Below are 72,089 nucleotides of genomic sequence, written 5' to 3'. Positions count from 1 at the left end.
GTCCATAGGAAGAGCGACACTCCAAATTGCATTAATGGAGTGCAGCACTACCATCCAATATCGGACCAACTTTGGACATTTCCACAACATATGTAGGAGCGTTCCTGTGTGTATCTTACACCCTAGACACAAAGGAGAATCCCTCCTGTGCCAGTTATGTAACTTTTGTGGGGTACAGTAAGTACGATGTATAATAAACAGTTGTGTAAGTTTTTGGGAAGAGGAAAGAGATACCTTAAAGACATTATCAAGTATACCAGCCCATTCTTCCTCGGAAATATGGTCCAAATCCTCCGACCATCCATCCCTGCATTTGAACAACATAGCTTTGGAGATCTGAGTCATAAAATAATTGTATAAGGAGGAGATTTGTCCCTTTTTAATTACCGATGCTCCCAGTCGGGTAAGGAGGATGGGATCATTCTGCTCCCATGTTGGGTCCCTAGCCTGAGCCGTGAGGGCATGTTGTAGTTGTAAATATTGGAAGAAAAGGGTATTTGGGAGGCCAAACTCCTCCCTAAGTGTTTGAAAGTCTTTGAGGAGACGTTTCTGGTATAACTGCGATATATAGTGCACTCCAAATTTATCCCAGACCACTAAATCCTCCAATTTAGCCAATTCAGGACAAATTAACAATGCATGAGTATCTAGAGTACCCCCCATAGTGGAAATGCTGTTTGGATCTGCACCAAATTTTATCTAGTAGCACCAAAGTAGGACATTGAGGGATGTTTCTCAATTCGCCTGCTTCCATACACTCTATGAGATTATCATTGGATAGTACTGTAGCAATACACATTCCTAATGGGGTCAGAAGAATCCTGAGTGAGCTAACCCGTAATATTTTGTAAGTATGCCGCCAAATAATAATAAAATGGATTTGCCAACCCCCCAGAATCCTTCGCCTCCTGTAGTGTCTCTAATCTGATACGGGGAGTTTGTTTTTGACCACAAGGTGCTTGAAGATCTAGCAGTGCGAGCCTCTCCCTCCGATCTCCCCTCCTTGTGACAACAGGCGGGGGAACCTCTCCCCGCACCTGCTGTCCCAATTTAAAAAGAGTGTGGTCATGCAGGGCTCCACTCACACGACTATATCTGTAAAAGAATGCCACCAAGTACCATCAGTCATTGCTGCTGATGGCTTATAGTTCTCAATGAACTACGGGCGTGCTGGTGAGCGCTCTTTTAGTTCATTGATCCTCCTACTCTCGGGTAACTGCCTGCCCATATGAGGTACCAGCAAACAGCTTTGCTGAGAGTTTGCTGGAACCTGAGATTGCACCCGTGATCTGCTGATCGCAGGTGCAATGCTCTGCAGGCTCCTTAGAAAAAATTATAAATGCACATTGTTTTACTGGCAAAAAAAGTGCATTTATTTATTTGAAAAAAGGTGAGCTTTTTTTTTCATACTTTTAACAGAAAAGGTGGAACCCAATCCACGAGACCATAACCCTGAATGATGGTCTGTCTGAGCCACCTAGAAATAGAAGGAATCAGTCTTTCTGAAAGAAGCTGTGGCAGATAGACCTTCACAGCTACATCCAGACAACAGAGGGAAATTTCCTTTAGGTGAAACAAGCCTAACAAAGGGACAGAGGAACAATAATCTTGAGGATGAAGTGAAAAGCAGAAACTACTTCCAGCAGGAAGGAAGTGCTGGGCCTCAACATAACCCTATCTCTTTGCAAGACGAAATACGTTCTTTGCAAGATAAGGCCACCAGTTCAGATACTAACGTCCAGAAGAGACGACTACAAGGAAAATCTTCTAGTGGGTGAGAGTAAAAAGAGAATCTCTAATGGGTTTCGCAGTTTCTGAAGCAAATTGAGAGCTAGATTTAAAACCCACAGAGTCACTGGGGACCAGATAGGAGGAGCCACAGTGGTATTATTTGAGAAGTGATTATCCAACGCTATTGATAACCAAATGGAAAGGGCAGCAACCTAGGCCCTTGATAGTGTGGGAATGGAATGCTGATGGAAACATTTTTTTTTTTAACATTTATTTATTTATTTACAATTTTTTGTACATCTTGTCATAAGAGTAGTTCAGTGTCACCATAGTGACACTGTATTACTCTGAGGGGGTGATCAGGGATTTTCTTTTTTTTTACACTGTTATTGCCTTCACAGTGATGATCACTGTATAAGCAACAGTTTTAGCTGTCATGAATGAGTTAACATTCATGAACAGCTTGCCTATGGTTGTGATCTCTGATTGGTCAAATCTAATCACATGGTACAGGTAGCCAGATACCATGTGATTGCTTTGGGTCAATTACAGATCACAACCAACTGTCACATACCTTGTAGCAGAGCCTGATGTGTAGAGCGAGGCCTCTCGTACTACCTCGCTTGTGGGACCGCTGATGTTGTGACAGTGGCCTCAGGAGCGCGGCGAGGTAAGAGTGCAATAAATTAAGATGTCCCATCAGCCTCGGTTGTAGGCAGCAGATGGGTAAGATCGCTGGAACAGCAGATGGCAGAAGAGACAGCAGACCCAGGACTGGGCAAACAGTAGGTGGCAGGTGCTTGACAGGCAGCTGGCAGGTGCAGAAGGACTGGCAACACTTAGCAGGTGAAGGACCAGGGTCAGATGAGCCAGGTCAGCAACAGATGGTCAGAGCAAATCCAGAGACAGGCCAAGGTCAGGGCAGGTAGCATTCAAGCACGGTCAGAGCAAGCTGGGTCAAACACAGGAACAGATGCAGGGTCATGGGTAATAGCTGTAGGTCAAACAGTAATTCACCAATGCAGCTGAAACACTTATATAGGCAATTTGGCACCAGAAATTAGCCAATGTGCACACGTCCCCGCATTGGCATATGCGTGCACCTGTGCACTGCAAGATGGGCACCCACAGAGCTGCGCCTGCGCATTTGTGTGCACCTTGGAGCATCACTTGCACTATAGCTGGTAGTTTACTGACCGTAAGCAAGCTGTTCATGAATGGAAATCCTGTCCTGACTGTAATGATATTCTCCGCTGGGACACCATTTTGTCCTACACATCTGCTATTTTAGTTTCCCAGCTCTGCAGTTTGAAAAGACACTCATTCACCAGCCCTTCCCCCCAGCCCCCTTTTTCAGTGTTAATTAACTCCTAGAATGCAGGAAGTTTGGGCTCAGAGCTTCAAAGAAAACCTTATCAGCACGCCTGGCAGATGGCAGGCTAGGTTGTGAAGCCATAAACGAACAAGCCATAAAGACTGACCAGGCTGGGTCGTAAATAAAACACAGCCCAGATGGCCATTAGAACTGTAATACATTCACACCCATTTCATAAATGCAGATAGGAACATGACACATTAACCAAAAGTATATATTTGAATGCCAGATAAAATACCGATCGAATTAAGATCAAACATGATCACGGTCGCTCCTATGGAAGACAAGCTAGCTGTCAGATGCCTTACGGGTCAGAGGTTATTAAGAGATAACCTGTGTTTGGTGTCTATGAAAATAGAATTCAATACTGCACAAGAATATATCAGTTTCAAGAAGGCAACTGGTAGACATTGGAAGATATGAATTATGTTATAAATCTGTCTTTACGGGAGGTTCCTTGATATTGTCTAAACTGTAGGGCCACCCATGGCCACTGTGTTTATTGGTCAAGGACCTCTGGTGACGAGAAGCTGAGGGAGTTCTCAGTTCTCATTTTACCATCAAGGCAGAAACATCAAGCTGGAGGACCGATCACACATGTTCAGCTTCTGAAACTAAGATAATACCAGGACTTTTGAATGCAAGTATGTCCATTTCTAATTCTTTATCTATTCTTCTAAATTGCTGAATTTTTCTTTGTAACCTTTTTCTGTAAATATTTTTATTTGCACCAATTTTAACCTTTTTTATAATTAAACCTTATTTTGAAAAGTGTTAATTTTGTCTCTAAGCTCTTAACACAAGCTAACCAAAGAACCTGCCCCTTGAAAGAGCGCTACTGTATAGAATAAACCCGCTTAACATTCCTGTCTGAGGTGACAGTGTGTGTTACAGATGATTATTCTAAAGTCATAATTGGTATTTCTAAAATTAAGAGCATCCTCTGGGCTCATCCTAACGTAGCGGTGGTGGCAGAGAAAGGGTTAATTGCTTAATTAGCCCGGTGACAATCGCTCTCAGCTGGCATCTAGATTGTGGTCCCGCAAGCTGGACAATTTGTGTGCCGGGTGCAGCTGAGAGTGGCATTGTTACGCAAGTGACGGCAGGGTGTGAGATTGCCTTGTCTTTGGTCACGAGTTGGATGAGAAGGCCAGGGGTCTGATACCCGCCACCGTCACACTGACAGTTTGCTTACATTGTTATCATGTGATTGCTATGACCAATCAAAATGATCACATGGTACCCAGTAAATGTAATCCGCTGTGTCCGGCAGATACCTGGAACAGGCTGGATGATGTACAGGTACATGTTCCTGCCTGCCCGTGTCATCCGTCCACAGTAAATGTACTGCAGGCGGTCGGGAAGCGGATAAAGTGAAATTTCAATGTAAAAATTATTCTACTTGTAATGAATACACCCTTCAGTATGACAGTAACAAAACTAGGAAGCTAAACTTCGGCACTGCAGCTGTAGCAATAAAAACTATTACCATCATGTCTGAAACTGTCCTGCACAGCTTGATGGGACATGTACAGTAGCTCTTCTACAACCTCAGGGATGAACATTGGCTACCCCGAAGCATTATAACAAAGGCCCATCACAACCATTGAATTGTTGGTAAAAATTTTTTTTTTTTTTTTTTTTAATAAAACAAATGATGAATTATAAAGATAAAAGATAAAAAATATTATTGACTATAAAATAAAAGTATTTATGATATAAATAAAAATATTTACAAATACAATAGACTAGTTACAATTAATCAAACTGCAAGCGCTGGTCTGGGACAGGAGCAGCTCACTGAATCCTGCAGGGCCAGCCTTCTGCATTGCATCCAGTACATCAACTCAACTTCAGTGCCTTGCGAAAGTATTCGGCCCCCTTGAACTTTTCAACCTTTTGCCACATTTCAGGCTTCAAACATAAAGATATAAAACTGTATTTTTTTGTGAAGAATCAACAACAAGTGGGACACAGTCATGAAGTGGAACGAAATTTATTGGATATTTCAAACTTTGTTAACAAATAAAAAACTGAAATATTGGGCGTTCAAAATTATTCAGCCCCCTTAAGTTATTACTTTGTAGCGCCACCTTTTGCTGCGATTACAACTGTAAGTCGCTTGGGGTATGTCTCTATCAGTTTTGAACATCCAGAGACTGAAGTTTTTGCCCATTCCTCCTTGCAAAACAGCTCGAGCTCAGTGAGGTTGGATGGAGAGCGTTTGTGAACAGCAGTTTTCAGTTCTTTCCACAGATTCTCGATTGGATTCAGGTCTGGACTTTGACTTGGCCATTATAACACCTGGATATGTTTATTTGTGAACCATTCCATTGTAGATTTTGCTTTATGTTTTGGATCATTGTCTTGTTGGAAGACAAATCTCCGTCCCAGTCTCAGGTCTTTTGCAGACTCCATCAGGTTTTGTTCTAGAATGGTCCTGTATTTGGCTCCATCCATCTTCCCATCAATTTTAACCATCTTCCCTGTCCCTGCTGAAGAAAAGCAGGCCCAAACCATGATGCTGCCACCACCATGTTTGACAGTGGGGATGGTGTGTTCAGGGTGATGAGCTGTGTTGCTTTTACGCCAAATATAACGTTTTGCATTGTTGCCAAAATGTTTGATTTTGGTTTCATCCGACCAGAGCACCTTCTTCCACATGTTTGGTGTGTCTCCCTGGTGGCTTGTGGCAAACTTTAAACGACACTTTTTATGGATATCGTTAAGAAATGGCTTTCTTCTTGCCACTCTTCCATAAAGGCCAGATTTGTGCAGTATACGACTGATTGTTGTCCTATGGACAGAGTCTCCCACCACAGCTGTAGATCTCTGCAGTTCATCCAGAGTGATCATGGGCCTCTTGGCTGCATCTCTGATAAGTTTTCTCCTTGTATGAGCTGAAAGTTTAGAGGGACGGCCAGGTCTTCGTAGATTTGCAGTGGTCTGATACTCCTTCCATTTCAATATTATCGCTTGCACAGTGCTCCTTGGGATGTTTAAAGCTTGGGAAATCTTTTTGTATCCAAATCCGGCTTTAAACTTCTCCACAACAGTATCTCGGACCTGCCTGGTGTGTTCCTCGCTCTTCATGATGCTCTCTGCGCTTTAAACGGACCTCTCAGAGTATCACAGTGCAGGTGCATTTATACGGAGACTTGATTACACACAGGTGGATTCTATTTATCATCATTAGTCATTTAGGTCAACATTGGATCATTCAGAGATCCTCACTGAACTTCTGGAGAGAGTTTGCTGCACTGAAAGTAAAGGGGCTGAATCATTTTGCACGCCCAATATTTCAGTTTTTTATTTGTTAACAAAGTTTGAAATATCCAATAAATTTCGTTCCACTTCATGATTGTGTCCCACTTGTTGTTGATTCTTCACAAAAAATTACAGTTTTATATCTTTATGTTTGAAGCCTGAAATGTGGCAAAAGGTCGAAAAGTTCAAGGGGGCCGAATACTTTCTCAAGGCACTGTATCTCTTGCAAAGTTCTGGTTTCAAACACTGTTTATAAAAAAGAAACAAAACATGAAATTAACAGCAAAACTTGCCTAAAACATACTGTAGGTCAGACTTTATTCAAAAAGAAAGCTAGCAGCAACATACAATAGCTAACAAATGAACTATATTGATCCTGCGTGCTACTATCTATGAAATTAACTGAATATAAGCTGCTAGCATTGTTCACAATCCCACTCATGTTCCAAGTATATCAATACACAATAAATGCTGCACTATTTATTGTGTATTAAAGCGGAGTTCCACCCGAAATTTATACTTACCTCCATCTTCTCGCTCCCGGTCACCTGAAAAACAAATGGATAATCGCAATTTTTTTTTTTTTTCACTTACCTTTTAGAGAAAATATACTCACCTTACTTCCTTCTTCCTCCCCTCGGCGGCCACGGCGATTCGTCACTTCCTGGCTTTTGCAATGATTCCTGGGAGCTGAACGTCATAGCTCCCAGGAATCATTGCGCCTGCACCGGCCCCGACGTCAGTTCCGGGGCGCGCGCGTCATCCCCTTCTAAACAGCTTCTGGGCATGCCCAGAAGCTGTGGAGGGATGACGCGCGCGACCCGGAAGTGACGTCGGGGCCGGTGCAGTGCATCGTGGGACCGAAGAAGGAGGAAGAGGACCGAAGAGGACGCGGAAGAGGATCGTGCTGGCTTCAAGCTGCCCACACCTGAGATGGCAGCGCTGGAGAAGACAATTTCAAGGTAAGTATATCTCCTGAAAGGTAAGTGCAACCCGGGACAGATCAGAGGCTAGCCATTGTGGAATGTGCTAGCCCTGACTGTCCCGGGGGTATTTTTGTAAAAAAATGTATAACCAGGGTGGAACTCCGCTTTAACATACAATAGCTAACTTTGTTTTTTCCTATGTTAAAAAATATCTATGGTAGAAGCATAGCTTAATACTTCACACATGGGGGCGTGGGTACGCACTGGTGGACAGTGTTAATTTTAACGTCAAATTTTTATTTAGTTTTAGTCATGGTCTTTTGACTAAAATGCCATTTTAATGCGGTCATTTTTTAGTCATCTGAATTGTTTTAGTCTTAGTTGTATTTTAGTCAACTAACATCTCCAGTACATTTAAGTCGACTAACCACTCACAGACCACCTAACTGTAAATATATGTCATCATTTTGATGTTAAATACCGGGGTTATGGCTGCAGCTAAATGCTATAACTCCAGTATGTTACTGTATTTTTCTACAGGCGGTGGGCTTTAAAATAAAAGTGATCCCAGCTGCGGATTTGGCGCAAGATCACTTTTAGAAGCGAGGGGAAAGGTGCCCCACCCCCCCCCCCCCCGTTGCTTCCCGGGCTAACGTACCGATCAGTAGCTCCGGGAACCATGTGGCACCAGCAGCGATTTTCCATAGAGATAAACAATGGCTAGATGGCCACCGCTCATCTCTATGCCCTTGGAGGACGACGTTGACATTACTTCCGATTCTCGGCCAATTTCAACATGATATTTTTTTCTTAACCACTTCCCGCCCGCCCTATAGCAGATTGATGGCGGGAATGTGGTTGTATTATCCTGACCGGACGTCATATACAGTCCCTGGGGGCGCGCAGAGCGGCGATCGGTGATGCGAGGTGTCAGCCTGACACCCTGCATCTCCGATTTTGGTAAAGAGCCTAGTGACGTAGCTCTTTACCATGTGACCAGTCGTGTCCAATCACGGCTGGTCACATAGTAAACAGGAAGAGCCGTTGATCGGCTTTCCTTAGTTCGTGCCTGACAGGCACGAGTAAAGGAGCGCCGATCTGTGACTCCCCTGACAGGGGGGGGGTCTGCACTGGTAATCAGATCATTGATTACCATGGCAGACCCTCGGGGGGTGCCACTAGAACCACCAGGGATGCCCACCCATGACCCCAGGGATGCCCACCTATGACCCCAGGGATGCCCACTATGGCCACCAGGGATGGCAATCAGGGCTCCCCCATTGCCCTCCCCATCAGTGCTGCCCGCCAGTGCCCTCCCTATCAGTGCTGCCCACCAGTGCCCATCATTGCCATCTTTCAGTGTCGCCCACCAGTGCCCATTATTGCCCACCAGTGCTGCCTATCAGTGCCCGTCAGTGCCGATCAGTGCCGCCTATCAGTGCCCATCAGTTCCCAACCAGTACCGCCTATCAGTGCCCATTAGTGCCCATCAGTGCCACCTATCAGTGCCCGTCAGTGCCACCTATCAGTGCCTATCAATGCTGCCTATCAGTGCCCAGCAGTGCCGCCTATCAGTGCCCACCAATGCTGCATATCGGTGCTACCTATCAGTGCCGCCTATCAGTGCCGCCCATCAGTGCCACCCATCAGTGCCACCCCATCAGTGCCACCCCATCAGTGCAGTCTCATCAGTGCTCATCAGTGCAGGAAAAAACGTATTTATTTACAAAATTGTATAACATAAACAAAAAAACTTTTTTTTCAAACTTTTCTGTCTTTTTTTATTTGTTTAGCAAAAAGGAAAAAACCCAGAGGTGATCAAATACCACCAAAAGAAAGCTCTATTTGTGGGGGGGGAATGACATAAATTTGGTGTAGGTACAGTGTTGCATGACCGCGCAATTGTCATTCAAAATGCAACAGCGCTAAAAGGGGAAAATTGGCCTGGGCAGGAAGGGGGTGAAAGTGCCCTGTATTGAAGTGGTTAAAGCAAAAGATAAAAACATTTTTTTTTTGGGATCTTTTGCTTTAAAGGGTAGAGGAGAGATTTGGGGTTTTAGACATAATAAATGTTAAAACACATTTTTGAAAGCGCCCCCATCCTCGCGTGCAGTAGTTAATGCATACATAGGTCATGCCCATATTTGTAAACTGTGTCACCACACATGTGAGGTATCGCCGCAAGCGTCTGAGCAAGAGAAATAATTCTAGCACTAAACCTTCTCTGTAATTTTAAACTGGTAACCTGTAGACATTTTAAAAGCGTTGCCTATGGAGATTTATAAGTACCATAGTTTGGCGCCATTCCACAAGCGCGCACAATTTTAAAGCATGACATGTTACTCTATTTACTCGGCATAACATCATCTTTCATATTATACAAAAAAAATGCAGTATATTAGTTTTTTTTTTTAAATCATGAAACTATATTTTTTCCAAAATTGTGTTTGAAAAAACGCTGCGTAAAAAACCGTGACATAAAAGTTTTTAACAAACCCCATTTTATTCTCTAGGGTCTCTGTTAAAAAAAAAACTCTGCGGCTATGTGTCCTGGAAGTTCGGCCCCCTCCTCCTTTCCCCGCCGCCGAGCCAATAGAAATGCGCATCGCGCTTCGCGCATGCGCAGTAGGGACCTGGCCATGAAGCCACAAGGCTTCACTGCCGGGTTCCCTTACCGGCAATGGTGGCGGCAGCACCCAACAGCCAATGGAAACATCAGCTGCGGTGCCGACATCGCTGGACTCCAGGACAGGTAAGTGTCCTAATATTAAAAGTCAGCAGCTACAGTATGTGTAGCTGCTGACTTTTAATTTTTGGAGGGGAAGGCAAAACTCCGCTTTGAATAAAAACATTTCTAAAGTAGATGCTGTTAAATACTAATTCATGTATGTGTATAATAAAATAAAATAAATCTCCTACTAACCGTGAATATAAAGTGAACACAATGTGATAATTCTTAACAACTCCATATAGCCAGCATCAAATGATTTATATCCATGAAAAATGAATGTGGAAAATATTCAGTCGATAAACAATGAAGAAAAAATGGTGCTCTTGAAAAAGGTACCACCAACACCGTACCTTTTATCTTTCATTCATTTAGTGCTCCACCTCGTGAATAAGCACATAAATATGCTCACCAGACTCCCCAGGTCCCAGGGACCAAACAGCCTTCTCACAAATTTGAGCTCTTGGATCAGTCAAGAAATCCTCCTTTAACCACTTGCCGTTCGCCCACCGTCAAATGACGGTGGAGCGGTTCAGCTCTCGTTCTGGGGTGCCGTCATATGACGGCACCCCAGAACGGCTGCTCTTGCGCACCTGATCGTGGTAAAGAGCCAATGACTTGGCTCTTTACCCATGTGATTGGCTGTGTCCAATCACAGACGGTCACATGTAAATGAGGAAGTGCCATTTACCAGCTTTCCTCGGCTCACACTGTCAGAATGTGTGGCGAGGAGAGCCGATCAGCGGCTCCTCCTCAAAGGGGAGTCCAGGACAGGTAATCAGGGCACTGATCATCAGTCCCCTGATTACAGTAAAGTAAAAAAACAGGGCCCATCAGTGCCCACAATCAGTGCCAATTGTGCTGCCAGTCAGTGCCCATCAGTGCCTGCTCATCTGTGCTGCCCATCAGTGCCGCCCACCATAGTGCTGCCAGTCAGTGCCCATCAGTGCCTGCTCATCTGTGATGCCCATCAGTGCCACCCATCAGTGCCACCTCTCAGTGCCCATCAGTGCCGCCTTTCAGTGGCACCTATCAGTGCTCATCAGTGCCACCTATCAGTGACACCTATTAGTGCCCATCAGTGCGACATATTAGTACCTCCTCATCGGTGTCACCTCATCAGTGCCCATAAGTGCCACCTCATCAATGTGCATAAGTGCTACCTCACCAGTGCCCATCAGTGCAGCCCATCAGTGCCGCCTCATCAGCGCACATCAGTGAAGGAGAAAAATTACTTATTTTCAAAATTTACTGACAGAAAATAAGAAAAATTTTTTGTTTTTCTAAATTTTCTGTCTTTTTTTTTTTTTAGTAAGAAATAAAGAAGCCAAATATAAATTAAATAGAAAGAAAAAAAATCAAAAGAAAGCTCTATTTGTGTGAAAGAAATGATAAAAATGTCATATGGGTACAGTGTAGCATGACCGTGAAATTGTCATTCAAAGTGTGACAGCGCTGAAAGCTGAAAATTGGCCTGGGCAGGAAGGGGGTGAAAGGGCCCTGTATTGAAGTGGTTAATCACCCTTTAGATGGCCAATGGCATATGAAGGCAAAACAAAAACACCCAGTAATAGTGCAACACTACTTTATCCACCACACACACATCAATGATTATGCTTATATATAAGGTGCCATGACTGGCACCAGCTCAAAACAGCATATCAGATTGCATTTCCTTGTTGTGACTGAATAAAAGGCTCACCCTTCACCATACGCTCCGAGAAGCCGGTAGGCGTGCGTTTCACGGAGTCACTGGAAGTGACGTCACTGGTTAGCAAGGAAGTGTAGACAATAGACAGACATCCGTCTATGTGTCCATGATGTCTATCACATTGTGTTCACTTTATATTCACAGTTAGTAGGATATTTATTTTATTTGATGGTACACATGAAAGAATTAGTATTTAACAGCGCCTACTTTAGAAATGTTTTTATTTCTCTAGAATTGCCAAACTCATTACATACTCCTGGAGCAACAAATCTAAAAATATGGTATTTTTTAAGGTATTGAGGTTTGAACATGCACTACAGACACAGATTTGGCCATTGTGATATATAAGTTTCATAAACAAACAAAATTATTGCTTTTTGACAAACAGAAGTGCAACTTTAACCTCCTGCCCAGCCTATTGTGAAATGATGGCGGGGAGGGAGCACTGTTGTTCTGGGAGGATGTCATATGACGTTCTCTCAGGATCGTGCCATGGGCATCACCTGCAGAGTGCACCAGACATGGCTGAGCACTGTACCGGCCCGCTGCTTGTACCATGTGATGGTTGTGGCCAATCACAGCCGATCACATGACAGTTGTACACAACGAAAGGCTTTGTTGCATGCCTTTCATTGTACACTATTGTGATAAGTTCTGTAATTGGCCACAGTCATCACATGGTACAGGCAGGGCCAATCACAGCCCATCTCTACCATGTGATTAGCTGTGGCCAATCACAGCTAATCACAATAGTAAACACTGAATGAGTAGTTTTCATTCAGAAAAAAAATGGTTGCTTATAACTGTAAAATGCACATTTATAAGCAATCATAGTGTGTAAAAAATCCTGATCACCTTCCCAGAGTAGTACAGTGCTACTATGGTAACATTGTATTGCTCTGGTCACTGTATTGCTCCGGTCACTGTAAAAATGTAAAAAAAAAAAAAGATGTAATAAAAAACTAATAACAATAAAAAAATTGAAAAAAATTACTATATATATATATATATATATATATATATATATATATATATATTGATATTGATATAATGATTTTTCAATTTTTTTATTGTTATTAGTTTTTTATATATATATATATATATATATATATATATATATATATGTATATGATGATGCTGTACTGCACTGGTGGAAGTATGTAAAAGAAATTGAGAAAAAAAGCCTAATTTTTATTTTCCTAATTTTCCAAACAATTGTGACAAAAAATTACAGTTTCAAAAATCTCGCCACACCTCTTGCTAAATGCCTTGGACTGTCTACTTTTCAAAAAAAGGGTAATTTGTATGATATCTGTACTGTTCTGGAATTTTCAGGCCTCAAGAAATGAGATAGGCTGTCAGTACATCGGGATTGATCAATTTTTTAGATATACTGTATACCATAGTTTGTGGACTTATAACTTTACTACAAACTGATTTGGGTTATTTTCAACAAAGAAATGTAAGCAGTATACATTTTGGCCTAATTGAAGAAAGATTATTTACTTGCAAAATTTTATTTTGCAAAAATAAAAAAAACCAGTGGTGATTACACACCATCTTTTTTCAGTGGCTTAGTAGATGCCCCATACCTTTTCTTATGTGGCAGTGCAGTGTTTATTTTGATGTCAAAGTTTGATTTACTTTTAGTTATAGTCTTTTAGTATTAGTCTCCATTCACACTAGTACGACTTGTCAGGCGACTTGGTCAGCCTGACAAGTCGTGCACCGTCGCGGTCCATAGTGTAGTACAGGAACGGTTCTAATAGGAGTGACACAAGTCGCTCTGACTTAGAAAAAGGGTCCTGTACTACTTCGGGGCGACCTGGAGCAACTTGCATAGACATTCATTTTATGAAGTCCGTGCAAGTTGCGCCGAAGTCGCGGTGCACGCGACTTCACAGGTCGCCCCCTAAGTCGGATCGCCATAGTGTGAACCGACACTTAGTCGTGCTTTAGTCATCTTAATTGTTTTCAAAGTATTTTAGTCCACTAAAATAGTGTTAAGGCAGATAAAAACAAGAATAGTTAAGGTAGATATCCTCCAGTATTAAACTTTGGTCTTAGTCAGTATACAAAGGATATGTAATACAAAGGAAAATCACAATAAGTCAAACAGTAGTAGCCAGTAGGTCCTTAAAGAACTTATGACCCCAGGTATAAAAGGGAAAAGAAAAACCTTTTTCTGTGTAAGCCTAATGATACCAAGGCTCAAGGAAATGGGATATCCTGGAACAGGCTCTTGAAGAAACTACAACCATTGAAAGGTGCCCAGCCGTGCATTACGCGACGCTTTGATTCAGCTGGGTATGTACTGGTGACGGTGAGAGTGACCCCCCGACAGTCACTCGGCCGACAGAGAGCTGGTAATAGTGAATCTGCCTGCAGGTGTAACACTAACTTGCTGGAGTCTCCTCACGCTGTCCAGGCTACGTCACCCGCTCACATTTCCCGAAGCGACCAGGTCCATGCTCTGAGCTGAAGGCTGTGGTCCCAAATGGAAGAGCTCCTCCCCAGACTAGGCTATTTATGTCCTCACCAAGCATCCCTCTCTCTCCCAGCCGGCTGGAACTTGTAGTCTGCAGCAACACTGGCTCCAATACAAATCCTGGCTCTCCAGATCACATATCCCACAATCCCATGCTTCCAGTAGTGTTCTCTCTCTGTATTCAGGAAATGATGACACAATCTCCAGGCTGAACACTAGAGAGAAACAAGCTCACTGCAGCTGTTGTTACAGAATGTCCCACGATGACAAAGGAAAGTTAGCCAGTACCTGGCTATATTAATATAAATATTTAACAAAATATTAATGCTCTTACTCCCGGGTGTCTCTGTAAACGCTTGCCTTAAAATCACGTACCTGTAACGTCCTGTGACTTCAAGTGGTTGTACCGGGGTGATGCCTACAGTGTCATTTTCACAAGGACTATCTAATAAAAACTTGCCATAAAATCGAAGTGTGGATACACCGATACCTGTTTTTTAAGTGCCAGTACAAGTACTGATACTTTTGCTCAAGTACTCACCGATGCCATTTACCGGCTAAAATCACACTGCAGAGAATCGCATGTGATTTGAACAGGAATGCAGTGCCGTTCCTGTCCAAATCACATGCGATTTGTCAGGCAGTGTAAGGCGACTTTAGGGGGGAGCAGTAAAGCTGATAGTGGAGTGTTCAGTGATTGAGGATGGGGGGGGGGGGGGGGGTTAGGTGGTATGAAGTAAGGTGACTGGGGGAAGGGGGTGCAGTGTTTAGGTGACCATATGACCTGATAACCCTCACCACGGACATCACATGATGCCAGGACACCAAGCTGCACCGACCTGAGAGCCGTCACTTTCTTGGACTTCTGTCACTGATGATTGGACGGGTCATACTGTAATGACGTCACTTAAGGAAAACAGCAGGGTGGGGAACTTCTCGGTTTTTCATCCTCTAAAGGAGAATTCTTATCTCCACACAAGCCCCCTCCTCTAGAAAGCAGCTGACATCTTTGAGTAACCTGAATAGCACAGGAGTCTGTGGAAGGTGTGAAGCAGAGAAGTGAGGATAAAGTGCTGACAGGGGACTTCCCCCTTCTCTCCAGACTCAGCCTGGGTTCACACAGGAGCGGTATGTGATTCGGACAGGAATCGCACCACATTCCTGTTCAAATTCAATGCGATTCTTTGCAGTGCGGTTTGAGCCTGTTAATTTTTCATTTTGTATGGGTTCAAATCACACAGCTGGTATCTGTATTAAAGTAAGTGTAAACACAATTACTAAAATCTTATATAGAAAGTGATTTCAAACTTTCATTTTAATATTGTAAATCTTCAACTTTTTTAACTGCTTCCAGCCCAGGCTACATCTGACATTTCTCATCTACATGTAAAAATCCTCATTGTTTTACTATAAAATTACTCAGAGCCCCCAAACAATATATATATTTGCACAACGATTTTTTTTAAATCCAATTTCTTTGGGGGAAAAAAAATTTAATGAATTTTAACCACTTGCCTACTGGGAACTTATACCTCATTCCGGGTTTGAACAGAAATGTGGTGCGATTCCTATCCAAATCACAATTTTCAGCTTTCAGTGCTCTCACACTTTGAATGACAATTACTCAGTCCTGCAACACTGTACCCATATGAATTTTTTTATTTTTCACACAAACAAAGCTTTCTTTTGGTGGTATTTTATCACCGCTGTTTTTTTTTTTTGCGCTATAAATAAAAAGACTGAAAATTTTGTTGGAAAAATTTGTTTGTTTGTTTTTGTTTGAAAACAAAAACACATTTTTTTTTTTAATCGTTTCTATTAGAGCCGGTTCGCCCCGACTTTGAAGCCGCCCATGCAGCACGACTTCATCGCGGCTTGCAAATGACTTCTCTAATAGAAGTCAATGCAAGCCGCTCCGACTTCGCCCCCAAGTAGTGCAGGAACCTTTTTCTAAGTCCGAGCGACTTGAGTCGCTCTGATTAGAACGGTTCCATTGCACAGAATGGAGCGCTACTTGCCAGACGACCAAGTCGCCCGATAAGTCGTGGCAGTGTGAACCGGCTCTTATAAAATTTTGCAATTTAGTAATTTTTCTTCATAAATTTTTGCCAAAAGTTATACTGCTACATATCTTTGGTAAACAAAAAGCCCAAATCAGTATACCGTATATATTTGAGTATAGGCCGACCCGAATATAAGCCGAGGCACCTAATTTTACCACGAAAAACTGGGAAAACATATTGACTCCACTGACTCGAGTATAAGCCTAGGGTGGGAAATGCAGCAGCTACTTGACCCAACTGGACAACCACGAGACCCAAAACAGGGGCTGCGGACATGGTGCAGGGGCTGCCGACATGGTACAGGAGATGCAGGGCTGTGGGAAAGGTACAGGAGATGGTACAGGCATGGCACAGGAGATGGTTCAGGCATGGCACAGGAGATGGTACAGGCATGGCACAGATAATACAGGCATGGTATAGGAGATGCAGTGCTGTGGGCATGGTACAGGAGAATCTCCTGTACCATGCCCGCAGCACTGCATCTCCCTAGGAGATGCAGGGGCTGCGGAGGAGACTCACTTACCTTTCAGCCTTACATTTAAAAATGGCCCCGCCCAGCGCCAACACGTCACCACGCATGTGCCGTCTGCCTGGGAATAGCCGAACATGTACGGGCTTTCCCGAGCGGTGGCGCATGCCCACTGACCGGGGAAAAGGTAAGTGAGACCGTGACTCGAGTATAAGCCGAGGGGGGCTTTTTCAGCATAAAAAAAAATGCTGAAAAAGTTGGCTTATGCTCGAGTATATATACGATATATTATTTGGTCTTTATGAAGGTAGAGTCTAAAAGCTATGGTGCCAATCATTGAAAATTGATCACACCTGATGTACTGCTGGCCTATCTCATTTCTTGAGACACTAACAAGCCAGGACAGTAAAATACCCCCCAAATGGCCCCCTTTTGGAAAGCAGACATTCCAAGATATTTCGTAAGAGGCACGGTGAATATTTTGAAGTTTTGCAAAATGAAGATTTTTATTCTGTTAGGCATAATGAGTTTTTTGAACATATCATTTTTTTCCACAAGTTTTTGGAAAATGTGGAAAGAAAATAAAAACGCAATTTATTTTACACAAAGCTATCCACTTATAAATATTCCTAACACATAGCATGTACATACCAAAAATAACACCCCAAAAACATTCTGCTACTCCTCCTGAATATGGCGATACCACATATGTGAGACTTTTACACAGTCTGGCCACATACAGAGGCCCAATATCCAAGTAGCACCTTTAGGCTCCATGTACATGGGACGTTAGAAAAAACGTGCTGCAAAGCTAGTTCTGACGCCGGGAAAAAGCAGCTGTTAAACGTGCTTTCAGTAGCTTTTTCCATTTGCGTTATTGCACGTTTGGCCACGTTGCTTTTAGCAGCGTTTTTTCTGCCTCCTTTCAAAATCAATGGTTCCCTATGGGAGCCTATTGATTTGAATGGAAGTCGCACCGCAAGTCGGATCAGGATGATCCGACTTGCGGCGCGACTTGCACTGTGAGAATCTTGAGGGGGAACTCCACGCCAAAAATGGGAAAAAAACGCGTGGGGGTCCCCCCCAGGTTCCAAACCAGGCCCTTTGGGTCTGGTATGGAATTTGAGGGTAGCCCCACACCGAAAAAATGGCGTGAGGTCCCCCCCAAAATCCATACCAGACTCTTATCCGAGCATGAAGCCCGGTAGGGCAGGAAGGGGGAGGGGACGAGCGAGAGGCCCCACCTCCCCTGGACCATACCAGGCCACATGCCGTCACCTGTGCCATGAGGGGGCGGGGCATCTCGATGACGTCATCGGGGGCCACGCCCACAATGGCTATATAACAAGCTGCAGAGACCGGAGACCGGCATACTCACCGGAGACATCGTCGGAGGAGGACCGGAGGAAGAAGAAGAAGAGAAGAGCCGAGGGCAAAAGAGCAGAAGAGCGGACAGCAAAAGAGCAGAAGAGCGGACAGCAAAAGAGCAGAAGACCAGGAGAGGGAGAAGACCAGAGCAGAGAAGAACAGATGAAGATTTTTAATAAACTTTCCAAAACGTCTCCTGTCGTTATTTACATACACTTCCTTTTATGGGGTGAATGGGTAGAGGTACAGTTAAAGGGGGCTTCCAGATTCTATTGAGCCCCCTGCCCGCAGACCCCCACAACCACCGGCCAGGGTTGTGGGGATGAGGCCCTTGTCCTCATCAACATGGGGGCAAGGTGCTTTGGGGTGGGGGGTGCAGAGCTCCCCCTGCCCCAAAGCACCAACACCCCCCCATGTTGAGCCTGGTATGGTCCAGGGGGGGTGGGGCCGCTCGCTCGTCCCCTTCCCCTTCCTGCCCTACCGGGCTGCATGCTCGGATAAGGGTCTGGTATGGATTTTGGGGGGGACCCCACGCCGTTTTTTCGGTGTGGGGCTACCCTCAAATTCCATACCAGACCCGAAGGGCCTGGTTTGGAACCTGGGGGGGGACCCCCACGCAGTTTTTTTCCCATTTTTAGCGTGGAGTTCCCCCTCAAGATTCTCGCAGTGCAAGTCGTGCCGCAAGTCGGATCATCCTGATCCGACTTGCGGTGCGACTTCCATTCAAATCAATAGGCTCCCATAGGGAACCATTGATTTTGAATGGAAGAAAAAAAACTTATAACGTGGCTGAACGTACGTTCATCACGTTCAGGTCACGTTCGGCCGCGTTTCTGCGTTTGAAACGCTGGGAAACACACGTTTGAACGCAAATAATTGCGTTCCAAAAAACGTCCCTGAACTCAACTGCCTGCAAATTACTGTAATTGACCCTGTGTACATGGACAGATAAGATAAAATGTAGATGGGTTCAGGGGCTTCTGAAAAAAATGCCCAACTGCTCCTAAACGGCCATTTACAACGTCCCGTGTACATGGAGCCTTAGGTGTTCTAGGAGCATAAATTACACATCTAATTTCCTGACGACCCATCGCACTTTTGAAGGCCCTGGAGCACCAGGACGATGGAATTGCCCACAAAATGACCCCATTTTTGGAAAGAAAACCTCCCAAGGTATATTCTATGAGGCATTATGAGTCTTATGAGCATTTCAATTTTTTCCACAAGTTTTTGGAAAATGTGGGAAAAAAATGAAAACATTTACTTTTACACAAAGTTGTCCATTTATAAGATATTCCTAACACATAGCATATGTACATGCCAAACATTACACCCCAAAATACATTCTGCTATCCCTCCTTAATATGGCGATACCACATGTGTGAGACTTTTACACAGCCTGGCCACATACAGAGGCACAATATGCAAGAAGCACCGTCAGGTGTTCTAGGGACATAAATTACACATCTAATTACCTGACAACCTATTACAATTTTGAAGGCCCTTCATATTTCTAACACATAGTAAGCACATATCGAGAATTACACCCCAAAATACATTCTGCTGAACAAAAGGTAAATAAAACATTACTTGTGGTCTTAGTAGTGCAGTTGTCCACAGAGAAGAGCATTTGTCCAGGCAGCAGGCTGGGACGTGGTCAGCGTTAGCGAACAGAATTGTCCAGGCAGAAATATTGTCCATAGTCAGTACAGGCAGCAGGCAGGGATACTGTCCATATACAGTCCAGGGTCAGTACAGGCAGCAGGCAGAGATATTGTCACAAAGCCAAAATATTGGTCCTGGTAGTAGGCAGGAACATGGTTCATAGTACAGATAGCAGGCAGAGATGTGGTCAGTTCATGCAGCAGGCAGAGGCATAATGGCAGTAAGTTGGCAACAAGCAGACATAACAGGCTTAGGACCCCAGTCAGGTAAGACCTGGCCACGGGGGTAAATCTCTTTGAAGCCTCCAGTCTCCAGACCCTAATCTGGAATAACAAAACTCAGAATAACAAAATCCAAAATAATAGTTTTATCCATCTGGAAAAACTTTTCTAAAGCCCCTTTACATATGTCAGACCCCTGTGTTATCATGAATCCCACTACTAAAGTAGCAGGGTAAAAGATCAGTCCAAGTGGCAGGCAAAAAAACATGGTCAATAAGCAATCCAAGGTCAGTTCCAGAGAAGGCAGAGGTGTGGTCAGTTTAGGTGGCAGGCAGAAGCATGGTTGAATAACAGGCCAAGGTCAGTTCTGGAGCAGGCAGAGGTATGTACAGTTTAGGCGGCAGGCAGAGGCATTGTTGAATAGTAGGCCAGGGTCAGTTCCAGAGCAGGCAGAGGTATGTACAGTTTAGGCGGCAGGCAGAGGCGTTGTCGAATAGTAGGCCAGGGTCAGTTCCAGAGCAGGCAGAGGTATGTACAGTTTAGGTGGTAGGCAGAGGCGTGATCGAATAACAGGCCAAGGTCAGTTCTGGAACAGGCAGAGGTATGTACAGTTTAGGCAGCAGGCAGAGGTGTGGTCAAATGATAGGCCAGGGTCAGTTCCAAAACAGGCAGATGTATAAGGAATGTGGGCATAAGGCATATGGCAGGAACTGAGAATTACGTTTACCATACTTTAATAATAATGTAGAGACTGGTCAATAATAAGTGGTGTCTCTTCTAACTCCTCCTCTGGAGCACACCCTCCTTTCTTTTTTTTATGATTTTGGCTGTTTCTCTGGGAGGGACTTTTCGGGAAAATGTTGTTTGTGGAGTCTGCTTATTACATCTGATAAAATGCTTTCTGGTGGGCCGTTCAAGTATATAATGGCAGTGATTTCCCTATGATAGCCAAGGAAGGATGTGGGTCTCTTGTGGATTTGCGGTATATTATATATACATTGTACATTAGATAAATTGAGACTTTTTTTATACCAATGGGCAGTTCTTCTTGTAGCAAGGAAGGTTGGATTATTTGATCATTGAAGTCGACTCCCCCATGAACAAATTGTAATCATGGACACATGCTAGTTTTTGTATTGGGCCATTCCTTCCAGGGATTTCCAGGCAGGTGTTGTTGTGAATTGAAGACAGCATGTAGATATCTTCTTTGTCCCTCGATTTCAGCCAGAATTTCCTTGTTCCGCAAACTCACCAACTCCTCTCTTCTTAGTTTTGTATTTGAGGGAAGCCCTTCCTATTCGCTCTCACAGTACCACATGCTGGAGTCTTCTTCCGGTGAAGGTTGCAGAAAACGGGCAAACCGGTGTAGAAGTTGTCCACATAGAGGTGATAACCTTTTTCGAGGAGTGGGAATATGAGGTCACAAACAACTTTCCCGCTTGTTCCTATGTAGTCTGGTCATAGGAGGGGGGATGCTACTGTGGGCCCTTTCCTTTGTACAGAAAGCATAGGTGTACCTTGTGTCTTGGTTGCATATTTTGTACAGTTTCACCCTAGAGCTGCACGATTAATCGTAACAGAATCAAGATCGCGATTCACTCCCCCTGACGATCTTAACATGACACTTGCTCGATTCTTTACATAGCTGTGAGGGAGCAGCTTTCAAAAAAAAAAGAAAAAAGAAAAAAAAAGAGCCTCCCGCAAAAGCCTATCAGCATTAGTCTCCCACTGAACTGTAAACACAAATGATTACATTGTATCTTTTCTTTCCCTCTGCCGGAGGAAGGAAGTTTAGCCTCTTAAAGACTAAACCTTTTTCCTACACTTGTTGCTTGCAAGTTAAATCAGTTTATTTTTCCTAGAAAAGTAGTTAGAACCCCCAAACATTTATTTATTTTTTTTTAGCAGAGACCCTGCAGAATAAAATGGTGATTGTTGTAAATTTTTATGTCACACTGTATTTGCGCAGCAGTCTTTCAAACGCAATTAATACACTTTAATGAATAAAAAAATAAAAAAAATAAAACAAAACCGTAAAGTTATCCCAATTTTTTTTTATAATGTAAAAGATGTTACACAGAGAATCGTGATCTTTATTCCAAGCAAAAAAATCGTGATTCTCATTTTGGCCAGAATCGTGCAGCTCTATTTCCCCCCATATTGGGCCCCTTTGCTGGGGATGAATAGCTTGAAGCCCAGCCTGCTGGTAAAGTGGACAAACGACTCATCCTCGCAGATACAGTTGTCCGGGATAAATAAATGGGCAAATTGTTTGTAAAGAAAATGTAAAAATGGCCGAATTTTATACAACTTATGATATGCTGGGTCATTTCGGGGAGGGCACTGGGTATTATCGTTATAATGTAGTAACTGCATAATTATCAAATATATGGGCATTACTCCTAAGTAAATCATCATGTGATGGGGTGGGTGGACCAGTATGAGCGTAAATCATTTTTTTTTGGTGAGTCCCACATTAAATTTGAGGCCGAAAAAAATCTTGTGCTCCTCCACTGTTAGTTCTCTCATAGGGATGGGAATAATATGACATGGATTATTGGCTGTAAATTGTTGTGCATAGAGGTTGCACTGGACAACAATTGAAGATAATAGGTCATCGGTAAAAACTAAATGAAAAAAATATATGGGGGCAATTCTCCGTGCTCAACTTGCTGGGCAGTGAAAGGGGGGATGTTAGCTGCTCCTGAGTTAGGAGGAAGCCAGATAGGGGGGTGACACCATGTTTTAGAGCCCGACAGGGAGGGGTGACACCATGTTTTAGAGGCCGATAGGAGTGTGACACCATGTTTTAGAGCCTGATGGGGGGGGGGGGGTGACACCATGTTTCAAAGCCCCATGGGGGGGGGGGGGGTGACACAGTGTTGTATAACCCAATGAGGGGGGGGCAGACACCATGTTTTAAAGCCTAATAGGGGCATGACACCATGTTTTAGAGCCTGATGGGGGGTGGGTCCATGTTTCAGAGCCCGATGGGGGGGGTGACACCATCTTTTAGAGCCTGATGGAGGGTGACACCATGTTTTGGAGCCCGATAGGGGGGCTGACGTCATGTTTTAGAGCCTGACAAGGAAAGGGGGGGTGACACCATGTTTTAGAGCCGAATAGGGGAGGTGACACCATGTTTTAGAGCCCGATGGAGGGAGGGGGGGGTGACACCATGTTTTAGAGCCTGATGTGGGATGACATCATGTTTTATAGCCGGGGGGGGGTGACACCATCTTTTAGAGCCCGACGGGGGGCGATGCCATGTTTTGGAGGCAGATGGGAGGGTGACACCATGTTGTAGAGCCCAATGACGTGGGGGGGGGGGGCAACACCATGTTTTAAAGCCCGATGGGGGCGTGACACCATGTTTTAGAGCACGATGGATGGGAGTGACACCATGTTTTAGAGGCCGATAGGAGGGTGACACCATGTTTTAGAGCCTGACGGGGGGTGACGTGACACCATGTTTCAAAGCCCCATGGGGGGGTGACACCCTGTTGTATAGCCCAATGAGGGGGGGCAGACACCATGTTTTAAAGCCCGATGGGGGCGTGACACCATGTTTTCGAGCCTGATAGGGGGTGGGTCCATGTTTCAGAGCCCGATGGGGGTGGGGGTGACACCATCTTTTAAGAGCCTGATGGGGGGGGGTGACACCATGTTTTGGAGCCTGATAGGGGGCTGACGTCATGTTTTAGAGCCCAACAAGGAAGGGGGGGGTGACACCATGTTTTAGAGTTGAATAGGGGAGGTGACACCATGTTTTAGAGCCCGATGGGGGGGGGGTGACACCATGTTTTAGAGCCCAATAGGCGGGTGACACCATGTTTTAGAGCTCGATGGGGGGGGGGTTTAACACCATGTTTTAGAGCCTGATGAGGGTGGGTCCATGTTTTAGAGCCGGATGGGGGGGGGGGGTGATACCATGCTCTAGAGCCCGATGGGGTGTTGACACCATGTTTTAGACAAGGAAAGGGGGGGTGACACCATGTTTTAGAGCCGAATAGGGGAGGTGACACCATGTTTTAGAGCCCGATGGAGGGAGGGGGGGGTGACACCATGTTTTAGAGCCTGATGTGGGGTGACATCATGTTTTATAGCCGGGGGGGGTGACACCATCTTTTAGAGCCCGACGGGGGGCGATGCCATGTTTTGGAGCCAGATGGGAGGGTGACACCATGTTGTAGAGCCCAATGACGTGGGGGGGGGGCAACACCATGTTTTAAAGCCCGATGGGGGCGTGACACCATGTTTTAGAGCACGATGGATGGGAGTGACACCATGTTTTAGAGGCCGATAGGAGGGTGACACCATGTTTTAGAGCCTGACGGGGGGTGACGTGACACCATGTTTCAAAGCCCCATGGGGGGGTGACACCCTGTTGTATAGCCCAATGAGGGGGGGCAGACACCATGTTTTAAAGCCCGATGGGGGCGTGACACCATGTTTTCGAGCCTGATAGGGGGTGGGTCCATGTTTCAGAGCCCGATGGGGGTGGGGGTGACACCATCTTTTAAGAGCCTGATGGGGGGGGGTGACACCATGTTTTGGAGCCTGATAGGGGGCTGACGTCATGTTTTAGAGCCCAACAAGGAAGGCGGGGGTGACACCATGTTTTAGAGTTGAATAGGGGAGGTGACACCATGTTTTAGAGCCCGATGGGGGGGGGGGGGTGACACCATGTTTTAGAGCCCAATAGGCGGGTGACACCATGTTTTAGAGCTCGATGGGGGGGGGGGTTTAACACCATGTTTTAGAGCCTGATGAGGGTGGGTCCATGTTTTAGAGCCGGATGGGGGGGGGGTGATACCATGCTCTAGAGCCCGATGGGGTGTTGACACCATGTTTTAGAGCCTATTGGGCGGTGACACCATATTGTAGAGCCCAATGGGGGTGGACACCATGTTTTAGAGCCCAATGGGGGGGGGGTGACACCATGTTTTAGAGCCTGATGGGTGGGGTGGGGGGGTCACCATATTTTAGAGGCCGACTGGGGGGGGGGGGGTTACACCATGTTTTAAAGCCTGATAGGGGCGTGACACCATGTTTGGCAGCCCGATTGGGGGGTGACTCGTTTTAGAGCCCGATGAGGGGGTGACACCATGTTTGGCAGCCCGATTGGGGGGTGACACGTTTTAGAGACTGATGAGGGGGTGACACCATGTTTTAGAGCCCGATGAGGGGGTGACACTATGTTTACCTCACCAGGTAGTAGTACCAACCCTAGTGACACCACTGACCACAGGGAAGCAGCAAATAATGAAATAAAGGTGACACCATGTTTAATAAATGGTAACTGCTCATGATACACAGTACCTTAGCACAGTCCCTGCCATTCAGTCAGGGTTAATAAAACACAGTTACCAGCATCATTCCTCCCTATAGCAGTCGGTGAGGTGGATGTGACAAACTTCTGACACGTTCGGGGAGAAGCAGGAACCATGAAATAGACGTAGTCGGTGATAGGCCACTGCTTTTCGTGGTCCGAAGCTCCGCAATTCCTCTCACGGCATTGTGGGATGAAATAAGATGTAGGCAGAGGAGAGCGAGAGGAAAATGCCTGCAGTGCTGGGGAGGGCGCGGCTTCCACCAATAGCGGCGGCGGTTGGTTGAGCCACTGCAGGGGGAGGAGCTGCTATTTTACAGGGACGCTGAGTATCAGAGCGCTAGCTAGGTCTGGAGAGAGACAGAGCGCACTGAGGGGGTATCGCTACACTGTGATAGGTAAGAGGGCTGCTTGGTCTGAGGGGAGGGGGGGAGTCCGGGCCTCGTGGACGCTGCTCTGCTTTCATTGTATGCTGGAGCTTTCTGGAGGCTGCCTATGTATCAGCTGGGCGCGACTCCTATAGAGTGAGTGAGTGAGGTGGGTGTCCTGGTTGGGGCCGTGTTAGCCTTACGCTGCAGACCTCCTAAGGGGTGAATAGGGGCCTCCTGGTCAGCCTGGACTAGTGTAGTGTTAAAGGGTATGGCTAGCTACTGACCAATGGCCCAGCACTGCTAAAGCCAACCTCCAGCACTCTATACCTGACATTGCCTTTATTCCCTACTACAGCTGACCATAACTTACTGACTAATTGATTGTAATGACCATCTTCTGAGCAGCCATGTTTTGCACATGGGGATCTTCCTAGAATTTGGGGCCTGAATGTACTGTTGCTCATGCATGCCCTCCTGTTATGTAATTTGGATGTGCAGGGGGTGGCCTAAGGAGCACAGCTAGTCTTCATATGGATGATGCGGTTTTGTGGCCCAGCAAACATGTTGTTTGGGTGGGTCATGTTTATCCCATGTCCACATAAAACAGCTGCATCATCTCACGTGTTTCCTAGGTAGCTATACCTTTCTAATCCTATTCACCAGTTCCATTGGAGTGTCACTCCACCTTAACTCCAGTAGTGGGAAGAAGCTGCTGAGACCAATGCCACCGTAGTCCCAATCCACCTTAATGCCAGTAGAGTTCCTGGGACGATAATGCTGAGACCAATGCCACCGTAGTCCCAATCCACCTTAATGCCAGTAGAGTTCCTGGGACGATAATGCTGAGACCAATGCCACCGTAGTCCCAATCCACCTTAATGCCAGTAGAGTTCCTGGGAAGAAGATGCTGAGACCAATGCCACTGTAGTCCCGATCCACCTTAATGCCAGTAGAGTTCCTGGGAAGAAGATGCTGAGACCAATGCCACTGTAGTCCCAATCCACCTTAATGCCAGTAGAGTTCCTGGGAAGATGCTGAGGCCAATGCCACTGTAGTCCCGATCCACCTTAATGCCAGTAGAGTTCCTGGGAAGAAGATGCTGAGGCCAATGCCACTGTAGTCCCGATCAACCTTAATGCCAGTAGAGTTCCTGGGACGATAATGCTGAGACCAATGCCACTGTAGTCCCGATCCACCTTAACACCAGGGTAGAGTTCATGGTAGTGGGTACTGATACCAATGCCACTGCAGTGTATATGATCCCTTTAACACTAGGTAAGGGCTCATGCTAAGAGGTTATGAAGACCAATGCTATAATAGCCTCAATCCATCTTAACCCCAGTAGAGTTCATGGAAAGAGGATGTTGAGCTCAATGCCAGGTAGTCTCAATACACCTTAACACAAGGGAATTGTTTACGGTTAGAAGGTGCTGTGACCAATGCCACTGTGGTGTATCCATCCCCTTAACACCAGTGGAGAGTTCACAGTAAGAAGCTGCTGGGACAAATGCAATAGTAATGTCAGGCTACCTTAACCTCTTCACGCCGACGGAACACAAATATGCGGCCTCCCCTTTAGAGGGTTGTATCGGGGTGATGCCTGCAGCAAGTGGCATCACCCCGGTACTGTTTAGAGTCGAAGGTTGGGTATCTTTTAATGACGACTGATGCCATTACAAGGAGCGGGAGGGCACGTCCTCCCTTCTGTGGCTTACCCAGGTCTCCCATTCCAGAGTCCTGAGCAACCGGCCTGCACATCAGCTGGCTGGCTGAAGACCAAACAAACACAGATTTTGCTTTGCTTGTGTCTCCAATGTAAAAACCCGGAAGTAATGTCATGACATCACTTCCGGGTACTGGAGCCTTAAAGGCACCAGATTAAAAAAAAACAAAAAACAGCCAAACCTGGCATTTTGAATGCTTTAATTGCAGGGGAGGGGTTTGGGGTCTCTTAGACCCAGATTTCTCCATAAAGAGGACCTGTCACTGCCTGTTACTGTCACAAGGGATGTTATTCCTTGTGACAGCAATAAGTAATCAAAACATTTTTTTTTTTTTTTAAATGTGACAGTGAAAAATGTAAAGCGCCCTGTCCTCGTGCGCAGAAGCGAATGCATACGCTAGTAGCGCCTGCATATGTAAATGGTGTTTAAACCAAACGTGATGTATTTCTTTGATCGTCGGAGTGAGAGCAATAACACTAAACAGGTAACCGTTACATTTTTTAACACTTGCATATACCCAATGAGGTGAATGACCTCAGGTGATAGAGGTGAAAAAAATCGACCTACATAAGTTGTATCTGTTTATCTGCAGTCAGCTCTCTTCTGCATCTATTCAAAGTTCAGAATTTTAAAGCTTGTCGGAGTTTAGGAAAAACGGGGCTGAGAGCTGAAGTTACTCTGGAGAGCTGATTTGGAGGAATGGGACGCATTCTATGCGTGAAGGTAAAAATAAATTGTGTAGCAGCCCCCCTAATACTCACCTGAGCCCCATCTCAATTCAGTGATGTTCATGAGAGCAGTGGCTCTCTGGGGTCTCTGCCTCCTTATTGGCTGAGATAGCATTGGCTCCCGCTGCTGTCAATAACAGCTTATGAGGGGGCAGGGCTGAGCTGTGCGCTTTGTCTGAATGGACAGGCAGAGCAGTGGCTCAGGAGGCCCTATTGCAAACTGCTTGCTATTGGGGGCAGGAGGGAGGAGCCAGGAGCACCGGCGCAGGACCCGAGAGGAGGATCGGGGCTTCTCTGTGCAAATCCACTACACAAAGCGGGTAAGTATGTGTTATTTATATATAATCACACATACTTGCGTGTGTGTGTATATGTATAGAAAAACGCATACCTGCTTTGTTATATAATATAATTTTTTCGCCCTTTTAAAATTTGATGTACGATGTAAACACCCGGCCCACAAATAATGGGCTAAAAATTATTCAAGCAGAAAATTACTTCAGCACTGACAATATATCATATCCGTGAAAGTAAAAAAAAATGAAATACCCAAACACCCTGCCATGTATTCAATACTTATTTTTTTTTATACTTTCACTTTTTCACTTTTTTATTTATATTATCACAAATGATTTGACATCTTGTCAGTGCTGAAGTCCATTTCCACTTGAGTATAGTTTAGTCCATATATTGGTGTATGGTGGCTATTGACATTGTATTTACCTTTGCAGATTTTGGTGACAGCATACATAATTTCTTCATGTATATGATGGGCATACTAGCAGCGCAGCACTATACACTTTATTTTGGTGGTGTGGGACCACATTACCCGTGCATGCAGCAGCTTACTGGTAAATTACGTTCTGTGGCACCGCATGCTATTTTTTTTGGCCAACTTAACACCAGCCAAAAGTTCACAGTAGAAGCGTTTCTGCTCTCAGCTGTGATCCTGAGGCTAGGGCTCAGCCCAGAACATCAGAGGTGGCTTTGCTGGACACGTGCTGATCACCAACTAAATTGACACTACTTAGTTCTACGCCCACATTTCAACCTTGGCTGTTCAAGCATTGTTCACATGGAAGCTCAAAGCATTGTTCGTTCTTGGCCACCCGTAGCTGTCAACATGGTTCCCAGGCTAAGGTCTGCTCATCCCCAGCTATGTTTAGCTACAAATGTTGCCAAAGCAAACTACAGTATTGCCTCCAGGATGTATTTTTCAGCAGCTACTTTCCAGCGTTTGTCTGTTGGCTTGGCTGTAGTGTTGTGGGATACAAACCTTGCATGGTAAAGTCTCTTCTACAGGATGCTGTTTTGTTACACTAACTTTGGACTGTTTCTAGATTGGTGGACTTGTGATCTCTTGTGTGATTCTTTGTACTCAAGGTCACATTTAGCTAGTTTGAAATACAATTAATCAGCCAAACTTCCAGTTATAACATGTTACTGACGGTCAATTGGCAAGGTAGCTACAAATATTAGCTGTGTTGTAGCCTAGAAAAGACTTAAGTGACTTTGTACTTTTGACAGGTGTTTGGCTGTGTGGATTTTTTTTTTCCTAGAAAACTGGCAAAATAGTCTAAATTTAATGAGATGTAAAATGCATATTTAGTGGTGTACTGCATACCTCAAGCAGCAAAGGTGGTTCATAAGAATGACTCCGTGTAGGCCACACCACAAATATAGCGGGTCATAATTCTGTATACTCTTGTTGCCACTATCCCAAACTAGGCTTATTACCTACTGAATGCTATATTGTTTGTCAGCCTCTTTCCCATAAAGACACTTGCACTCACACTATTTGTTTAAATGTAGGCTATCGGTTCTCTGCAAGACTTATTACTGTCAAGAACTGAGGGTGTGCCTGAAAGCTAACATGTTTTAATCCTCTGTTCTAGGTACAACATGTCTGACAGAAAGGCTGTGATCAAGAATGCTGACATGTCCGAGGACATGCAGCAAGATGCTGTGGACTGTGCCACACAAGCTATGGAGAAATACAACATCGAGAAAGACATTGCTGCCTATATCAAAAAGGTATCTTACAAATGTGTGCCAAGTTTAACCATGCCAGGTTTAAATGTCGCTTTCTTTTTTTTTTTTTTTTTTTTTTTTTTTTTGTGGCATCACATGATCTGGAGGCTGAGAGAATATAATTAAGTATTGCTTAGTTATATAATTTTTTTTTTTTTTTTGTGTGTGTTCTCAAACTTCCTTTAGGGGGTTACTGCATGGAGCTTTTATGGCAGAAATTGTAGAAAATCTTTAAAAAGATATTGCATATAGCACCAACTTACTTTTTTTTCTGAACTCCAGGCCTTGCGCAGAGTTGTGAACGTTCCTCTATAGTACCACATGCTTACTCTGATTTCACTGCACACCGTGAGCTTCACATTGTGAATTAGAAATTGTAAGTCAGAGCTTGCCTCATTTCCTGGCTGGCGGATGTCCAGATCCTTAAAGTGTTACTAAACCCAGGACCCTGCATTTACTAGATCTGTTCTCCCCCAGTACACAACCTAGAAATGCAATGGTTTTAGTAAATCTAAACTGCTAAATACTTTCATCAGCAGTATATAGCAGTCTTGTGACTTCTTCTACCAGTGTCTGGTTAAAGCTTGTAGGGGGAGTTTTAATTAACTTGGCTGAACTATGAGGCTGCAGGACACCTGTGCCTTATTGCCCTGTGCTGATCACATGAACTCTCCCAAGAAGACACAAAAAAACTCTAGTAACACACCAAGCTGTACATGTGCAGCCTGTCCCCAATGCTCTATTCCCAGGAGATGGATTGGGGAATGTGGGGGAAGACAGGATCAAACAGCCTTTTTACAGTATAAAGGGTTACCGTTTATGTTCCACAGTGAGTATAACAAGCATTCTTTCATGCTCATACAGACTTCTTTCACTCTTGTGGCTTTAGTAACACTTTAAGCTGTTTCCTCCTCTCTCCTGTTCCTTGCATAACTTTCATTCATTGGATTTCAGTTCTTTTGTTTAACCACTTGCCGACCGCTGCACGACTATATACAGTACAGCGGAGGTCAGCCCCTCCTGGGCAAAGTGACGTATGGGTACGTCACTAGCCCATGAGCCCTTTAGGGGGCGAGTGCGTGTCACTGGCTCCTTCACTAACATTCCCCGGGCGTGTGACTGGCGGCTCCGATGTCTGCCGGTCACTCGCAATCTCGCTCAGGAGAGGGAGAAAAGCAGACGGCTTATGTAAACACAGCCTTCTGTCATTCTCCCTTAGATCATGACATATATATTAGTTTAAGTGCCAGTTACACAAGACCATTACTTTTAAGAATTGTATGACTTTGTTGCATCTTGTGCCCCTCAGTTCTTGGCATATATTGGTTGCTCTAGTAATGTGACTTTTCCCTTTGCATTTATGTTGATTTTTCTTTCTTTTGTAGGAATTTGACAAGAAATACAACCCAACTTGGCACTGCATTGTTGGCAGAAACTTTGGCAGCTATGTAACACATGAGACAAAACACTTCATCTATTTCTACTTGGGCCAGGTTGCAATTCTCCTCTTCAAGTCTGGCTAGAAAAAGGCACAATGAAAATTATGGACTGTAATGCACTGATGGCTGGAGCCAGGATCCCCTCTAACATGGCTGTGCAGCTGCATGGACTGTATACTATATTTAATGTGTATATGTTGCAGTAAAATGACTTTTGTTTAGTTGCCTGGAGACAAGGCGGCTTTATTTTGTTACTGCTTTTTTTCTTTTCCTTTCCCCTTCTTGTTGTAATGCACTTGGGGAAACTGTAAATGCTTTTCAATGGCCTTTAAATGGGAAGAAAATAAACTATAATACATCAAACATGCCAGTGATACTTCAACTTTTTTTTTTTTTTTTCTTTTTTTGAAAAAAGAAACCTTTTTGTTAAGCTAATAAAGTGTATTTAAGATCCCAGGATAGCCTGTGCTGATGTGAGTTGTGATTGGTGTACATGGCTCTCCACCAAAACTACAAATATTGTTTCCCTACAGGATTTGAAGGAGGGATAAGTATTGAAACATTTTTTCCAGTTTCCCCTAAAGGTCATAATGCTCTTACTGAACTGGTGCATATTTCAGTCTAAGAGTATTGTGCCCTGTTTACTTGATATCTGCAGCATGGGAAAGGATTTATTTTTGGAACAGAAGGTACAGAGGAATCAAATGAGTCTGTCATGAAATTATATTCCATAGTAGTCTGGCGTTTGTAAGGTCAGATTTGGCTTCATGGTGACTGCCTGGGGAATTGGTGTGTGCTGCAGGTGGGGTTGCCAACTCTAATAGGTTCCTGCTTTGTACAGAGATTTTGGAGTTGCTGCTGTAAGATGTATGTGGAAACAGATTAATAAAACCTTACTCTTTGGTACTGGGGAGCCCCACAAAACTTATTATTCAACAGAAGTGGAGTTGAAAACCTTGATCAAAAGCCAGTACAGCAGCTCCCCTCAGAACTTATTCTTCCAACAATTTCTCATAAGCATTGTGGCTTTTGCTTAATTGAGAAGACACAAATGAGTTTGGTGATAGTGGATGGAAGAGTAGAATTGTCAGCCGATAACCCTTTTGCTGGCCACTGAGCTCAATAAGTTATCTGATGACAATACTTGTATTCTTCGGAGTGGACTTAAGAGGAAGTTGCTACATTAAATTATTTCGGCAAACTGCGTCTTGCTCTTAAAAGCCTTGCATTTTGAATCTTTAACTTGCTATGTATTGTAGATGCATGGCAATAACCAATCTCTAATAACATGGTTGCACGTGGGTTTTTTTTCCTCTTCAGCTCTAGTTTGGGGATATGCAAGTGCTGCCTGTCGCTATATAAACGGCTGTAAGCTGGATTTTGGAAAGCTTTATCATTTTTAAAACTTGATCAAAAATCCTGGCAACGGCTTTCCAAAGTGACTGCCAGAACTACAACTCCTTTTTTTTTTTTTCATTATGGTTACTTCCCCAAAATGATTAGATGTTTGTGGGATAACTGGAGCTGAAGGGAAATGCTAGTTGCATGGCTCTGACTTCGAATGAGTTGCTAGAGCAAGTAATTCTGCCACAAATATTGGAAATTCTCATCTGCATAAATGTTCACTGGGTAAACATAAATGTCAGGCAACTAGTAAAACAATGGCTACTTGTATATTTCTTGGCAAGACAGGCAGTGCTTGTATATGAATTGTATAGTTGCAGTTAAAAATGTGAAATGGAGTCTTGTAAATTTTGAAGATGTTAACACTTTGTTTTGTGGGGTGTTTTTTTTTTTTTTTTTTTTTTTTTTTTTTGACCAGTGATCAGAATGTATGTGAAAGTGAGGATTTTGTGAGTTTGGTCACATGACACTAATTGGCAAATACTGTGGCTGGAATCCCATAGAACAGGGGTGTCAAACTGGTGGTCCTCCAGCTGTTGCAAAACTACAAGTCCCATCATGCCTATGCCTGTGGTCATGTTTGTAACTGTCAGCCTTGCAATGCCTCATGGGACTGACTTGTAGTTCCACTACAGCTGGCGGGCCGCCAGTTTGACACCTGTGCCTTAGAACTTTCAAGTAGATTACTTGGGCTCCATTCACTTGTGCGCCTTGTCATGCAGCTTTGGACTTCAAAGTCACGTGACAAGTCGCAGCCCATTTATTTTCAATGGCACCTGTTCAAATCAGTGCAGCTTAGTCACAGCGACTTTGAAAAGGTGCATGCTCTACTTCAGTGTGATGTTGGTCCTGAGAATGTAAAGTCACACTGAAAATCATGCGACTTTGAAGATAATGTGATAATGTGAATGGAGCCTTAATGTGAACCGCACAAATGAATTGCTGAACTGTATATTAATAAAGCTCGACGGATGTGGGTTTTCTTATATTTACTTTGAATATTCTTGTGGCACAAAGGGGGTTTGAATAAATGGGGGACATGCTGGATGTTTGTTTCTTATTCTTTACTTCCCATGGAGGAAGTTTCTATTACTTGGAGAGCCATAAGATTTTCCCTAGTCAAAACAGATCTGACTGGAGCTATACTTTAAAGGTGCAACAGCTGTCTAGGTGGCTTATTAAAATAGTGATGGTAAGTGCTGTAATTGGTTTGTAATTCAATATACATAGCTTAATCTGTCAAAAAAAAAGCAAGTTCACATGGTATGGCTTTCACACACCTGAAGTGGGACATCAACCATTTTCTTAAGTTTGTGTGGGGGGGGGAGTTTATGGAAAATGTCAGGGTGGTGGGTTTTTCCCCCCTCAATAGGTTGTCATGTTACCCCCCCCTTTTTATTTAAGAGATTTAGGGGCCCCCCACGCACAAGCTGTGGTGTTCAGCTGCTTTTTATGGCCGAATGCTGTGCTTTGGACCCTTTATAACTTTTTTTTTTTTTTTTGTGATATAATGCTTTGGAAACTGAATATATTGCATAAGATCCATGCTATTAAAAGTAGTGTCCGTTATGTGAACAGTGCTATTATTTATCCAGACATTGTGCATTTTGCTTTGTATTTAATGCATCATACAACACCAGGGAGCACGTGTACAAACCAGTAACTGATGTCACATTTTTTTTTCCTTGCTTGTATAAATAAAACTGCTCATAAGGAAAAAAAAAATGCAGGCTCTGTTGCAGAACCATCATATAGGAAACAAGTGTAAGGGGGCAAAAAAAACTGGAGATACTTATAATACACGTCAGTGATTCAAAATATTGAAGCCAAAGGAATTGGCATTTTCAGAAGAGGTTACAATTTGGTAACCTATGTATTGCTCTCATGACAGGTTTCCTTTACAAGGGTAAGACTATTTAGGCACGTTTAAGTGGGCACTGCTCAATAGGATTACTTGACCCAATCCGAAGGAAAAATGAAAATTATTGTGGAGTTTTTCCTCCCGGCTTGGTACAATGGCTAACTTGACTTTATTTGATACTGGCTTTTTAAATCAAGCGAGCATACCTGTAGCTGAATGAGTGATTGTATTCATGATTTATCCCCAGTTGTTTTCAAAATGGTTATATTCTAGTTAGGGAAAGTTTCTATGGCAGTCTTGGGCAAGGATGGAGGAATCTCCACTGCCAGCTATTGTAGGCTACTTGAATATCCCAACAGTGACTGTCCAATAGACTGTAGTTACTGTACTCTTTTTGATTTTTGAATCCGTTTGGCAAGCCTATGGGGGGGGGGGGGGGGGTGTCAAGTAAGTGCGGTGCCAACAGGACCACCCACAGCTTGAGTTTTTGGCCAAATATAATAGTTGTACACCCTAATTATTTTTCTTGTAAAGTGACAAGTTAGAGATTTTCAATCAAGTTATGTAGTGGATGGAAGTTGTTTAGAACTGCTTGATCAACAGTGTGACAATGGTGGCTGTACTAAATGAATAGACTGTTAACTTTGCAAAGTGTATGTAGAGGGGGAAAAAAAATAAAATTTCTCTAGGATGTGATTGGTTGAATGCAGTAAATCCAGCTTCACTTTATTTTACCAAGCTCGGTGAGCAGCCACTGTAAAGCAAACCTGATGCATAATGCAGCATACACAGTAGTTCATACTCTTTATGCCACGTTTGGGGAGTAATTTATGGAGGTTTTTATTTTTTAAATTCTTGGACCTGATTAGCTAGGTAGAGAACTAAACTAAGCATGTACAAATATATTTTTGTTTAAGGTCAACCATTTTTTTGATGGTTGTGTATAGCTTCAAAGTACAGTAACATGCCAGGCTATCCACAGGCTAAGAGAATCCGAAAAGACCAGTGATTTGTTTATCTATGTGCTGCTGATTTCCTACAAGCACTTCCTCCCTATGTATACACTTATTTTAAGCTACTCTATGCCAAGCTGTGGGTTTCCTTCCTGTTTTCCTTTATTTTATTTTTCCCTTTTTAGTGCATGCATTTCAATCTCCTGTTTTTATAAACCTATCCATATTTATTTTACCTTGCAAAAGGCTTGAAATGGACACCTTACATGTTAAAGGTACCTGCAGTATACTGTATGTAAACTGACAGTATGTTAGCATACTAAATGTATTTTGTTCAGCAAACTGTTTCCAGTCTTGATTTGCAACAATGTTGTGCTCTATATTTTGAGATTATTGTGTATCTCATTGTGGAAAAAATGTGACTTTTTTTTTTTTTTTTTTCTTTCCTGTGAATAGGCTAAATAAATTGAGGTACAGTTCAATATTTCATGGTCTGACTTCTTTCTGTGGAATCTGCATCAATTAAAGTGTTACTAAACCTACAATCGGAAAACCAGTCTGCATATGCAGTGAAGCATGCTTGTTATGACTTTTGTACCTAAGGGGTTAATTCTGTGCATTGTGTAAAAAGGATTTTTAAACCTCCCCTTCTTCCACACTGCACATGCACAATTTTGGTATGTATTGCTAGAGTTTTGAATTTTGGTAGGGTGCATGTCAAGCACAGGGCCAATGAGCACTGTCCAGAAGGTCAGGCAAGCCTCAACGGCTAGTCAGAGGAGAATAAAAACTCCTAGAAGCTGAAAAAGGGAGCAGAAAGTGAAACGTGAATAATATAGGAGGGACGAGAATAAGGATCGGATAAAGGAAGTGAGAGGAGGGGTATTTATTATACGTGTGTGTGTGTGTGTGTGTTAGGATTATAGGAATGATGGTATTCTTTTACTATGGATGCGTTCTTTTTCTCTTGGAATTTGTTTCAAATGTAGAATTAGAGCCGGTTCACATAGGCGCGACCTGTGAAGTCGCGGTGCGCAGCTCGCACCGTGACCTCGGAGCGACATGCACGGACTTCATATCATTGAAGACAATGCAGGTCGCCCCAAAGTAGTACAGGACCCTTTTTCTAAGTCGGAGCGACTTGTGTCGCTCCTATTAGATCGGGTCCTGTGCTAATCTATGGCAGGCGACCAGGTCGCCTGACAAGTTGCCCCAGTGTGAACCGGCTCTCAAAGTTTTGTAACGTGTATAATGCAAAAAAATAAAATTTATATAATAAAGGGAAAAAAAAAAAACTCCTACAAGCAAAGCGTTAACCAGTGCTGGACACTGTTGAAAGTCACAAGACTGCTATATACTGCTATTTACTAAAATTGCATTTCCTTGTACTGTGAGACCAGATCTAGTCAATGCAGTGTCCTGGGTTTAGTAACGCTTTAAAATACATTGCATATACTATTCACCTCTCCATTGTCCTTTCCTCCCTACATTTATATATTTTTTTAAAGAACTATAGCCAAAGCTTTATTTGGTCCTACTTCTTCTGGGGATCACAGGAGTGCACTTCATTCTGCACTCCTGTGACCTGTATTCAGCCGACAGCGGGCTAAAGCTCAGTCAGCTGGCATCACAGAGCCAGTCTAGACCCTGGAGAAATCCCGACTTTAAAGGGAGTATAGCCAAAGCTTTTTTGGCTGTACTTCTATGCATCACGGGGAAGGGCCTGTGACCCGTTTTCAGCCGCCGCCACCACAAAGCAAGTCTGGGCTTTGGGAAAGCTCCAGATTAGTCAGGATCTACCCAGATACCTGGACCAGCAGCATGCTCCACCTTTCAGAAAGCCGCTGGGAGACTGAGCCGGTCATTCCTGCCCACTCCACAGCTCTGTTCTCCAGTGGCAGTTATCAGCTCTCTGCAGCCTAAAGGCCAAGAGCTGAGAAATCAGCTAGGTTTGCTCAGTTCTTGGTTTGGAGCCAGCAGGGGACAGATACTGCTCCAGTGAGTGCTGGAGGGGCACAGCAGAAAGACAGGGACAACTGAGTAATCTGTCATTAATTGCTCAGTTCTCGGTCTTAAGAGACTGTGGGGGAGAGATGCAGCCTCAGATTGATGCTGCATTCACCAAGATTAGTAGATATGTTTGTTTTTCATATCCCACACTTCTCAACAGATTTTATTTTTTTTTTATTCTGTTTCATGTTTTTGAAGCATTAGACCGCTTTCACACTAGTCCGACTTAGACCGCGACTTGTCAGCCTGACAAGTCGCGGTCTGTCACGCTCCCATTGTGTAGTACAGGAGCCGTTCTAATAGGAGTGACACAAGTCGCTCCGACTTAGAAAAAGTATCCTGTACTACTTCGGGGCGACCTGGAGGCGACTTGCATAGACATTCATTTTATGAAGTCCGTGCAAGTCGCGCTGCACGCGACTTCACAGGTCGCCCCCTAAGTCGGAGTGAGGTAGTGTGAACCGAGCCTTAGGCTGGCCATACACTATACAATTTTCTTGTTCAACTTTCCTTTAGATTTACCAAAACCATGTAATCTAGGGTCAAACCTAAACACTTTCAATTTGTATGCAGTCAGGCAGGCCCTTGCACTACATAGTTTAAGGTAAATCTAAAGGGAATTGAATAAGAAAATTGTATAGTGTATGGCCAGCCTTAGGGTGACTCTTTTTCTTTATACACATTTGCATTTTTGAAGGAAGCATTTCAGGAGAATAGTATGGAAGGGGTCTGCTGATCTCTCCAGAAAATGCTAACCTCTTAACTTATACTTATGATGTTGAGTACCTACCTGGAGCAGGTATGCAGATAAAGATTTTTTTTAGTGATTTTACTGATCTGCATGCTTGTTTTTAATCAGTTGTGCCAGTGGGTATTTGTAACAAACAGGTTTTACTTTACCCTTTCATTTCACAGATTAGTGCACATATTGCCAGCACACCAGAGATTTTCAAATACGGTCCGTTTGCTTTTACACAGTGATCAAACAGCAGAAAAAAAAAAAAAAAAATATATATATATATATATATATATATATATATATATATTACAGTTTTTTAATGAAACTAGTGGATTGAAGGAAAATAACTGACTCAATACTCCCCACTGCTCTATTGTATTCTGACGGGTAGACATCCCTGCTATCAGAATTTATGGATCAGCGCTGCCGTCTACAGCTGGTGGTGCTGATCGAGCAAGGAAAATCTGACAGAGCAGTTCTCTGCCCATACATGAATCGAAATTCAGCCGGTCCCTGCTGAACCGTCCATACTTTGATTTATGTATGGCTGGCTTAAAGGTGTTCGCATTCATCTGCAGATTGGAAGCTTTACTTTTTTGATGACATCTCCAACCTGCATGTGATCAGGAACTTTGGTTCTTAATTGTCAGAGGGGAACAATCAAAGTGCCAGTGAGTCAGGTTCAAGAGCCAGCAGCTGCTTTAAATGTTAGCTGGTGTATCTTAAAGGGAAGAATATTCACGCATGTATCCCAAGCAACAGGCATGATGCTGGAAAATGTTAATAAACAAACTGTGGAAGGATAGGCAACAAGCAATACTCCCATTGCACACGTCCTGGATTAGGCTATGAGGTAGATAGGTGCTACAATAACTGCCAGATGGAAATTGGTAACGTCACAGATTAGCATATATATATATATATATATATATATATATATATGGGCTGCTTTAGCCTGCAGTGATTATCTGCCATGCCATCTATTTAATAGTGTAACTGTTGGGTACAGTTGCATTACTAAAAAAAAAAAAAAAAAAAAAAAAGATTAAATTTTTGTGCATTTTCAGCCTTCAATTAAAACAAAGTAGGGTTTAGCTCTATTAACCTATTAAAAATACCTGTCAAAGGGGTTGTATACCCCCCCCTCCATACTGTTTGTACCTATAGGTACTGTAAATATCTCCTAAAGTTGCATCATTGAGGAGATATTTACATTGCATGCAGCACCACCAGCGCATGCGCTCTAAAGCAACGGCCACCCACATTGTTTCCTCAGAGCCCTGTGCTGTGAATGGTGGCTCCTGCACACATGCGTGGCAGTGAGCTCACGCGGCTCCAGCCATTAGCACAGCTGGAGTCCGCAGACCCGGAAAGGAAGACAGGAGAAGATGGATGAGGGCTTCGTTTGCAGGTAAGTGTCACATAATGTGCTAGTATGCAACGCATTTACTTTGCAGGTAACCAAAAAGAAAAAAATTACCAGGCTTTTCTTCCTCTTTAAAAGTCTTATAATAAACAATATACTGTGTGTGTGTGTGTGTATATATATATATATATATATATATATTCACAGATGCATCTCAAAAAATTAGAATTTCATCAAAAAGTTAATTTATTTTAGTAATTCAATTCAAAAAGGGGAAACTCATATGTTTGATCCATTACACACGCAGTAACATATTTCAAGCATTTCTTTCTTTCCCCAATTGTCTTCCAGGACAGCCCATGAGAGAAGCACCTCCTCCAAAAGGAACAGGAAACACATCACCAATACACTTTAAAAGGCAGTCCCTCTGCTGTTCTGGTCAGTTTTTGTGTTTCCTCTGGACAGGAGAGATGCATAAGCTGGAACCTAGGTTAGGGAGGCTTCTGTTCTATGGCTTTCTTTTTGTTCCACCCATACCTTGTATGGTTTTCTGCAAGATGACCCTCCAAGAGACCTCCCCTCAGCCAGGAAAGTGGTAGCTTGGTTCCTTTTCTGTGCCTGGCGAAGGCCATGACTGGAAGTGGCATACAGGCATGACAGGAACTGGCACAGGCAGCGTGGGTTCCCAGCCAGGTGTCTGGGTGCGTGCACTGTCTGCACTATAGACATTTTTTGGCGGGAGCTCGCGCATTAGCTACCTTGGGATTGTGGCCTGTCTGTGTTCCTGTGTGACCGGATGATGCACAGGCAGTAATCCTGTTAGGGGAAAAGTCATTTCCAGGTGTCGGAGGCTCTGGTTCCAAGCCTCTTTTTTTGGGGTAGGGGAAGAGCTAGCTGGTGCTTCCATTCCCACTACTGCAGAGCTGGGAATGAGGAAGTGTAAACTCCAGAGCTTTTGATGAAGGACTTGTCACCTGGTGTACTACGCCTTCACTCGGGATTTGACCATACAGGCTTTAATGGTTATGTGGGGTTTATCTTTGCCATACACATTCTCTGTGATGGAGGTCTGTCTCAGGATGAATGTACAGGCTTCACACAAGTCTGTCTTTTGGGCCTAAGATTTTATATTGTACATTGCATCTTTTGGCCTGATGTGTGGTAACCATTTTTGTACTACCAGTTTTATACGTAGAGTCACGTTATGTTTACATGGGACTCTCTTATGACTAGACCTTAAAGCGGAGTTCCACCTAAAAAACAAAAAAAAAATACATAAAAATACCCCCGGGACAGTCAGGGCTAGTGCATTCTACAATGGATAGCCTCTGAACTGTCCCTGCTTGCACTTACCTGCAAGAAGAAATACTTACCTTGAAAATGTCTTCTCCAGCGCTGCCATATCAGGTGTGGGCTACTTGAAGCCAGCGCGATTGTGTTGAGCGCAGTATACCTTTTTTTCAATGCTAGAACCATTAACACCGCATCTTGTAACATGTGCTTTATTTCTGTACCAGAGTGGTTCCCTCTTCATAGCTTCCTTGCACATGGTTAGAAACTCGGTTTCTCCAATGTTTTAAGGCATTTTATGGAATGTCTTGTCTTGCTTTGCTTCACTTAGTGTGGTGGAGTGTTGCAAAAAATTTACATTTGCAACCCGAAGTCCATTTTGCAGGTCATGCGTTGCACTTAAGCATTTTGGGGTGGTGTCTATCTTGTATCAAAATGTTATACCTCTTCCATGGCTTTGTGTAGATGGTACGCTAGTTTATATTGCTGGATTTATGTAGTGTGTGTCCTTGTGCTACAAGAAATGTTGGTACAGGAGTATAACCATATTTTTCATGGGCAGCACAGAGTCTTGGTGGTTGGTGCTTTTGTCTGGCAGCCGTGGAGTCCTCGGTTCAGATCCAACCATGCTATCAGAGTCCTACATTTTCCAAGTATGCAAGTGGTGCTAAAAGCTGTGGCTGGCAAAGGCAGAAGTTAAAGACAGCAACTTGGTTGTGTACCATCTGCCGCTGACAATCACAGCCAGCAGCAGCACCTCCTCATCATTTAGCAACGATTGCAATAAGTGAGGTGGTAGTGGTTGCAGGCGTGAATAAATATGTGCATTTAGGTGTGTAGGAGCTCCAATTAGCAGAAAGAGGGGTGCATTTGGAGGTGGCTTCTAGTGGATTTTTGGCATCCCAAAATATTCCGGAGGTACGGTAGTCATGTCGGCATTTTAAGTCAACCCCCCTACTACTTAGTCTTTTAAGGTTGCACTAATGGCACAGGAGCTTGGGGTATCAATAATGTCGCTGTTGTGTTTGTGTGTATCCTGTTCTTACACAGTGAAGATTAACATGGGTCCCTGAAGGGATAATGTATGTCTCTAGCCACTGGGCTTTGTCACATTCATATACAAGAATGTAGGTGGGGGTCCACTAGATGTATGCCTTAGTTCAGACCTAGTAATTGCATGTAGTGTCTGTTGGGGCTAGTCTCTATTGAAAATTCATGATAACTGGGTCCACCATATCTGATAATTATGGTAATTCCAAGGGTGGTAGAGGTCTTTTGACTTTTAATGACCCCCCCCCCCAATAATAAGTTCTTGATAATCCGCTCATGGGCTGTCCTGGAAGATTACTTACCGATAACTCTGTTTCCAGGAGTCTTCCAGGGCAGCCAGGTTTCTGTTAGAGAAATTAAGAATGTCTTTATAATCATTTATGTATAAGGCTGACTGTGACTTCATTTTGTTCTGCTTGAATACAATCTAACTGGTTTTAAATGCCCTATACTATATATGGTAATGGCTAGATTTCAGAGTGTGTAAGATGAAGCTTCTTCCCCTTTAAGGACATGGCAGTAAAAACAGACATTCCTCATTGTCCTGGGGGAAGGGTTAAGTCAGGATGTTTAACTGTATATAATGTGCCAGCTGGCTTAAGAAGGCAGACAAGTCTCAGATAAGAAGCCAACTAGGTTAGCTACTGTGTATGGTGCCCGATACCACGAGTCACAGGCAGCTAGAACCGGTGGGTGAATATCTGAAAATCTCCTGTACTTGTCTCCTCATATATGAGAAATAAATCTTCCTTGTAATCAGCTTGTGGTCTAAAGATGCTTTCCCTAACAGTTTCTGCCCTTATGTTAATGATTTTTATGTTTGTATATGCTTGAAGGTTTTGTCCTTTGGTTCTTGTTTAAAACTGACCAGTTAAGCAGTGGGACTGCCTTTTTAAAGTGTATTGGTGATGTTTCCTGTTCCTGTTGGAGGAGGTGCTTCTCTCATGGGCTGTCCTGGAAGACTCTTGGAAACAGAGTTACTGGGTAAGTCTAACTCCAGTTTTTATTTTGATGAATTTGGCTTACAGCTAGTTAAAACACAAAATTCAGTATCTCCGGAAAATTAGAATATTGTGAAAAAATTCAATATTGTAGACTCATGGTGTCACACTCTAATCAGATAATTAACTCAAAACGCCTGTAAAGGTTTCCTGAACCTTTAAATGGTCTCTCAGTCTGGTTTAATAGGGTACACAATCACGGGGAAGACTGCTGACCTGACAGTTGTCCAGAAGACAGTTATTGACACCCACCACAAGGAGGGTAAGTCACAAAAGGTCATTGCTAAAGAAGCTGGCTGTTCAAAGTGCTGTATCTACATAGGCATCTGCAAGGAGGGGGGGGGGGAGTGAGTGCCCCCCCTCCCTGGAATCTCAACTTCCCCTTCAAAGTGGTTAAGCTAATTTATAACATCCTGTCTGTTGTGTTTAATAATCCTGTGTGCCTGTGCCCCTGTGTCTGTGTTTTAAAAAAAATAAAATAAGCCGTTCTTTACCTCTCCTCTCATCTCTCCCCATCTGACAGCTGAGGATTCCCCGCTGACATTAGTCAGAAGGGGAGGAGGAGAGAGGCGGCGGGTCACGTGAATGGTGTTTATAAAACAGACACAGGGGCACTCAGGATTATTAAACAGACTGTAGACAGGACATGAAACTTTAAATGAAACTACACCAGCAGGAGGGGAGGGGGCAGGCACCAGGGCCGGGACAAGGGGTGGGTGGGAGGGGCGTTTGCCCTGGGCGCAACGGTTTACTGAGTGGAGGACCCTCTAAAATTGCACATCATTAAGGGGCGCCATTTGGCATCTTTGCCCTGGGCACTGGATGATCTTGCACTGACACAGAAGCCGACAGGCAGGGAGGGAGAGGACAGGAGGGCTGCGAAAGACGGAGGCACGTAGACTGACCACGGTGTCAGGGCTCAGCAACCAAGGTATCCCGTGGTCCATTTACAGAGGAGAGGACATAGCCAGGCAGGATCAGCCAGGTATTTTAGGTGATAGAAGGGGCCAAATGACACAGCACAAGCACTATGCTGTATAACATGCTTTAAGGGAACAGGATCAATATATATATTGTTTTTCTCTTTAAAAATAAATACTTGTGAGTCGTGGCTTGTGCAGTGACTGAGGTCGCCTTCATGACATTGTCGAAAAGGGGAGGAGCATGGGTGACCTTAAAACGATACCCCCCCCCCCCCCAAAAAAAAAAAGTTCTGTGGATACCCATGTGTATCCAAGCATATTAATGGTAAGTTAGGTGGAATAAAAAAGTGTGGTAGAAAAAGGTGCACAAGCAACAGGGATGACTGCACCCTTGAGAGGATTGTGAAGTAAAGGTCATTCAAGAATTTGGGGGAGATTCTAGGAGTGGACTATGGCTGGTGTGAAGCTTCAAGAGCTACCACACACAGACATATCCAGGACATGGGCTAAAACTGTCGCATTCCTTGTGTCAAACCACTCCTGAACCAGAGACAAAGTCAGAAGTCTCTTACCTGGGCTCAGGAGAAAAAGAACTGGACTATTACTCAGTGGTCCAAAGTCTTCTTTTTGGATTAAAGTAAATTTTTTATTTAATTTGGAAATCAAGGTCCCAGAGTCTGAAGGAAGAGGGGAGAGGCACAAAATCCAAATTGCATGTGGTCCAGTGTGAAGTTTTCAGTCGGTGATGATTTGGGGAGCCATGTCATCTGCTGGTGTTGGTCCACTGTGTTTTTTCAAAGTCAGCGCAGCCCTCTACCAGGGAATTCTAGAGCACTTCATGCTTCCCTCTGCTGACCAGCTTTATGGAGATGCTGATTTCATTTTCCAGCAGGACTTTACAGCTGCCCACACTGCCAAAAGTACCAATATCTGATTTAATTATCATGGTATGCTTGATTGGCCAGCAAACTCGGCTGACCTAAACCCTATTGAGAATCTGTGGGGTATTGTCAAGAGAAAAATGAGACCCCCCAGATCCAACAATGCAGACGAGCTGAAGTCGGCTATCAAAGAAGCCTGGGCTTCCAGAACACCTCAGCAGTGCCACAGGCCGCCCCGCATGAATGCAGTAATTCATGCAAAAGGAGCCCCGACTAAGTATTGAGTGCATACTATACTGTACATGGACATACGGTACTTTTCACTAAGCCAACATTTCTGTGTATATAAGAAAAAGTTTTTTTTATTGGTCTTAAGTAATATTCTAATTTTATGAGATACTGAATTTTGGGTTTTCACTAGCTGTAACCTATAATCAACATTAAAAGAAAGAAAACAAAGAATCCTCAAAGTCCTCAAGATTAAAAGAAACATCCTTAATCCCCCCCCCCACCCCCCATGCATGTCACTCGCCTAGGCAAATGACCTGCACAGTGCTCACTGTGCCTCCTGGGATATGCACATCACAAATCCCAGGAGGCATGGCTTTTCATACACAAGTCGAAAGGGGGGGGGGGGTGTCATCAGGAATCATGCAAGCTGAACCCAGAAGAGCCGGAAGGCCTCTCAATGACATTAGAAACAACATGGTGGGGTGGAACTGCTGGAACCTCCGGGTGGGGTTAAGGTGCCCAATGCCCATAGATACAGAAAGCCCAAACACAGACCTTGAGGATAGAAGATAGCACTGGAAGTTGGTGTTACCTTTTTATACCTAATAGCATACTTTGTTCATATTTACATAGTTTGTAAATATGAAATGCAACTAGCAACGCAAATACGCTACAAACACAGCACTCTCATTACAGGAAGTTAACAATTCACTGGATTGCTGCCAGGATCCACAGGAATTGCTTTGTGTTTGCAGCATTTTTAGAGGCAAAGCTTGGGTAAGACCCCGTTCACACTGGGGCGACGCTACTTGCTGGGGCGATCTCACAGGTCACGATGCGCAGCTCGCACCGCGACCTTGGAGCGGCCGGCACGGACTTCATATAATTGAAGTCAATGCAGGTCGCTCCAGGTCGCCCCCAAGAAGCTCCGGACCCTTTTTCTAAGTCGGAGCGACTTGTGTCGCTCCTATTAGAACGGGTCCACAGCTACTCTATGGCAGGCGACCTGTCAGGCGACCAGGTCGCCTGACAGGTCACCCCAGTGTGAATGGAGTCTAAACGTGAATGTATTACAAAGATGTACTGAACATTACTCCTTTTTTTTTTTTCATTTTGTCTTGACTTCCGGGCACAGAAGTCAATTTTCAATAAGCATACCCCCGGGACAGTCAGGGCTAGCACATTCCACAATGGCTAGCCTCTGATCTGTCCCGGTTCGCACTTACCTTTTAGAAGAAATACTTACTTATAAAATTTCTTCCACAGCGTTTCCATCTCTCTTGTGGGCAGTTGAAGCCCGGCGCGGTCCTCTTCTGTGTCTTCTTCCGCGTCTTCTTCTCCCAGAATGCGCCTGCACTGGCCCCTCTCGTCACTTCCGGTGCGGCGCCGCATTCCTCCACAGCTTCTGGGCATGCCCAGAAGATGTTTAGCAGGGGAATGCAGCGTCGCCCGGAAATGACGAGCGGGGCCGGTGCCATCGCATTGATTCCTGGGAGCTATGACGTTCAGCTCCCAGGAATCATAGCGAGACAGGAAGTGACGGGGTGAGCCGCGGCTCCGAGGGAGGAAAGAAATCTGAGGTGAGTATTTAAGATCTTCAATTAAAAGGTGAGTGAACAAAAAAAAAAAAAATAACTCAATTTAAATGACTTCTTATAAAATTGATATATCAGCAAACAAAAAATGTCGTCTGAAAATGTATTAGCATGTTTTATTCAAATCATGACACCTCAGCAATTGTGATTGGTTGGCTACTTTTTGTTTTATTTCTTTATTTCTCTGGCAGTGGATGAGTATAATAACTCACTAAGCAGCTTATTCATAAAACCCTACTAGCTGTGATGTACTGCACGTAAGCCTATCACTTTCATGTGCTTACTTTATGTACTACAGCTAGTTTGGCCTTGTTGGTTAAGCTCTTGTTGTAAAGGGGAGCAAAGATTAGTATAATTATTTTTCTTTATTTTTCACCTTTTAATACAGCAATATTATTTTCAAATGTTCTATCCAAGGCCATGCACGTGACAATTTTCCAAGCATTCCATTAACTTTTAAACAAAAAAGCATTAATGTAGACCTAAGCAGTTTCCAGCAATCTGGAACTCAAACCTTTAATCATTTTCCAGTTCCGAGTCCAGCCTTTCAAAATAGCGGTAGAAATCAGTCGAATCTGCTGTGAAGCTAGTTAAAAGGCATTTTCCAATTTCCACTGGTTGGTTGATTGAAACTGGCAAATGACCAAACCTGTGGTTGGCAGATTGCTATGGACTATACAATGCAACCATTTTTTTTTCTTCAGTCAAATGCTGATGGAAAGTTTCCAACATTTCTACATGTATAGGCAATAGGGGGAGTGTGAAGTGAAGTACAATCAACATGAACACTGGTCAGTTAATGCTGTGCCTGCAAAGCTAATTTACTAGTGATGGAACTGTATGCATTCTACTTCACAGCCCAATAGCCAGCATGAGACCAACTTTAACAGATTTGAATATAATTTGGCTTGGACTTTAAGCCTAATTGAGGTTTTAGAACATATATATCATCAATCCACTTGAGGGTGCACCATAACAGTAAGTTTTTAATATCTTACTGTTGTTTTTCTGTTTTTTTTTTTTTGTTTATTGCGCTTTGCGTGAAAGCAGCGATCTCTGTACCAAAGTCCGACACACCCCTGCCTTGTCACCAGTATAGCAAGGCAATCAGCATAGAGTGTGAAGTTTGCTGGTTGCCAAGCTGTAGCGGTGATAAAGGGAGGGGGGTTGTTGTCAGATTGCTGTCTAAAAACTGCTGCTTGAGACTTGTTTGGAGTTTTCAGCTTTATATTTAGGAAAGAGCACAGGAAATGCAGAGATTGGGATTTGCTAACGTGTAACCTAGGTGCAGTGTACTCTTAAAAGCTAACTCCACCTTTCTGATCATGTTGCACCCATATTTAGGGTGTAACGCAAAGTCCACAGCCCTACTGACCCCTTATCTCCCGGCTGGCTCCTGCCAAATTTGAATTGTGCAAAGAGACTGCTGTGGAGAGGTTAGGGGTGTTGTGCAGAAGTAAGAGCTGGGGGTAGGGGTATTTATACAGAGTTAGGAGAGCTATGGGGTAGGGATGCACCGATATATTAGCCAAAAATAGGGTTACCGGCATTTTGCTGTTAGAGAAAAAAAGGTGTCGATAATGGCATGCTGCGTCTTATTGACTTCAATGCAAAATCGCTTCCCATTGACTTTAATGCCAAAACGCCAGCCACAATAATTACAATTTTTTTTTTTTTTTAATGTAACACTGTCCCTGCAGAAACTGCTGAGTATTTTCTTGATGGGCTCCCCTGGTTACTAGCACTCAATTACCTTTGGCAATAGTCCCTGGATCCCACCCTGCTCCTGCTGGTTCGTCACAAATGAACAGTCTAGGGGTGTTGTTTTTTTTGCTGTTTATTTGTAATTGGGATAGGAGAAGGGAATAGTGGGATACTCCAATTGAACTATTCACATTGGTGGAGGACTTCTAGCTTCAGAACTTTGCTTCAGAATTTGGAATACCCAGGCTCTTAATCCACACTGCCACAAGTCTCTTGCTCTCTTCGCTCCCTGACAAGATGACATAATGGACGATAACTTATGTTCAGGACACTCTCACTAGCATCCTCTTCCCACTGACACCCGTCCACTGACTATGCTAGGAGCAGGGGTGGCCTCCTCAGGTCAGACCACTTGACACGGGTTTCTGTACTCACTGTACTGCAGAGACAGATCCTCCAGTGTCTCCCCTCTGTCAACTTCTCTGGACCTCTGGGTTCAGCTCCTCACTGCTACTTTCAGGTCCTCAGGATGACCCCCTGAGGCCGCATGGCAACTCTACAGAGGAGGAGGCAGCCACCCCCTCCCTCCGGGACTCCGCTATCCAGCCGAAAGACCTCAAGCACATATGCTCCTGGCTTTTATACAGTATCCCAACATGCACTGAGGTGACTTTTTCCCTCTGCCAATCACGAGGACTGTATCAAAAGCCCATGCACCCATTCGCCAGGTTTCCTTCAACTGTCCAACATGCCTCCCTATTGGACCAGTGTGAAACATTCTCCAGACAGAATGAGTTGCATCCTGAACACAATGAGCAGACCTTACTAACAGATCCTGCTCTCTGGTAGGCAGAGAACACTATAAAGTGCCTTGCGAAAGTATTCGGCCCCCTTGAACTTTGCGACCTTTTGCCACATTTCAGGCTTCAAACATAAAGATATAAAACTGTAATTTTTTGTGAAGAATCATCAACAAGTGGGACACAATCATGAAGTGGAACGAAATTTATTGGATATTTCAAACTTTGTTAACAAATAAAAAAATGAAAAATTGGGCGTGCAAAATTATTCAGCCCCTTTACTTTCAGTGCAGCAAACCCTCTCCAGAAGTTCAGTGAGGATCTCTGAATGATCCAATGTTGACCTAAATGACTAATGATGATAAATAGAATCCACCTGTGTGTAATCAAGTCTCCGTATAAATGCACCTGCACCGTGATAGTCTCAGAGGTCTGTTTAAAGCGCTGAGAGCATCATGAAGAACAAGGAGCACACCAGGCAGGTCCGAGATACTGTTGTGGAGAAGTTTAAAGCCGGATTTGGATACAAAAAGATTTCCCAAGCTTTAAACATCCCAAGGAGCACTGTGCAAGCGATAATATTGAAATGGAAGGAGTATCAGACCACTGCAAATCTATGAAGACCTGGCCGTCCCTCTAAACTTTCAGCTCATACAAGGAGAAGACTTGATGCAGACAAGAGGCCAATACTCACTCTGGATGAACTGTAGAGATCTACAGCTGAGGTGGGAGACTCTGTCCATAGGACAACAATGAGTCGTATACTGCACAAATCTGGCCTTTATGAAAGAGTGGCAAAAAGAAAGCCATTTCTTAAAGATATCGATAAAAAGTGTCGTTTAAAGTTTGCCACAAGCCACCTGGGAGACACACCAAACATGTGGAAGAAGGTGCTCTGGTCAGATGAAACCAAAATCGAACTTTTTGGCAACAATGCAAAACGTTATGTTTGGCGTAAAAGCAACACAGCTCATCACCCTGAACACACCATCCCCACTGTCAAACATGGTGGTGGCAGCATCATGGTTTGGGCCTGCTTTTCTTCAGCAGGGACAGGGAATATGGTTAAAATTGATGGGAAGATGGATGGAGCCAAATACAGGACCATTCTGGAAGAAAACCCGATGAAAAGACCTGAGACTGGGACAGAGATTTGTCTTCCAACAAGACAATGATCCAAAACCTAAAGCAAAATCTACAATGGAATGGTTCACAACATATCCAGGTGTTAGAATGGCCAAGTCAAAGTCCAGACCTTAATCCAATCGAGAATCTGTGGAAAGAACTGAAAACTGCTGTTCACAAACGCTCTCCATCCAACCTCACTGTGCTCGAGCTGTTTTGCAAGGAGGAATGGGCAAAAATTTCAGTCTCTCGATGTGCAAAACTGATAGAGACATACCCCAAGCGACTTACAGCTGTAATCGCAGCAAAAGGTGGCGCTACAAAGGATTACCTTAAGGGGGCTGAATAATTTTGCACGCCCAATTTTTACGTTTTTTATTTGTTAAAAAAGTTTGAAATATCCAATAAATTTCGTTCCACTTCATGATTCTGTCCCACTTGTTGTTGATTCTTCACAAAAAATTACAGTTTTATATCTTTATGTTTGAAGCCTGAAATGTGGCAAAAGGTCGCAAAGTTCAAGGGGGCCGAATACTTTCGCAAGGCACTGTAGGTTTACCTGCAGATCCTCTGGTAAGCAGACAGAGCACAGACTTCACTTTCTCACTAGCACATACCTAGGAGGGTGCTACAAAAACATCCATATTGGTTTTGGTTTTCGGCCAAGTTCATCGTGAATTTTTAGTTTCGGCCCAGAATTTGTTACTCCTGGAATCCGTCTCAGTAGTGCTGGGAGACACGGCAAATTTTCTGGCAATGCTACGTATTGATGTGCCATCCTAGGGACTGCCTGTGCAACCTCTATAGGGTCCAGGTACCCCCCTTATGCTACCAGTAGTAACACTGGCCCTAGCCAAATGCAAAATTAGTGAAAAACAGACAGAGGAGTAGGGGAAATAAAATGTCAGTGGCCTCCACCTGTAAAACTGTTCATGTGTTGGAGGTTGTCTCATTGTTGCCCATCTAATGCACCTGTTAAAGCGGAGTTCCGTCCACAGAATCGTTTTTTTTTATCAATACCTCCCAAACTGTCACCCCCTTTCATACATCAACTAATCCTGTTTTTTACAGTATAATAATCGATTGGCAATTAGAAAATCTTACTTTATAAAAAGTCTCCTGAGCGCCGCCATCTTTGGTCGGGTTCCCCTGAAGCCACTGTGTTAATGAATGCCGTGCTTCCTGGTTCGAGAAGGAGAGGGGCCGGTGAATGCAGCGCAAAATCTCGCGCATGCCCAGTACTATGCGATCGGCATAGTATAGGGATGCCTATCATCGCGTTATTTCCTGTTTGGAAATAACGCAATGAGAGGAGCGGCCGGCCGCCTACGTCACTGCCCATCCTGGGAGCGACGAGTAAGAGCTCCCAGGACGCATTACGGTACAGGAAGTGACGGCGCGGGCCGCGGCCGAGGAAGGAGGAAGTGGATGTAAAGGTGAGCATATTATCCTCTGTAATAAGGTAAGTAAAAAAAAAATAAAAAAGCCGGGAATATCCAATTCTTGCTCAGGTAAGGATAAGGAAGTGGATGCCATAAAATCTAAAGGCATGATTTTGTGGCCGGAACTCCGCTTTAATTTTATTAGCACCAAGGCAGCTGAAACTGATTACCAACCCTCTCTGCTACTCAACTGACCAGATCAATATCCCAGGAGTTTATTTGACTTGATGCTATAATCTGTATAAAAAGTGTTCCTTTAATTTTTTTTAGCTGTGTATAATGAACATATGTAACAAAATCCTGACTACTGAGCAATGTTCAGTAATATTTCATACTCTTGGTCACTGAACTCTGTATGCCTTGCTCTCCATAAGCAAAAATCCCCCTTCTCTTAAATAACCATTTTTTGCTTTTTGCTCACCTCTGCACACCCCTTTGCTTACACTTGCGCTGCACCATCCACAGCTCAACTCTATGCCCCTTATCCATAACAACTCACCCCTGCCCCCCCCCCCCGTCGACAGCTCACCTTCTCTATCCCCCCCCCCCCACCTGGCCACAGCTCACCTCTTCTCCCCATCCACAACTCACTTTCTCTCTGTTTCAGTTCAGCAATATTCTTGGGATGTCTGGTGGGAATCGCTTTCTTGAGGTCATGCCACAGCATCTCAATCGGGTTGAGGTCAGGACTCTGACTGGGCCACTTCAGAAGGCGTATTTTCTTCTGTTTAAGCCATTCTGTTGTTGATTTACTTCTATGCTTTGGGTCATTGTCCTGTTCCAACACCCATCTTCTGTTGAGCTTTAGCTGGTAGACAGATGGCCTTAAGTTCTCCTGAAAAATGTCTTGATAAACTTGGGAATTAATTTTTCCTTCGACGATAGCAATCCGTCCAGGCCCTGACGCAGCAAAGCAGCCCCAAACCATGATGCCCACACCACCATACTTCACAGTTGGGATGAGGTTTTGATGTTGGTGTGCTGTGCCTCTTTTTCGCCACACATATGGCCAAATTCATTGTACCTCCAATGCTGATTCTGTTCTATTTTACCTCCATTTTGACTATTTTTAGGTGCAAATGCAATTCACTCTAACACCATCAGAAACGTTAAGAGCAGTGTCAAATTCATTAAGATCAACTAATGTCAGGACTGGACTTAAAAACAGTCCAGCTAAAAGGTGGACTATTTTTTTCAAAATCACAAAATATGGCAGGAAAAAAATAAAAAATGTGTGGGAAAGATGTGTTATATGATTTTGAGCTAAACTGCTTTTAAACTGTGTGAAAATGTTAAGTAGAAAAAAAGATATTAATAAAAGTGTAAAATGCAAAAATAGCTCCAGAGTCAATTTCTGGCAGATAGCCCATGTGAGCATGCTCCAAACCAAAAACTAGGCTGAAAATCACGTTTTTGAAAACGTTAGTGGGAGTTTTATTGAATTTGCGGCAAATACCGCCGCAAATTCGTGGTAAAACGGCGCTATTCCAGCGCTAATAAAAAAAATTTATTTTATTTTTTTTGCACATATCTATGTATGTCTATATATATATATATATATATATATATATATATATATACAGGCCCGGACTGGGACAAAAAAATAGGCCCGGGCATTTTAGACTGAGCAGCCTTTTTTTTTTTATTTAAACCAAATTACAAATAATGACAGCTACCAGTTTCTCAATGTCTTTTAGTTCTATTTAGCCTGCTACAGTCACTGATTGCTAGAGGTTACTGCACATTTTTAGCACTAACCCATTGGTGGCTGGGGAGGGGGGAGGTGTAATCAGTGGCAGTACTGGGGGGGGGGGGTGAATTGAGTGGCAGTGCTGGGGGGGGGAGGAATGAGTAGCAGTTCTGAGGGAGAGGGGGGTAAGAATTAAGTGGCAGTGCTGTGGAGGGGGGGATGGAATCAGTGGCAGTGCTTGGGGGATGGGGTCAGTGGCAGAACTGGGGGGGGGGGTGGAATCAGTGGCAGTACTGGGGGGGGGGTGTAATGAATGTCGGGGGAGATTGGATGTGATCAGTGTGGAGGGTAGGATGGAATAAATGGCAGTGTGGGGGGATAGGATGAGTGACAGTACGAGAGGAGGGTGAAATGACTGGTAGTGCTGGTTGGTTGTTGGGATGAGTAGCAGTGCTGAGGGGGATGAGATCAGTGGCAGTACTGGGGGGATGGAATTAGTGGCAGTGTTGGGGGGGTTGGAATTAATGGCAGTGTTGGGGGGGGATTGGATGGGATCAGTGGCAGTGTGGAGGGATGGTGGGATCAGTGGCAGTGCAGGGGGGGATAGGATGAGTGACAATACGTGGAAGGTGGAATCAGTGGCTGTGCGGGAGGACGAGATGAGTGGCGGTGCTTGGGGGAATTGAATGGGATCAGTGGCAGTGCTTGGGGAGTGGGATGAGTGGCAGCGTGGAGGGAGGGGATGAGAGGAGTGGCAGCGTGGAGGGAGGGGATGGGAGGGGATGGGAAGAGTGGCAGCGTGGAGGGAGGGGATGGGAGGAGTGGCAGCGTGGAGGGAGGGGATGGGAAGAGTGGCAGCGTGGAGGGAGGGGATGGGAGGGGATGGGAAGAGTGGCAGCGTGGAGCGAGGGGAGGAGTTGCAGCGTGGAGGGGAGGGGAGGCAGTGTGGAGGGAGGCAGCATGGAAGGAGGGAGGAAAGGGGAGTACTGTCAGTGTGGACGGAGGGGAGGAGTGGCAGCGTGGAGGGAGGCAGTATGGAAGGAGGGAGGAAAGGGGAGTAGTGTCAGTGTGGAGGGAGGGGAGGAGTGGCAGCATGGAGGGGATGGGATGAGTGGCAATGCTGGTGGTTGGTGGCTTCAGTGGCCATGCTGGGTGGAGGGATGGGATCAGTGACAGTGTTGGGGGGGGTCAGTGGCAGCGCTGGGGGGATCAGATCAGTGAAAGTGCTGGGGGGGATCGGATCAGTGACAGCGCTGGGAGGGAGGTATTGGATCAGTGACAGGGCTGGGGGGGATCGGATCAGTAACAGGGCTGGGGGGAGGGATCGGATCAGTGACAGGTCTGGGAGGGATGGATCGGATCAGTGACAGGGCTGGGGGGGGGATCAGATCAGTGAAAGGTATGGGAGGGAGGGATCGGATCAGTGATAGGGCTGGGGGGGGGATCGGATCAGTGACAGGGCTGGGGGGGGGGGATCGGATCAGTGACAGGTCTGGGAGGGAGGGATCGGATCAGTGACAGGTCTGGGGGGGATCGGATCAGTGACAGGGCTGGGAGGGAGAGATCGGATCAGTGACAGGTCTGGGGGGGATCGGATCAGTGACAGGTCTGGGAGGGATCGGATCAGTGACAGGGCTGGGAGGGAGGGATCGGATCAGTGACAGGTCTGGGAGGGATCAGATCAGTGACAGGGCTGCGAGGGAGGGATCGGATCAGTGACAGAGCTGGGAGGGAGGGATCGGATCAGTGACAGGTCTGGGGGGGATCGGATCAGTGACAGGTCTGGGAGGGATCGGATCAGTGACAGGGCTGGGAGGGAGGGATCGGATCAGTGACAGGCCTGGGGGGGATTGGATCAGTGACAGGGCTGGGAGGGAGGGAGGGATCGGATCAGTGACAGAGCTGGGAGGGAGGGATCGGATCAGTGACAAGTATGGGGGGATCGGATCAGTGACAGGGCTGGGAGGGAGGGATCGAATCAGTGACGGGTCTGGGGGGGATCGGATCAGTGACAGGTCTGTGAGGGATTGGATCAGTGACAGGGCTGGGAGGGAGGGATCGGATCAGTGACAGGTCTGGGAGGGATCGGATCAGTGACAGGGCTGGGAGGGAGGGATCGGATCAGTGACAGGTCTGGGAAGGATCGGATCAGTGACAGGGCTGGGAGGGAGGGATCGGATCAGTGACAGGTCTGGGAGGGATCAGATCAGTGACAGGGCTGGGGGGATAGGATCAGTGACAGGGCTGGGGTAGGGGGATCGGATCAGTGACAGGGCTGGGGGGGATCGGATCAGTGACAGGGCTGGGGGGGAGGGATCGGATCAGTGACAGGTCTGGGAGGGATGGATCGGATCAGTGACAGGGCTGGGGGGGGGATCGGATCAGTGACAGGGCTGGGGGGGGATCGGATCAGTGAAAGGTCTGGGAGGGAGGGATCGGATCGGATCAGTGACAGAGCTGGGAGGGAGGGATCGGATCAGTGACAGGTCTGGGAGGGATCGGATCAGTGACAGGGCTGGGGGGGATTGGATCAGTGACAGGGCTGGGAGGGAGGGAGGGATCGGATCAGTGACAAGTCTGGGGGGATCGGATCAGTGACAGGGCTGGGAGGGAGGGATCGGATCAGTGACAGGTCTGGGAGGGATCGGATCAGTGACAGGGCTGGGAGGGAGGGATCGGATCAGTGACAGGTCTGGGAGGGATCGGATCAGTGACAGGGCTGGGAGGGAGGGATCGGATCAGTGACAGGGCTGGGGGGATAGGATCAGTGACAGGGCTGGGGAGGGGGATCGGATCAGTGACAGGGCTGGGGGGGATCGGATCAGTGACAGGGCTGGGAGGGAGGGATCAGATCAGTGACAGGGCTGGGGGGATAGGATCAGTGACAGGGCTGGGGTAGGGGGATCGGATCAGTGACAGGGCTGGGGGGGATCGGATCAGTGACAGGGCTGGGGGGGAGGGATCGGATCAGTGACAGGTCTAGGAGGGATGGATCGGATCAGTGACAGGGCTGGGGGGGATCGGATCAGTGAAAGGTCTGGGAGGGAGGGATCGGATCAGTGACAGGGCTGGGGGGGGGATCGGATCAGTGACAGGGCTGGGGGGGGGGGTCAGATCAGTGACAGGTCTGGGAGGGATGGATCGGATCAGTGACAGGGCTGGGGGGGGATCGGATCAGTGAAAGGTCTGGGAGGGAGGGATCGGATCAGTGACAGGTCTGGGAGGGAGGGATCGGATCAGTGACAGGGCTGGGAGGGGGGAATCGGATCAGTGACAGGGCTGGGAGGGGGGAATCGGATCAGTGACAGTACTCACTCAGGAAATTCAATGTCCATTCTAGGATCTTGGGATCTTCAAGGCTGAGGCTCTCATGGCCAACTTTACAGCTAAACAACTTCTTCTTCCCAAGATCCTAGTGAGCTTCAAAGTGGGACACAACGTTGTAGAGGCCAATCTGTGTGACTGACTGTCAAAATAGGGATTATTTTTTGCAGCTGGTGGCAATGTGGCATAGTAGTCACTCACTTCACTTACCTTGCAGGACAGGGCAGGCCTTGGGGTGGTGCGGTGCCTGGCACTGTTCCTTCCTTCCCGCCATCAAGCACTGTGCAGAACTCAGAAGGGGTCTCCTCTAGCTCCACCCCCTTCCTTCACAGACAGTGACGAGACTCACAACGAGTCACCTGCTGATCTGACCCCTCGTTTCCAATTCCACGGTGGTACGGTCCACCCCTCCTGACTGAGCTGCCTAGAGAAGGCTGGATGGCTGCGGAGCCGGCCGCAGTGAGTGGCGCTGGGCTTAGCATCAGCCCGGCTGCTCAGTGGGGAGTGGACTGTCACTGGGACATACCCGGCCAGCCACAACAATATGCGGCCGTGGCCCTCTCCGCGGAATCGGCCGCGGAGAGGCCAGCGGCCGGCAGCAAGTGATCGGGAATCAGAGGAGGGACGGTCACGGAAGTGAAAGTGACATGCGGTGCGGGCGGCCCACCGGGCATATGCCCGGTCTGCCCAATGGTCAGTCCGGCCCTGTATATATATATGAATCACAAAAAAAATATTTATATCTATACATAAATATATATATATATATATGTGTGTGTGTGTGTATATATATATATATATATATATATATACCCAAAAAATTATATGTATATATATATATATATATATATATATATATATATATGTTTTATTTATTGATTTGCCTATGTGTATATATATGTATATATATATATATATATATATATATATATATATATATATATATATATATATATATGAAAAGGAACACTAACACGGCTCCTCCCCGAAAATTAAACATTGTATATGTGTGAAATTAATATATTTTTGGGATGGTTAGATATAGAAAGTAACAATAATATATGTTTTTTTGCATATGTATATATATATATATATATATATATATATATATATATGCAAAAAACAATATATTATTGTTACTTCCTATATCTAACCAACCCCAAAAATATATTAATTTCACACATATACAATGTTTCATTTTTGGGGAGAAGCCGTATTAGTGTTGCTTGTCATATATAACAACATACAGTTGTAGGTAGTTCAGGGATTCGAACACCCAAATACACTGTTGCAAGGCAGCGGTGCTAACCACTTAACTACCTAAAGCTAATGACATTTTTACAAAGCATGTGTGATTTGTACTTTGTACTTAAAAAAAAAAAAAAAAAAATCATATATATATATATATATATATATATATATATATTCTATTTAGACCCAATTCAAGCTCAAATAATTTTTATTTATTAAAATTTTTTGATGGACTAATTGAATCAAACTATATTAATTTTTAGAGCCCATTCACATTAGCGCGACTTGTCAGGTGACTTGTCAGCCTGACAAGTCGCGGTATGTCGCGGTCCATTGAGTAGTACAGGACCCGTTCTAATAGGAGCGACACAAGTCACTCCAACTTAGAAAAAGGGTCCTGTACCACTTTGGGGCGACCTCGGAGCGACTTGCATAGACTTCCAGTATGTGAAGTCTCTGCAAGTCGCGGTGCACAGCGGTGCACGCGACTTCACAGGTCGCCCCCCGAAGTCGTGTCGCCTCAATGTGAATGGGCTCTTAAGGTGCCAGTGCATGTATGCTTGGTATAAAGATAACAAGAAACAACAAAAAAAAAAAAAAACCTCAGAGACCACAATTCCCAAATAATTAACCTAGTTTAGTGAAAAATTAGTATTTTAAATATAAATTGATAGGCTAAGAAACTATCAGTGGCATATATTATAAAATAAATGTAACAAAGTGATTATGTTTGTGTAAATTGTGTTTTGCAAAAATGTTGCAAATATGTATTGAGCTTGAGCTTGATTAAATAAACTGACCAAAATATCCAAGTGGTTAGCACAGCTGCCTTGCAACAATGTATTTGGGTGTTCAAATCCCTGAACTACCTACAACTGTCTGTTGTTATATATGACAAGCAACACCCCAAATATAAAACATTGTATATGTGTGAAATTAATATATTTGTTGAGTGGGGAGCCATATTAGTGTTGCTTCCTATATAGAGCCACATTACACTCTGAAAAATAGCAGTGTTTGAGCTTGCAAATCTGAGAATTTGCAAATTGATTGAACATATGCAGTGCAACCCCAGAACTCAGAATTCAACAACCCAAAAAAAAGATATATAGATATATATATAAAAAATTACTACATCAAGTCAACACACATAGGAAATGCTTTCAATAATCTCAGAATGAGCACAAAGTGGCTTTTTCATTTAGACTAATGGGCCATACACACTATAAGATTTTCTGAAGATTTTTTCCTTTAGATTTACCAAAACCAGATAATATGAGGTCAAACCTAAACACTTTCAATTTGTATGCAATCTGGCAGGCCCTTGCACTACATAGAAAAGGTAAATCTGAAGGAAAAAGTCTTCAGAAAATCTTATAGTGTGTATGGCCATACATGATCCAATTTTCTTACAATTTTCTGTCCAATTTTCTTGAAATTTACCTTCAAGTATGTGGTACAAAGGCCTGCCTAATTGGATACAAGTGAAAGTGTTGTTTAGCTTTGACATCACATTATGTGGTTTGTGGTTAATCTATCAGAAAATTGTACAACAAAAATTGAACATGTATGGCCATACACACCAGTGGCGTACCTAGAGCATTTGGCACCTGGGGCGGATCCTATATCTGGCACCCCCCCCCCTCTTAAACTGTAAAAACACTCACAAAAATTTGTAATGTTTTCAAGAGTATTTATTGCACAAATTTCACAGCCCCCCATCACAGTGCCCCTTACAGTCTGTCCCCCCCCCCCCCTCCCTGCAGACATGATACAAGAGATGGTCAGACTGCAGATATGATACAAGAGATGGTCAGAGACTGAGGATGTGATACAAGAGATGGTCAGAGACTGCAGACATGATACAGGAGATGGTCAGAGACTGCGGACATGATACAGGAGATCGTCAGAGACTGCAGACATGATACAGGAGATGGTCAGAGACTGCGGACATGATACAGGAGATGGTCAGAGACTGCGGACATGATACAGGAGATGGTCAGAGACTGCGGACGTGATACAAGAGATGGTCAGAGACTGCGGACATGATACAGGAGATGGTCAGAGACTGCGGACATGATACAGGAGATGGTCAGTGTAAAATATAGAATATCTCTAATATTCTAATCTCTTTAGGCGTTTCTGGACGATTAGCATTGATAGCCAGACTGATTCAAAAACAAAGTGTGATTTTATTCAAACACACTTGGCATCAACAATACAATGTAAAAAGAGAAACAGTTCAGTATATTGTAGGCAAAATAAGAAGTATTAGTGTCCTGCTAGCTCCGCTTCCAAAAGGTGACTGTGAAACAGTTGTTAAAGTTAAGGCCCGTACACACGTACCGATCGTCGGCATACAAACGTCGGTGGACGAAGGATCTGCCGATTGTACGCGTGTTAGTATGGTGCCTCCGACAGATGTCTGCGCACAATCCGCGGACAAAAGTCTTTCGTGCAAACATGAAAATATTTGTATGCCGACACCAGAACGGACGATTGTTCGCCTGTCAGTACAGAATTCGGCCGACAGACCGCAGATTTGCAAGACTGGGCATGCTCAGAAAATAGAAAACACAGGGAAAGTTAACCATTACATGACATCACTTCTGCAGTCGGCGGACAAAATTCTTGTGCTGTCCTTGTGCTGTCTTTGCACTTTTCAGCAGACACCGACATCCCGGGGAGAAAAGAGGAACATTTGTAAGCCGACCATCGGTACGTGTGTACGGGGCTTTAGGCTGCGTGTGAAGGCCTAAGGAAAACAATGAAATGAGGTTTCAGCATGTATGCGTTACCCTTTTAGTGTAAAGGAGTGTGTGTTGTGAGTGTCTGATGTCTGATCTCCTAGTCTGTGTGATGAGTGTCCTCCCGAGGTCCGAATCGCCTGACAATTTATCTTACATGTATACGTCATGAACTTCCAATACTCCAAGCCTTGTATGGCATCATAACTTCTGCTAACGTCAGTTATTCTATACAAGAGGAGGTACTAAGCCCATAAAGTCATAATTCCTAATATGTATATGACCAAAAAGCTGATTAGTCTTGAACTACTTTGATTGACAAGCCCACATGTAACACCCTATTCTTGTACATCTAATGTGGCTGATGTCATGTAAAACATATAACAAAATTAACACATATAACCAACTTATACGACTTGTATAACATTAAGTAAATACATACAAATACTATTAATTATGACTGGAATTACACTAATCCTTAACTAACATATTTAAACTACTATATGTCATTCCTAGTTTTACACATGGATCCTATTCTTGACTTCCATGACATACTATCCCACAGATACCTTATATGTCATCTTCCAACTAGCTACATACTCCAGAATTATCTGACATTTTACTGTCTCAGCTCAGATGAAGAACTCCATTGTTAATCACTGGATCAAGGTCATTCACACATTAATACTATGATTAATCATAAAATCACATATATTTTGCAAGCTTGCTGTGAATATAATATAATTCCAATAAGTGCCGAACTATGAATTTGGAATAAATATTTAACAGTCAGAGACCGAGGACATGATACAGGAGATGGTCAGAGACTGCGGACATGATACAGGAGATGGTCAGAGACTGCGGACATGATACAGGAGATGGTCAGAGACTGCGGACATGATACAAGAGATGGTCAGAGACTGCAGACATGATAGAAGATAGAAGAGCACTAGGGGGGGGCGGAGAGCACAGAGGAAGCAGAGAGCACTGTGGAGAATTAAGGGGGGGTTGGAAAGTGAGAGGGGTGGAGAGCACTGGGGGGGGTAGAGGGGGGGTGCTGGAGAGCACGGGGGGAGCCAGGATGCAAAGGGGGTGGAGAGCACTGGGGGGGACTGTAGATTACTGAGGGGGGGGGGCCAGGTTACACAGGGGGGTGGAGAGCACTGGGAGGGGGGACTGGAGATCACTGATGGGGGGAAGCCAGGGTGCACAGGGGGGCGGAGAGCACTGGGGGGGGACTGGAGATCACTGATGGGGGAAGCCAGGGTGCACAGGGGGGCGGAGAGCACTGGTGGGGGAACTGGAGATCACTGATGGGGGGGAAGCCAGGGTGCACAGGGGGGCGGAGAGCACTGGTGGGGGACTGGAGATCACTGAGTGGGGGGGAGCCAGGGTGCACAGGGGGGTGGAGAGCACTGGTGGGGGAACTGGAGATCACTGATGGGGGGAAGCCAGGGTGCACAGGGGGGCGGAGAGCACTGGTGGGGGACTGGAGATCACTGAGTGGGGGGGAGCCAGGGTGTACAGGGGGGTGGAGAGCACTGGTGGGGGACTGGAGATCATTGAGGGGGGGCAGGGTGCACAGGGGGGTGGAGAGCACTGGTGGGGGACTGGAGATCATCGAGGGGGGCAGGGTGCACAGGGGGGTGGAGAGCACTGGTGGGGGACTGGAGATCATTGAGGGGGGGCAGGGTGCACAGGGGGGCGGAGAGCACTGGTGGGGGAACTGGAGATCCCTGATGGGGGGGAAGCCAAGGTGCACAGGGGGGCGGAGAGCACTGGTGGGGGACTGGAGATCACTGAGGGGGGGGAGCCAGGGTGCACAGGGGGGTGGAGAACACTGGTGGGGGACTGGAGATCATTGAGGGGGGGCAGGGTGCACAGGGGGGCGGAGAGCACTGGTGGGGGAACTGGAGATCACTGATGGGGGGAAGCCAGGGTGCACAGGGGGGCGGAGAGCACTGGTGGGGGACTGGAGATCACTGAGTGGGGGGGGAGCACTGGTGGGGGACTGGAGATCATTGAGGGGGGGCAGGGTGGAGAGCACTGGTGGGGGACTGGAGATCATTGAGGGGGGGCAGGGTGCACAGGGGGGTGGAGAGCACTGGTGGGGGACTGGAGATCATTGAGGGGGGGCAGGGTGCACAGGGGGGTGGAGAGCACTGGTGGGGGACTGGAGATCATTGAGGGGGGCAGGGTGCACAGGGGGGTGGAAAGCACTGGGGGAGCTGAAGAAAACTGGGAGGAGGGGGGCTAAAAGGCACTTGGGGGGGGGGGTTTGAAGATCACTGGGGTGGGGTGCTGGATAGCACTGGGGGGGCCAGCAAAGGAATTTGTATATTAGGGGCGGTGGGACAGCTGCATAAAGAAGAATTGATCTTCTTTTCACATATCTCCTGCGTCTGTTGAATGCCTGCAGGAGGGAGAGGAGGAGAATCGATCATTCAATGGACACAGGAGATATATGAAAAGAAGATCAATTCCTCTTTATGCAGCTGTCCCAGTGTTGTGCCGATATCGGTTTCCCCTAAGGTTTCCCCTTGGTTTCGGCTCGGATCGGAACTCCGCTCCGCACTCCAGCCCTGCCAGCTCTGCCTCTCCAGCCGATCATTACTCCGCCCTGCTCCGCCCATTGTCTCTCCGTTGAAACTATTTAGAAAACATTACCTCCTGATTCCGCCCCCGTACGCGTCCCCGATGCAGCCATTCAGTTTGTGATTAACAATGAGACATGAAACGATGCAGCCATTCCGTTTGGGGATAACAGTGAGACAGCAGAGCACTTACCTTCTCTCTTCCCGCCTCCTGTGAGCAGTGCGCCGCTGACTGAAGGAGCTGCTATTGCAGCTGCCTTCACAAGGAGATGCGTGCCGGCCCGACGGTGCCGGCAGGCACCCCTGAGCGGTCTGACACCCCCCCCCCCCTGTTTGTGGCACCCGGGGCGGTCCGCCCCCCGCCCCCCCCCCCTTGGTACGCCACTGATACACACTATAAGATTTTCCGAAGACTTTTTCCTTCAGATTTACCTTTTCTATGTAGTGCAAGGGCCTGCCAGAATGCATACAAATTGAAAGTGTTTAGGTTTGACCTCATATTATCTGGTTTTGGTAAATCTAAAGGAAAAAGTCTTCAGAAAATCTTAAGCCCCGTACACACGTACTGATCGTCGGCCGAACGATCGGCAGTCTTTTGTCCGGGGCTGTCCTGTCTGTTGAAAACTGCAAAAGACTGCACACGAATTTTGTTGGCCAACAACAGACGACTGCAGAAGTGATGTCATGTGATGGTTAACTTTCCCTGTGTTTTTTCTTTTCTGAGCATGCCCAGTCTTGCAAATCAGCCGATTGTTGGCCGAATTCTGTACTGACTGGCGAACAATCGGCCGTTCTGGTGTTGGCCAACAAAAATTTTAATGCCTGCACGACAGATTCTGTTCGGCCGATAATGCGCTGTCGGCTGTCGGAAGAATCATACTAACAAGCCTACAATCGGCCGATCAGTCGTCGGCCGAATATTTACGGCCGAAGATCGGTACGTGTGTACGAGGCATTATAGTGTGTATGGCCCATTAAGCTGGCCATACATGTTCAACTTTTGTTGTACAATTTTCTGGTAGATCTACCACAAACCACATTCACTTGTATCTAATTAGGCAGGCCTTTGTACTACATACTTGAAGGTAAATTTCAAGAAAATTGTAAGAAAATTGGAACATGTATGGCCAGCCTTAAGCCTCGTACACACGTACCGATTGTCGGCCGTAAATATTCGGCCGACGACCGATCGGCCGATTGTAGGCTTGTTAGTATGATGCTTCCGACAGCCGACAGCGCATTTTCGGCCGAAAAGAATCTGTCGTGCAGGCATTAAAATTTTTGTTGGCCAACACCAGAACGGCCGATTGTTCGCCAGTCAGTACAGAATTTGGCTGACAAACAGCAGATGAGCAAGACTGGGCATGCTCAGAAAAGAAAAAACACACGGAAAGTTAACCATCACATGACATCACTTCTGCAGTCGTCTGTTGTTGGCCGACAAAATTCGTGTGCAGTCTTTTGCAGTTTTCAACAGACAGGACAGCCCTGGACAAAAGACGGCCGATCGGTCGGCCGACGATCGGTACGTGTGTACGAGGCATTAGTCTAAATGAAAAAGCCACTTTGTGCTCATGCTGAGATTATTGAAAGCATTTCTTATGTGTGTTGACTTGTAAGAAACTTGGATCATGGATGGCCAGCCAAACACTCATTCATTAGTGAACTGGTGATTTTGGTTTAGGAACCAACAGACCCAATTAATTACTTTGCTGGGCGTTTCCTATACTGGGTGGGTGTAGTTTAACCAAGGTTATATAAAGGGATTTATGAGATCATATCATTTGGCCTGTGGAAGGGCCACAGGTCTTTATGTCCGAATTTGCTTTTGGGGGTGGGGGGTTTGCTGGCATGCCTAAAGATCCATATTGCAGTAAGTGTATTCTGTTGGATGAATACTTTTCATGCTCTGTTTGGTATAGTTTTTGCAAAGTGTGTCTTTATGTACTCTATACATGTTTTTTTTTATTTTCATGCCTCTGTGTAGCTGTATGTTCTACTGATTTGATGGTATTTAAATGAAAAGGCAGGCTCATGCAAACAATTAACATAAAAGTATGTTGGGTATGTTTTATGCTTAATACTAAGGTGTCTACAACTTATTTTGCTTGACTTTTGGATATTGTAAGCTCTATCTATCCATCATATGTTGTATCTTTGCACTGTAATTTGAATAAAAATTACTTGATTTGGGGGTTTTGGGGGGGGGGGGGCATTGCACATGCTTGCTTGAGTGATTGTGTGTGTGTGGGGGGGGGGGGGGGGGGTGTGTGTGTGTGTGTGTGTGGGGGGGGGGGAGGAGGTGTGTGTGTGTGTGTGTGTGTGTGTGTGTGGGGGGGGGGGGAGGAGGTGTGTGTGTGTGTGTGTGTGGGGGGGAGGAGGTGTGTGTGTGTGTGTGTGTGGGGGGGGGGAGGAGGTGTGTGTGTGTGTGTGGGGGGGGGGAGGAGGTGTGTGTGTGTGTGTGTGGGGGGGGGGAGGAGGTGTGTGTGTGTGTGTGGGGGGGGGGAGGAGGTGTGTGTGTGTGTGTGTGTGTGTGGGGGGGGGGGGGGGAGGAGGTGTGTGTGTGTGGGGGGGGTGGTGTGTGTGTGGGGGGGGGGTGGTGTGTGGGGGGGGTGTGGTGTGTGTGTGTGTGTGGGGGGGGGGGGGTGTGTGTGTGTGTGGCTAAATTGTAAGAAAAAATTTAAGTGTTTATGTATATATTTAGCTAAAAATATATAAATTAAGGAATAATACAAAATTTCCATTCAGCCGCTATGGATGAATGTAACCAAAACATTTAATAAAACACTAAAAATTATTACTAAATAAAAGATTGCTACAGCGCTCACTCACCTTTTTAGTTGGCTTAGGTCAGTGATGATGAACCTTGGCAACACAGGTGTTTTGTAACATTTCCCATGATGCTCACCTACACTGCAGAGTACATGAGCATTTTGGGAAATGTAAGGCAAAAACATCTTGGGGGGGGGGGGGGTTAAGGGTTACCATCACTGGCCTAGGTAAAACATTTCCAATACATTTTAGTTGTCTGTGTGCGCCATTTTTAAAATAAAGCAAAATCTCTTTACAATAAATTGCAAATGGCACATTGGCATTCGCCCTGGACCTGAAATGACACCAAATTGGCTTGCACACATTCCAGCAAGTGGTCACAATCAACTGGCTAATCATGGTGAGGGCCACTTTCAGCTGTGAAGAAATGGCATTCATATGCAAAGTAAGTGTGTGTGTGTGTGTGGGGGGGGGGGGGGGTCTGTGCTTGTAATCAGAGCATTGATTACCAGTGCAGACCCTTGGGGGATGCCACTAGAGCCACCAGGGATGCCCGCCCATGCCACCATTGATGCCAATCAGTGCTCAGGGAACCTGTTAGTGCCCTCCTCATCAGTGCTGCCCATCATTACCATCTTTCAGTGCTGCCCACCAGTGCCAATCATTGCCCATCAGTGCCACCTATCAATGCCCATCAATGCTGCATATCAGTGCCACCTATCGGTCTATCAGTGCTGCATATTAGTGTCTCATCAGTGCCTGCCAGCGCAGCCTCATCAATGCTCGTCAGTGCAACAAAAAACATATTGATTTACCAAATTTTATTACATAAACAAAAACACATTATTTTAGGGGTCACACATTTAGGTCTTCTTTTTGCCAATAGAAAAAAAACCTTGCAGTGATCAAATACCATCAAAAGAAAGCACTATTTTTTTATGAAAATACTGTCATACATTTGTGTTAGGTACAGGGTTGCATGACCGCGCAATTGTCATTCAAAATGCAACAGTATAAAAAGCTGAAAATTGGCCTGGGCAGGAAGGGGTGTAACTGCCCTGTAAGGAAGTGGTTAACTATTGAAACATGGGAATAAATATTCCAGGGGTAATCATGCTCAGCTCAATGGTTTAGTGGTTAGTGTTCCTGGCTATAAACACTGAGAGCATGAGTTCAAATCCCAAGTGTGCCATCACCTTCTTAATTTTTAGACAGCTATAAATAAATACTGAAACTTGGCAAATGCATAATTGCACCCTGCAGATATGCATGTTTGTTTCTTGAATATACATGGCCATTGACATGCAATTTTAGGTGATGTAGCCAATGTATTACTATGTGGCCAAAAAAAATTATGGCACACAGGGTGTTATCATGGTCTGGCCTTGAACTCATGACCTAGCAATCTTTGGCTGTGAGCTTAGCCCACTACACCAAAGTGCTGAATACAATCAGACATGCCTGAAAGTTTCAGATGAATAAAGAATGAAGACTGCTAATTAGACAGCTGTGTAGTCTGCTATTAGAAAATCTAAAGGTTAAAACACATAAGATACATAACTATACCTTAAAATTAAAATAAACCATATTAGATGACATTGCTGTGTAATAGTGATTCAGAATAGACAAATTTCCTTTTATGAAAAACACAAAGGGAATTTAGTTAACTCCAAACTCAAATTCAGCCTAAGTTAACTCCAAACCCGAATTCAGTCTAAGTTAACTCCAACTCCGAATTCATTAAAGCATCTAGTTGATGGTTTAACTCCAGCCACTTACCTAATTAGGATGCAATGAGTTTAGGCTGGAGTTATTTCTGGAGAAGTGAGCAGCTCTACTCCAAACTTATACTGAATTAGGCCCATAGTGTTGTGTGTTTCTTCCAAACAACTCAACTTTGGTTTCATCTGTCCACAGAATATTTTTCCAGTACTACTGTAGAACATCCAGGAGCTCTTGTGCAAACTAAACGTGCAGCAATGACTTCCTCTGTGGTATCCTCCCATGAAATCCATTCTTGTTTTACGTATTGTGGATTCGCTAACAGGGATGTTAGCATTTGCCAGTGACTTTTGTAAGTCTTTAGCTGACACTCTAGGATTCTTCTTCACCTCCATTGAGCAGTCTGCGCTGTGCTCTTGCAGTCATCTTTACAGGACGGCCACTCCTAGGGAGAGTAACAGCAGTGCTGAACTTTCTCCATTTACAGACAATAGACAACATCTCATTCCAATTAGCTCTTGGAGATGTCATTAGTCTAGGGGTTCACATACTTTTTTTTCACCTGCACTGTGAATGTTTACATGGTGTGTTCAATAAAAACATGGCAACATTTCATTCTTTGTGTGTTATTGGTTTAAGCAGATTGTGATTGTCTATTGTTGTTACTTAGAAGATGATCAGATCACATTTTATAACCAATTTCATAACCGGGTCCATGTTGCACCAGGGGAACCCCACAGAAAAAAATTACAAAAAAAAACATTTTTTTTTTTAAACATCCCACCACGTTCTAGCGCCCTCAAGAGGTCAGGCAGAACACACAGAGAACCCCAGCAGAGAGAGAGAGACCCCCCAGACTCACCACCCGCACCAAAGATGCACCAGGAAGGCCCAGAACCTCTGCACAGCACGTGTCTGTAGTGATCTCAATCATCAGAGAAAAAAACCTGAGTGTCAGCACGAGGGTATTACGAGGGGCTCCCCCACCACAAAAAATGCCTCAAGGGACTCCAAGAACATGGCCGCCATTAATCTCAATGGGGATCCGCTCGAGTGTACCAAGATGGCCGCTGATCTTCCTCAGTACATGGGCTACATGAAAATGATGGCCCCGCGTGGCCTATGGAGCTTCTAGGGGCCCTCTTGGGGACCCCCCAGCCTCCTGGACGGGATCACCAGGAAAAGGGGCCCTGGAGTGACAGGTAAACCCCCCCCCCCTGCAGAATCGTTCATCCGGTCGCTGGCCGCACACCCCTGATCGCTGGCCGCGCACCCCTGATCGTTCATCCGGTCGCTGGCCGCGCACTGCTCTGATGGTTGAAATGGTTGCCTCATAGTACAGGACCAAAACGGATGGACAATTACATAGAAAGGGATGGTCATCACCATGGTGCAGATGAGACCATGGGGGTGTGGGGTGGGGTCGTCACACCATCGCATTTCGCCCACCTAACGCGTGAGCTTCCCTGAAAGTTAATGACCACTGATATAGATAATGTACACTATAATACCAATAGTATTGGGATGCCTGCCTTTACACGCATATGAACTTTAATGGCATCCCAGTCTTAACCTGTAGTGTTCAATTTTTAGTTGGCCCACCCTTTGCAGCTATAACAGCTTTAACTCCTCTGAGAAGGCTGTCCACAAGGTTTAGGAGTGTGTCTATGGGAATGCTAGACTATTCTTCCGCTTTAATTCATTCCAAAGGTGTTCTGTCGGATTGAGGTCAAGACTCTTTGCAGGCCAGTCAAGTTCCTCCACCCCAAACTCGCTAATCCATGTCTTCATGGACCTTGTTTGTGCACTGGTGCTGTCACGTACTTGACGGCTGAGCCTGATGTGGAGAGGGAAGGACTCTTGTACAACCCTATCTCAGGGATCACCGATGTTGTAACAGTGGCCGCGAGAGCGTGGTGGTGTATGGGCGCATAGATCATCTTCAGTGTGGTGGATGTATCACCAGGGTGGACCAGAAGGTTAAACGGCAGGAGTTGGCAGGCCAGAAAATTCTGGGCTGGTGGCAGCAGGGATCAGGCAGGTGCAGAAGAGACACAGGATGCATGGTCAGACAAGCCGGGTTGGTAAATGATGATCAGATGCAGGCATAGACGGTAGGCAAAGATTAGTCTGGGTACAGGCAGAGATTGGCAATGTGAGTTCAGGCAGATGTGCAAGAGACAAGAAGTAAAGTCCAGTTACAGGCTGAGGTCAAGATGGAAGAAATTCAACGGAGTCAAAGGCAAGCCACGTCAAACACAGGAATAACAGGATCAGATTTAATTTCAGGCATTTGCGGGATCACGCATGAACATTTTCGTTCGCCTTTGAGCATTAATAGCACTATGGCCAGCATGTCCTTAACAGGTGCGCAGTCGTGTTGGAATAGGAAGGGGCCATCCCCAAACTGTTCCTATAAATTTGGGATCCTAAAATTGTCAAAAATGTCTTGCATGCTGATGCCTTAGGAGGTCCCTTAACTGGAACTAAGGGGCCAAGCCCAAACCCTGAAAAACAACCCCACACCATAATCCCTCCTCCACCAAATGATTTGGACCAGTGCATAAAGCAAGGTCCATAAAGACATGGATGAGCAAGTTTGGGGTGGAGGAACTTGACTTGCCTGACCTCAACCCAAAATAACACCTTTGGGATGAATTATAGTGGAGACTGCGAGCCAGGCCTTCTCGTCCAACATCAGCGCCTGACTTTTACAAATGTGCTTCTGGAAAATGGTCAAACATTCCCGCAGACACACTAAATAGAGATGGACTTGGCGCGTTTGGAATCCCACCTGCCCAATGCCGCCAGGATGCTGACACTGCACACAGCTAATCACAAGCGGTGAGACATTTCCTGGTCTGTGCAGCTGCACACTGGGAAATCTCTCAAAGTCTGTGATTAGCCGTGTGCAGTGTTGGCTTACTGGTGGGATCGGGCAGGTGGGATCCTGAACATGCCCGAGCCCATTCCTACTCCTAAACCCTGTGGACAGCCTTCCCAGAAGAGTTGAAGCGGTTATAGCTGCAAAGGGTGGGCCGACTCAATATTGAGCCCTACCGACTAAGACTGGGATACCATTTAAGTTCACGTGCGTGTAAAGGCAGGCTTCACAATACTTTTGGTAATATAGTGTATATACAGTATCTCACAAAAGTGAGTACACCACTCACGTTTTTGTAAATATCTTATTATATCTTTTCATGTAACAACACTGAAGAAATGACACTTTGCTACAATGTAGTGAGCGTACAGCTTGTATAACAATGTAAATTTGCTGTCCCTTCAAAATAACTCAACACAGCCATTAATGTCCAAACTCCTGGCAACAAAAGGGACTACACCCCTAAGTTAAAATGTCCAAATTAGGCCCAAAGTGTCAATATTTAGTGTGGCCAACATTATTTTTCAGCACTGCCTTATCCCTCCTGGGCATGGAGTTCACCAGAGCTTCAAAGTTTGCCACTGGAGCCCTCTTCCATGACGACATGAGGCTGGTTGATGTTAGAGACCTTACGCTCCTCCAACTTTCGTTTGAGGATGCCCCACAGATGCTCAATAGGGTTTGGATCTGGAGACATGCTTGGCCAGTCCATCACCTTTACCCTCATCTCCTTTAGCAAGGCAGTGGTTGTCTTGGAGGTGTGTTTGGGGTCGTTATCATGTTGGAATACTGCCCTGCAGCCCAGTCTCCGAAGGGAGGGGATCATGTTCTGCTTCAGTATGTCACAGTACATGTTGGCATTCATGGTTCCCTCAATGAACTGTAGCTCCCCAGTGACGGCAGCACTCATGCAGCTCCAGACCATGACACTCCCACCACCATGCTTGAGTGTAGGCAAGACACACTTGTCTTTGTACTCCTCTCCTGGTTGGTGCCACATGCACTTGACACCATCTGAACCAAATAGGTTTATCTTGGTCTCATCAGACCACAGGACATGGTTCCAGAAATCCATGTCCTTAGTCTGCTTGTG

The 72,089-nt window shown here is 45.0% G+C and overlaps 1 protein-coding gene across 2 annotated transcripts; it reads left to right on the top strand.

The window, feature by feature from the left end:
• The first annotated feature begins 25,595 nt into the window (after positions 1-25,595).
• DYNLL2 (dynein light chain LC8-type 2) lies at positions 25,596-32,004 on the top strand. 2 transcript variants are annotated; one of them, XM_082244633.1, is made up of 3 exons: positions 25,596-25,742; positions 30,063-30,201; positions 31,584-32,004. In XM_082244633.1, the coding sequence occupies exons 2-3, from the start codon at positions 30,070-30,072 to the stop codon at positions 31,719-31,721; spliced, it is 270 nt and encodes an 89-aa protein (XP_082100759.1). In that variant the 5' UTR covers positions 25,596-25,742; positions 30,063-30,069; the 3' UTR covers positions 31,722-32,004. The 2 variants fall into 2 exon arrangements, with proteins under 2 accessions (XP_082100759.1, XP_082100760.1); XM_082244634.1 differs by lacking the exon at positions 25,596-25,742 and having other exon boundaries at positions 30,042-30,201.
• The last annotated feature ends 40,085 nt before the right edge of the window (positions 32,005-72,089 follow it).

The sequence above is a fragment of the Pelophylax lessonae genome (genome assembly GCF_965119305.1).
Source record: "Pelophylax lessonae genome assembly, chromosome: 2".
Lineage (NCBI taxonomy): Eukaryota > Metazoa > Chordata > Amphibia > Anura > Ranidae > Pelophylax > Pelophylax lessonae.
The sequence above is the reverse complement of the archived record's forward strand: the minus strand, read 5'-3'. Positions and strand labels throughout refer to the sequence as shown.

Bases quoted from the DNA above. Each gene is read 5' to 3' on its own strand.
- DYNLL2 (XM_082244633.1), top strand. From the start codon at position 30,070: ATGTCTGACAGAAAGGCTGTGATCAAGAATGCTGACATGTCCGAGGAC. The intron at 30,202-31,583 runs GTATCTTACAAA...TTTCTTTTGTAG, and splicing joins TTGCTGCCTATATCAAAAAG to GAATTTGACAAGAAATACAA.